Source organism: Dermacentor albipictus, chromosome 1, assembly GCF_038994185.2.
Source record: "Dermacentor albipictus isolate Rhodes 1998 colony chromosome 1, USDA_Dalb.pri_finalv2, whole genome shotgun sequence".
In the NCBI taxonomy this organism is placed as follows: Eukaryota; Metazoa; Arthropoda; class Arachnida; order Ixodida; family Ixodidae; genus Dermacentor; species Dermacentor albipictus.
The window spans coordinates 43,666,300-43,738,008 of NC_091821.1; the positions used below are offsets into that span (position 1 = coordinate 43,666,300).

Consider the following 71,709-nt stretch of genomic DNA (forward strand, 5'->3'; position numbering starts at 1 on the left):
GTTGCAAAGCTGTGCTATGTATTGCAAGCATTGTCTATGACTAGAGGAGATAGATTCTTGTTTGGGAAGGAAGAAACATGGGGTAAAGTGCAGCGCAGTAACTGTCTCTCAGATGAGGACACCTCAACCGCGCTGCACAGGGGGGAAGGGGTAGAAAAGAGTGGTGGAAGACACAGGGAAGCAGCAGCAGAGGTCGAACCACCGTAGGTGTGGGGAGGGGTTCAGAGGCGATCGGCTAGGGCGATATCCTCGGCGAACACCAGAATCGCTCGGAAGAGGTGCTTCTGGCTTGAAATGCAGCCCGTGGGGTGGAGCATATTGTCTACCGTTGCACAGGGAAGGTTGTGTGCACGGTAGACTTTTGCGAGGGCCGCGCACGCGTTCGATAAAGTCGGGCACTCGCACAGCAAGTTCACGTGCAACGTTTGCATAGGGTACTGGCAGTGTATGTATGGGGTCTAATTGGGAGCGAACCAGTAAAACAAATTTTTTGAGACCCGTCAAAACAGGTGGGCTTGGACTGGCGCATTTGTTCTTGAAACAGATAGTGTTTCGTTTGTCGTTTTTGAGAGACCAAAAAGACCCTTTCCTTATTAAAGTGATGCAATTGTGACCAGGTACGGCCCGGCCTGAATTCATTATATCTAGCAGTGTAGTAAACAGTGGCCCTACGAGTGAATTTCAGAAAGAAGGGATATGGTCATTCCAGTTTCTGAAGATACGCTTTTCGATGGAATACCTCAGACACGTTCCTTAAAAAACGACTCTATAAAGATTCAATTGACGTAGTACTGCCAGTGCCGATGTACAGATCGATGTTCAGTATAGGTACCGAAAGAAATATGCTAAAAAGGGTAAAACATATGCCTGTCAGCCCATTGGCTAAGTCATTATTTTTTCAACTACATTCAAATTCACTACAATTAAAACCGGGGCTTCAGGAAATAGGTATTTTTATTCCCTGGTCTGTAGGTTGTTAAATATGCCATAAGGAAGAAACAATTGAACATATATTCGTAGACTGCAGGGACGCCCTGTTCTACTGGGATGTCATGCAGCGAGCTATAGAGAAAGACTTGGCAATAACACCATATCGCATCTGTTTTCTCCCAACTGAAAACGAAGGGGTGCCTTACGACATGTTTATGTTGTTAGTGCTGCACAGCCTGTGACGCATGCGCATGGCCGTTAGGCACGCGGATGTACATGTTCGAAGTACTCGTGAGCTTTTCATTGAACTGTTGCATAAAAAAAGTATACGATGCACAAAAAGAAAAGCCAGAATTGATTGGATTATTAAACGAGCTTACTAAACTTGGGCAGTTTTGAAGCCACGTTCACACCACACACTGGTAGGCACTTTTACCATTTTTAAAGTGTGTAAATTTTGTACGTACAATGAAAACGGTAATAAAAAAAAGTGGCCGAGTGGTTCACGCGATGGACTTCTAATCCATCGAGATCTGCCCACGTGGGCTCGAAGTGCACCATGGTCGATGTTCCTGCCATTCTTTTCCTGAAAAGTACGCCGAGCTCATAGCGCGCATGCTCGATTGACTTCTTTCTCACGAGCTGTAGCTGACGTACGGGTTAAGTGGCCGAGCACGCTAAACGTTCGAGGTCCGGCCGCCAAAATGAAACAGAGTCAGGTTTACAGACTACTAGTGGACCATGACCTCGACGTTTTAGCCGTGCAAGAAAGCAAAGTGGACGGCGAGGAGGAGACCGGGAGCATGGTGCAAGGGTTCACGTATAACTACTATACGGTAGTGAGCCACAACTTAGGGACTTCGGCAGGGTGTGTGCCATTCGTGAGGAAGCTCCCTGGTCTTGTCATAGAGGGTTACTTCTCCTGCACTTCTGGTCGACTTGTCTTTTGTTACTTCAGCTATTGTAATGTCCAATGGCGCGTGTTTTGCATTTATGCGCTTAATACTGTGCAAGAGAGAGCAAATTTCTTTTTGAGTTTAAAGCATCATTTCCATGTGGAAAAAATGATAGCCTGTGTAGGGGATTTCAACTGCGTATTGAATTCTGAGGATAGGTCTACGCGACGCGTAGTTTATGACAAAAGCAGCGATATCCTCGCACAAATTATACATGAGTTCGAATTAGAAGATGTCGCTGAGTGTTTTCGGGCTGACCGAGACGTGATGTACAGTCACTTTCAGGGCACAAGTCACGCACGATTAGACCGGATCTATCTATCATACGATTAAGTAGGAAAATGCCAGTGCTATGCAGTTACGGCCATATCATTCTCGGACCACTGCCTGGTAAAATGCAGGGTAGGCAGCAAGAAAGAACGAAACAAATTCGTTTGGGAACTGTGGAAAATCTATGCTGAGCTGCTACGGGATGAAACTTTTAATGAAAAGGTAGTGGCTGCTCTCAATTCTTTTGCAACGGACAGTTCTGTAAAGTTTGGCGAGGAATGGGAGTTGTTGAAGCAAACCATTAAAATGAAAGCAATTGAAAGAAGTAGCGTGCTGCGTTATGGACAAGAGGCCAGAGAAAAGGATATAGAAACATTGCTGGAAAAATTGGCGACGCTGGAATGCACTCAACCGGGCGCTTATCAAGACGATATGCGCGCTGTTAAGAAAAAGCATGAAGTGTTCGACGAAGAGCGCTATCGAGGCGCACTCGTGCGTGCTAGAGCAGAAAGACTAACATGCGGGGAAACGCCAACGAAAAGAGCACTGGGACTAGAAAAAAACATTCCAGACGTAAGCAGATTGAGGCCATCGAATATGAAGGGCTGGTATTAACCGATAACAATAACATAGGGCATGCGTTCTTTGAGCATTACAAAAAAACTTTCTGCATTCAGGCCGGTCAACATGCACGATTTCAATAATTTATTTTTGCAACGAATGCCACAGCTGTCGTCTGAAGTTAAAGAAACCTTAGAACGACCATTAACAGAACATAAAGTGATGAAGGCCATCGAAGACCTGAATCCTGGCAAGTCGCCAGGTCCAGACGGTCTTTGGGCCGCCTGGTACAAATCTTTTAAAGGCCACCTAGTTCATATCTTAACCGACGTTTACAACGAAGCATACGAACTGAAAATACTTCCACCATCTTTTGGCCAGTCCCATACCGTACTAATACCGAAAACAGAAGACACCGAAAAGCTCAAGCAACTTTCCTCCTACAGACCCATAGCGCTTACTAATTGCGACTACAAAATGTTGATGAAGGTGTTGGCACGACGGTTCCAGTCAGTTATTAAAGAAGTAGTCGGCCCCCACCAGACGTGTGGCATTCGCGGCAGAACCATTTTAACTAACATTCATAAGACCAAGTTTTAGCTGGAGTGTTGTGACGCCATGTGTGGTGCAGTAGTGATCCTCCAGCTTGACTTGGCGAAAGCGTTTTATTGCGTTTCACGCGAGATATTGCTCACCATCCTTCAACGCGTTAATTTTGGCCACATAATCACTGAGGGGGTGACCATGGCGTACCGGAGCTGCTATACCAGACTTATAAATAATCAGACGTTGGAGGCCCCCATTAACGTGAAGCGCTCCTTTCGCCAGGGTTGTCCACTCAGTCCACTCCTGTTTTGTATTTAAATAGAAACGCTATGTCACGCCATCATCGAAAATGAATGCATTAAGGGATCTTCAATCAGCAGAGGTGAAGCTATTGGCATACGCTGACGATGTGGCTGTGTGCTGTAAAGATAAGCAAAGTGTATTGAACACTGTGAGCATCGTTAGACAGTTTGGTAACGCCACTAATAGATTCGTGAATTGGCAGAAATGTTTGGGGTTTTGGCATGGGAGATGGCCGTCCACACCAGACCACTTCTGGAATGTAAACTGGGTCACGACTCCAGTTAAGTACCTTGGCGCACCCCTTGATGCCTACAAGGACAATAGCGAGTACTGGAAGGAGCGGACAAAAGAACTGAAAGAAAAGGCCGACCGATGGAACGCGGTTCACTTGTCCATGTTCGAGTGAGCTACAGCGTGCAACATGTTTCTCGTGACAAAGATCTGGTACGTGATGCAGCTCCTACAGTGCTCTCGGATTAATGTGCAGAAACTGCACCGTGTGTTCGCTGTATTCGTGTGGGCATCGAGCTGGGAGCGATGCAGCCGAGATAATCTCTTCCGACGTGTGAAGGATGGTGGTCTGGGGTTGGCGCACCTCTTTTTGCGTCAACTGGTGAATAGATTCTTCTTGTTTCGAGATACAAACGACCCATTTCTGCGCACGATGATCCAAATGAGGCTGTCAAGATCACTTCCCGAATTCGTTGTAGGTACGGAAATAATGCCAGGAGCAGTCCATGGTTTCTTTAGTGAAATAGTTCAGAGTGTTTCTTTTTTACGCGTTCGTTTTTCAAGTGCATATTTGTGGAGTGCAAAACGGAAAAAGCAATATCGTGATTTGTGCGACAGTCTCTTGCCTGCACCCATGTACAGAGTCGTGTACAGTGGAGGCCCAGGCCTAGACGTATTGAAAAGAGTGAAGATGATGCCAGTTCAACCAGCCACGAAATCGTTCTTTTTCAAATTACACAGCGACACTTTACCTGTTAAAATCTTCTTGGAACAACGTGGGTTCTACATGCCATGGGGAACACATTGCCTTATTTGTAAACAACCAGAAACCATAGAACATATCTTCATTGACTGTTGGGAAGGGGTTTTTTCTGAGACGTGCTGCAAAGGACTCTACAAAAGTAGTTACCGATAGATCCCCACGGAATCAGGTTTCTGCCAGTAAGTGACGACGAAGGTTTTCCGTACGACGTCATCAGGCTTACGGGCCTCCACTGTTTATGGCACCCAAGAATGGCGGGCTACCATTGTGCCCCGGATGCCCGACCGGCGCGTGCATACTTCCGGGAATGCATGCAATGGTATGTGGAAGTGCAGAAATTGCAACTGCCTGTTCCTGAGTGGCTGTCCAGGGTTGAACGCCTGACAGCACTCAAGGAATTTTAATAAGACAACGTCATTCCATAGTAGCCGACAGCAACGCATGTGTATAGTACTGTTTATTGTTCGATTTTTGTATTCATTCCTGTTTTGTTTTGTCTTTTTGTATATCTTTTAAGGAATGTTTGTTATGTTGAGGACTTACAATAAGGGAGAAAAGGGGCGAGGTGGCCGAGTGGTTAAGGCGATGGACTGCTAATCCATTGGGCTCTGCCCGCGTGGGTTCGAGTCCCACCCTCGTCGAACTTTTTGCGCTTTTTGTCCCTGAAAACTACGCTGAGTTGATGGCGCAGATGTAGGATTGACTGAGATCTTACGAGAGGTACCCAACGTCCGGGCGAGGTGGGTCGGCGATATGGCCACAATGAAAGCGTCTGCGTGCGAACCTACGCAAACGTGGCCGGAGTCAAAGCAAGCGATGAACTGTCGACGGAACATCTAATGGACGGGGCAGACGCGGCCGAAACTACCCCCGAGGCAGACAGCTCGCGAACTATTGGTGCAGCAAACGTGTCACATGTGAAGCAAGAGGCTGCAGTCATTATTGCGGAAGACACAGTCATCGCTTCAACAGAGTCTGTAGAGACACTGGCGATGGGCGCTCCAACAAGCCAGTACATTGCACCTGGCGCGAGTGTCGAGCAAAGCCCTGAGACTACAGACGTCATTATGGCAAGTGCCAGCAGCCCTGCACCAAAACGACTCTATGAGGACGGAAAAGAAGGGCACAAGGCCGACCAGAATGCAACGGATGAGCCGCCTGGGAAAACGACACCCCATCGAAGGACTACATTTAAACCCGCACCGAAAATACCACTCGAGCCACGGCCCGAGCGGAAACCGCCGGCCCCGCCGGCGACGTGACAAGGTGTCGAGCCTTCTTTTTCTCCTACCGGACACTATCAGCGGAAGGGATCGGAAAGACAGTGCGTTGACGTCGTCACGGCGAGATCTAAATTCTAATCAAAATGGCTGGAACAACTGGGATTTTCTATAAAAATGTGAGTGTTTTGCCGTCTTGTGATAAGCAAGGTATACTATGCGGTTTGTGTTTATTAAAAAAATGGCTGTTACTCCCCAAACGCCTCTTTATGTAGGCACTCTTAACGTGCGGGGCCTGTCGACACGGAGAAAACAATACCAGCTGACTCGACTTTTTGTAGAAAACGAATTGGACGTAATTGCCATACAGGAAACGAAGATCGAAAGTCAGGAAGGAACAAGCCGCATGGTTTAACCTTTTAGGGCGTACTACAATGTATGCGTTGCGCATGCAGTAGGTGCAGCCGGTGGTTGTGCGCTGTTCCTGAAGCACACCACAGGCATATCTGTTGATAGTGTGTACGCGTGTGACACTGGACGACTTATTGTACGTGACATAACGTTGAAAGCCTAGAAGTTACGAATAGTTTGTTTACATGCCCCAAATGCATCAAGTGAGCGCCGATTGTTTTTTCGAAAGTGTTGAACATTATCTGAATTGTGACAGGGCAATTATAATGATGGGGGACTTTAATTGCGTATCCAGAGTAGAAGACAGGACAAGAGATGCACCGATACGAGATGCGAGTGTGTCGGTACTAAATGTGCTGACTGAAAGTCACCTGTTAGAAGATGTAGGGTGCTTCCTGTCAAATGGCACATTGCCTCGGTTTACCCACTACCAGGGGGACAGCCACGCTAGATTAGATCGTGTTTATGTTTCGGCAGATTTGGCACCCGTCTGCAAAAAGTATGACATTCAAAATGTTTTCTTTAGCGACCATAGTTTGGTTGTGTGTGCGCTAGGTCCGAGGAAACCGGCAAAATTTAACTGGCAGCTGTGGAAATGCAATGTTCAACTCCTCAATGATGAGGTATATTTGAAGGAAACAAAAGGAAAAATTGGAGACCTACTGGCAAATGAACCGGAGTGTTGTGCGGACGCATGGGAACATTTTAAGGAAAACGCAAAAATCTCAGCCATCGAAAGAGCCGGGGCATTGCGGAGGAAGCAAAACAAAGAAGAAACTGGGCTCCAAAGCCAGCTTGATTTTTATTTGAATGCAGAAGCTACAGCCCCGGGTAACTTTGCCAGAGAAATAAAAGAAATTAAAAACAAACTAGAAATTATTAATACAGAAAAGTACAGGGGCGCAGTTGTACGAGCGCGTGCGGAAAAAATGTATATGGGTGAAACCCCGACCAAACGCGCTCTATCAGATGAAAAAAGCTATGCGTCGCGCAACGAAATTAAAGCGATAATGTACAGAGATGAAGTTGTGCAAGACGAGGAACTGATACGTCGCGCATTTGTTGATTAGTATCGTGATTTAGTAGGCCACGAACCACAGATTGTGGAAGGTTTTCAAAGCGATTTCTTGAGACACATGCCAAAACTTGAAGCAGAAGTTAAAACGAATCTCGAAGCACGAATTAGCGTTGCAGAAATTGAGGGGGCAATCGATGAATTGAGTACAGGGAAATCGCCAGGCCCTGATGGTTTTGGCTCAGAATTCTACAAGGCTTTTAAAACGGAGATAGCAGTTGTCCTGCATAACGTAATCAAGGAGGCATACAGAACAAAGAAGTTGCCTCCTTCTTTCAGGCAGAGCCATGTTGTACTTTTTCCAAAGACAGATGATCCAGCTGCCTTGCTCTATGTACGAGCGTATCGACCGATAACCCTAACGAACACGGACTACAAGATGTTCGCTAAAGTTTTGGGTAGGAGACTGCAAAGTGTTATAACCAGGCTTGTGGGGCCGCATCAGACTTGCGGCATAAAAGAAGGTCCATTGTAACAAACATACACGTGGCTAGAACCGTCCTGGAGTGCTGTGATGCGTACTGCGGGAAGGTCGCCTAGGTACAACTGGATTTAGACAAGGCATTCGACAGAGTTGTGCATAAAGTCCTTTTCAACATTCTAGAACACATCAATGTCGGGAAGGTCCTATCAGAAGGTATAGAAATGTGTCACGCAGACATTTCTAGCAGGATTAAAATTAATAAATCATTAACTGCCAGTTTCCAGATAAAGTCCTCTGTTAGGCAAGGATGCCCTTTGTCTCCTTTATTGTTCGCGCTGTACCTGGAGCCTTTCTGTCTGAAAATGATGTCATCGAGTGCAATAAAAGATTTTACGTTGAGCACAAGCGAGGTTAAGCTACTTACGTACGATGACGATATTGCAGTTTTCTGTTCTGACCAAGACAGTGTCAGGAATGCCATCAGTGTGGCGAAGAGTTTTTGTAAAGTGACCGGAAGCGTTATCAACTGGAGCAAATGTTTGGGCTTTTGGCATGGGGATTGGGACGATACCCCGGACGTCTTTGAAAGCATGCAGTGGATGGTTTCGCCAACGAAATACCTCGGGGTCCCTTTAAATCACTACAAAGACACTAGTGATTATTGGAGAAATGAAACGGAACAAATAAACGAAAAATCGACCAAATTTGGAGGGAGACACTTATCTATATTTGCAAGGTCAACAGTATGTAACCTTTTTCTTGTAGCCAAGATTTGGTACGTTCTGCAAGTACTGTGTGCGACGAGAGCAAGCATTCAAAGACTCCACAGAGTTCTAGCAGTGTATATATGGGGATCAACTTGGGAACGTACAAGCCGTACAAATTTATTCCGGTCAGTGAAAAGTGGCGGACTGGGCTTGGCGCATTTGTTTCTAAAACAGGTAGTGTCCAGATTTCTCTTTATGGGAGAGCAAAGCAATGCTTTCCTACGTACTGTGATTCAAATGCGATTGTGTGACGTTATGCCAGCGTTTATTGTGTCGTCTGATCGGGTTGATGGGCCGAAAGTACGAGGCTTCCTGCGAGAAGTCGTCTGGTCTTACGAGTTTCTCGTAGCACGGTTCTCATTACAGTATCTAAGCAATGTCACACGAAAGAAACTGTACAAAGATGTTGTTGATGTATGTATGCCAGAACCACTGTATCGCACCATGTTGTCAACAGGAGCAGGCAAAGACGTACTGAAAAGGGTGAAGCGGATGCCAGTACGGTCCACGGTGAAAACGTTCTTCTTTTACTTGCACACCGGAACTCTGCCCGTTAAACCGTGGTTAGAGCAGAAGGGTATCTTCGTGCCTTGGACGATAAACTGCTTATTGTGCAAGCAACCAGAAACTATCGACCATATTTTTCTTGATTGCGTAGATGCCACCTTCTTATGGGACATACTGCAACGTACTTTAAAAAAAGAGTTACCGATTACCACATATGGCATCCGCTTCCTCCCAACCGATAATGATGAAGGGGTACCGCATGACATGTTTATGGCTTTATGTCTTCACAGCATCTGGAAAACGAGAATGGCAGTGTATCATGCAGATATGAACGCACAGCCAGCCAGAGAGTACTGCAAAGAAAGTATTGCGTTTATTCGTGAGATGTATAAAGCACAGATTGATCCACCAGCATGGATACCTGTATTAGATGCTCTTGTACACCTGAAGCGGTTTTAAATACCCAAGCTTACCCAAAGCGGGCAAGCGTTTTTAATTACCCTATGTAGTGTGGATTTGTGATGGTATTGCTTTGTCTGAGAAAGGTAATAATAAAAAAAAGGGCGAGGTGGCCGAGTGGTGATTCTGCTTCCGGCCACCGAGCGTGACGGACGCATGATGACGGGCTCCGTTGGAGCGGCTTCAGCGGCCTTTTCTAGCCGCGAAAACAGGACGATGGAACAGGAGGGCACCTACCAAGTTGTTCTGCCAGGTCTGCCAACAGGTCGTTATGTTTTAAATACAGTTTTTTTGCACGCTGATATTACGGCGCGACCGTACCGGATTGAAGATTTCCGTGACGCATTGGCACCGCATTCGCTTCTTCCGGATGTTATCGCCCTGGGGGCGTATCGCATGAGCCATGTCTGGGCTATCACTTTCAAGGACGCGGACGCGGTGAAGAAGATCTCGAGCATCGGGGAGCTGCGTGTAAAAAACCGGCGCTGCCTGGTGATTGACCCGGCGAACCAGGACGTTCGACTGAAGCTCCACTGGCTTCTACACAATGTGCCTGATGAGGACGTGCGTGTCGCCTTTGCGCCCTATGGGAAAGTTACCGAAGTAGGCCGGGAGCGCTGGCGTGTGCAAGGTATGACAGAGAAGGGATCAACCACCCGGCTTGTCACCCTCAAGTTGAAAGCGGGCGTGAAGTTGGATGACTTGCCACACCAGCTGAGCGTTGGCGGTGAGTTGGCGCTTGTCGTGGTACCAGGCAGACCCCCGCTGTGCCTTCGGTGTCGCGGTACGGGCCACATCCGCAAGGAATGTCGAGTCCCGCGTTGCGGAACCTGCCGACGCTTCGGGCACGAAGACGACCAGTGTACTCGCACTTACGCGAGCATTACAGGCCCGGGAACCAGCGAGGACTCGTCCGAGATGCTGATGGACGAGGCGGATGCTGAGGAAGCAGCCCGTGTGGGTGGACAACCACAGCGCCAGACTCGGCCATCATTCACGACTCTGGTGAAGCAGAAGGCGGGGCCGTCCGGCGCAACAGATGGTAGTGTACAGGCGCAGCATAAGCCTGAACAGGACGACGATGACAAGGCAAAGGAGGCGGCGAAAGCCGCGGACGCTAAAGAAAGCAGCGTGGAGACCCCCGGCATTGATACCATGGAGACGAACCAGGAAGCGGCGAGCACCATTGCTGGAAAACGTCCGCATGAAGAAAGCGGAGACGTCAAGCTGCAGCCTGGCGGTAGCGGCGATGAGCCTCCGCCGAAGGCAGGGGGACTGAGACGCTCGTCTTTAAAACCGCGGCCGAACATTCCGGCCGACACGCGGAAGGCGGGGAAACCGCCTCCGTAGTAACACAGTGTCCTGGTCGGTGTCAGCGCCGGTTGTGTTGGTTGACCGGTGTCAAGAGGTCCTGGCAGTCGTGAGGAAGGCTACGTCAACCATGAAGGTAGGCACCATGCGGATAGAGGCGTTTCTTCTTCTAAGACATGGCTTTTAATCTTGTTGCTCCACTTCGAGTTGCGACCTTGAACGTCAGAGGTCTGGGAGCAAGAAGGCGACAATACCAGCTTAATCGCCTTCTTCTGGATAACGATATTGATATAATTGCTTTACAAGAGTCGAAAATAGAGAGCCAAGAGCACACTGACCGCATGGTGTCTTCCTTTCAAGCAAACTTTCATGTTTGCGTTTGTCATTCTGTTGGGACGTCGGGTGGGTGCCTTGTATTCATACGCAAGACGTTAAGAGTGAACGTAGAGGCTGTATTTGCATGCCCAAGTGGTCGCCTTTTGATTGCTGATTTCACATTTTCGAATTTTTGTTGGCGAATTGTTTGTGTATATGCTCCTAATGTAGAAAGCGAGCGTAAAATTTTCTTTGAATCCCTTGAGCCATGGTTGAATGGCGACAAGTTTTTGCTTGTACTGGGAGACTTCAACTGTGTGTGCGCCGCAGCTGACAGAGTGAAGTTTAGGCCACTGAGAGACAAGAGCTCTGAAGTTTTGAATACTTTTGTGCATGAGTATGGTCTCGAGGATGTTGGCAATGTGTTTTCCACTGGGACCCACCCAGAATACACGCACTTTCAGCGGGAGAGCCATGCGAGACTAGACAGAATGTATGTATCTGTCGATCTTATGCCGCTATGCTCAAGTTATGACGTTAAACCTGTGCCTTTCAGTGATCATTGCCTTGTGAGCATGACTTTAGGAATGAAGGGCAGGAAATCGCGCTTTAACTGGCACTTATGGAAATTAAACACAAGGCTTTTGGAGGATGAAGGGTTCATTACGCAAGTAAAGACCAAGCTAGACAAACTGCTAGACGCGCAGCCAGCTTGTTTTGCAACTGAATGGGAAGGGTTCAAAGAGTGGGTAAAAATGAAAGCAATAGAAAAGAGCAGCGTGGCTCGCTATAAAGAGAAAGAAAAAGAAAAAGAAATGAACGGGCAACTTGAATGGATGCTGAGCATGGAAAATAGCGCGCCGGGAACTTTCACGAAAGAAATACGGGAAGTGAAATGCCAGCTCGAAAGAATCGACGCCGACAGGTATAGGGCCGCCGTCATACGCGCAAGGTCTGAAAAATTGTGGGCTGGCGAAACGCCGACAAAACGAGCGCTATCAGACGAGAAAAGATACGCTTGCCAGAAAGAAATTAGGAGCATCCGATTTGACGGCCGGACTTCGGAAGATGCGAGAGACATTCAGTGTGCTATAGCCGAACATTTCACAGAACTTCTTAGCAATAAGCTCGAGACCATAGAAGGCTTCCATGTAGACTTCTTGAGGCTGGTGCCAAGACTAGATGATGAAATTAAGGAACGTCTTGAACTGCCTATAACTTTACAGGAGATAGAAAAAGCAATAGACGACCTAACATCTGGGAAAGCTCCTGGGCCAGATGGGCTAAGTGCGGCCTTTTATAAAACCTTTCGGCTTCCTGTTGCACAGTGCATGCTCCATGTGATAACTGAGGCTTATGAGCGCAAACGGGTTCCATTGTCTTTCAATACGTCCCACATCGTTCTAATTCCCAAGACTGATGATCCGGAAGAACGACTGTTGGTGGGGTCATATCGACCGATTAGTCTCACCAACGTCGACTACAAAGTATTTATGAAGGTTCTAGCAAAAAGACTGCAGTCTGTGATCACGAAATTGGTAGGGTCTCACCAGACGTGTGGAATTAAAGGCCGTAGCATCGCTACAAATATACATGTCGCACGCAACGTATTAGAGTGTGTCGATGCAGTTGGCGGTCAGATAGCAATGATGCAGCTCGATTTGGCGAAAGCCTTTGACCGCGTCTCCCATGAAATCCTTTTTTCCATCCTGGAACACTCCAAACTAGGGGCCATTATAGTAGAGGGCGTAAAAATGGCCTACAAGAACTGTACGACCCGCATTATAGTTAATGGCGATCTCACTGACAAACTTGCTGTACGTTCTTCAGTAAGACAGGGATGCCCGCTTTCCCCCTTGCTTTTCGCAGTGTATTTAGAGCCACTATGCCTGGCAATTATCAACTCTGACCGAATTTCAGGTTACAGACTGCAGTCATCACACGTGAAAGTACTCGCGTATGCTGACGATATAGCGGTGTTTTGCGCTGATAGACAGAGCATCTGTGAAGCGACAATTGTGATTGAAAAATTCTGCGCTCAGACTGGAAGTCAGATCAATTGGGGAAAAAGCTCCGGTTTTTGGCATGGCGAATGGGACGTAACACCGGGTTGTTTTTCTCGGCTTCGATGGTCCACCTTGCCAACGCGGTATCTAGGAGTACCTCTGGATTGTTATCGGGATCCCAGCTCGTACTGGAAAGAAGAAACTTCGAGAATAAAAGAGAAAGCGGTCGCGTGGCAAGGAAGACAGCTATCAATGTTTTCCCGTGCCTCTATCTGTAATGTCTTTTTAATTTCGAAGCTCTGGTATGTCATGAATGTGCTGTGTGCGACCCGAACAGCTATTCAAAAAATGCATCGTGTTTTTGCTGTTTTTATTTGGGCGTCCACCTGGGAAAGAACCAGCCGAACTAACCTGTTTGTTTCCGTTAAAAGCGGAGGCCTGGGCCTGGCGCATCTTTTTTTGCGTCAAGTGGTCTCGCGATTTATGTTTTTGCGTGATCAAAGTGATCCCTTTCTAAGATCTGTTATGCAAGTGCGCCTACAGAGACTGCTCCCTGGAAGGATAGTCTCCTGTGATAACATGTGTGGTGCTGTGACAGGATACTTGCGCGAGGTTGTACTTTCGTGCAAGATGTTGGAAGTACGTTTCAGCCCTGAATACCTATGTAATGTCAATAAGAAAAAGCTGTACAAAGCGTTGGTTGACGTGATGTTGCCAGTACCCATATTTCGGACACCTTACTTTGGAGGCCCAGGGCAAGATATTTTAAAAAGAGTTAAGAACATGCCCGTTAGACCTGTGGTCAAAACCTTTTTTTTTAACTGCATTCCGGTACGCTGCCTGTTAAAACCTGGCTGCATGATAAGGGTCTTTTCGTGCCATGGACAACAAACTGCTTGTTATGCAGGAAGCCCGAGACAGTGGAACATGTTTTCCTAGAATGTTGGGATCCAATTTTTTATTGGGATGTCCTTCAGAGGACGATTAAAAAGGAACTACCTTTAAGTCCTTACGGCATCCGGTACTTATCAGTTGAAAGTGAAGAAGTACCCTACGATTTAATTATGCTTCTTGGCCTCCACAGTTTGTGGAAAACGCGAATGCAGGTGCGACATGCAGACATAAATACAAGATCCACACGTGAAAACTTCATCGAAAGTGTTGTTTATCTTCGCGAATGTTTCAGGGCTCAGACTGATCCACCAGAGTGGATATCACTGTTTGATGATTTGTCACAAATGAAAAGTTTTTAGCACCACTCGCGTCAGTCCAAGTGTGGCTGAAGTGTTTTATCATGTTACTTTGTGTTATGCGTCCAAAAACGGCAATAAAGAAAAAAAAAGAGGTGGCCGAGTGGTTAAGGCGATGGACTGCTAATCCATTGGGCTCTGCCCGCGTGGGTTCGAGTCCCACCCTCGTCGAACTTTTTGCGCTTTTTGTCCCTGAAAAATACGCCGACTTGATGGCGCAGATGTAGGATTGACTGTCTGTTTTTGCAAGAGCGACAGTTTGTAACGTCTTTTTAGTCGCCAAGTTATACTACGTTATACAAGCGTTATATTGTTCTAGAGTAAATGTGCAAAAGCTGCACAGAGTGTTTGCGGTGTTCATCTGGGGTTCAACCTGGGAAAGGTGCAGTCGAACAAATCTGTTCAGAAGAGTGAAGGACGGGGGTGTGGGTTTGGCGCATCTTTTTGTTCGACAACTGGTCAGCCGATTTTTGTTTTTCCGCGATGTGCGCGATCCTTTTCTGCGCACCGTATGTCAGCTCAGATTGACCGATGCATTGCCGGCACATGTTGTCAGTACGGCCGGCATGACCGGAAGACTTCGTGGCTATTTTAAGGAAGTGGTAGACAGTGTGCGTTTTCTTACTGTTCGTTTTTCAAGTGATTACCTGTGTCAAGTGAAAAGGAAAACGCTGTATAAAGATGTGTGTGACATTGTTTTCCCAGTGCCGTTATACAGAGCCATGTACAGTGGAGGGCAAGGACAGGACGTCCTTAAACGGGTTAAACGCATGCAGGTGCCACCAGGGGTAAAATCCTTCTTTTTTAGGCTCCACACTGGAACCCTGTCCGTGAAGACGTTTATGGATGAACGAGGCTGTCTCGTACCCTGGGGTTCTCACTGCTTGATCTGCAAGAAGCCCGAAACGATAGATCATGTGTTCTTGCACTGTTGGGCTGCTGTGTTCTTCTGGGACGTCTTGAAGCGAACCCTGAAGAAAGAATTACCCGTAAACCACCAAGGGATCAGGTATCTGCCTATTAAGGATGAAGACGGGGTCCCATATGACTTCATTATGTTGAATGCTCTCCACTGTATATGGCGGGCGCGAATGGCTGGGTACCACTGTGATCCCGACGCACGGCCGGTTCATATATATTTCAGAGAATCTATGTCGCGGTTTGTTGATCTACAGAAAATGCAAGAATGTCCACCGGATTGGCTGTCGAGGCTAGAAGCTCTCACAGCCATGAAGGAATTTTAATTTGACAACGCCGGTCCTATACAAACGGATGGCATTATTGTAATTTTTTTTCTCGCCTTTTTGGATTTCTGAGATGCGTGTAATATTTGTATTTTCAGTGTTATGTCAAAGACCGGCATTAAATAAAAAAAAACCTAATGTCCTGGCGAGGTGGCCGAGTGGTTAAGGCGATGGACTGCTAATCCGTTGGGCTCTGCCCGCGTGGGTTCGAGTCCCACCCTCGTCGAACTTTTTGCGCTTTTTGTCCCTGAAAAACACGAACAGTTGATGGCGCAGATGTAAGATTGACTGAGATCTTACGAGAGGTACCTAACGTCCGGGCGAGGTGGCCGAGTGGTTAAGGCGATGGACTGCTAATCCATTGGGCTCTACCCGCGTGGGTTCGAGTCCCACCCTCGTCGAACTTTTTGCGCTTTTTGTCCCTGAAAAACACGCACAGTTGATGGTGCAGATGTAAGATTGACTGAGATCTTACGAGAAGTACCTAAGGTCCGGGCGAGGTGGCCGAGTGGGGTTCCACTTCCGGCCACCGCAGTGAACGGACGCGGAATGCCTTGCTCCGTAGAAGCGGTTACTGCAGCCCTCGGCCGTGGCACCAGGTGTACGGATAAGCCTTACCCGGATTATCAAGTTGTTTTGCCTCATCTGCCTTCAGGTACATCAGTTTTGTATGCAGTATTTTTGCACGCGGATGTTAAAACCAGGCCGTATCGGGTCGACCACTTTCGAGATGCGTTCGGGCATCTTGCACTGCTGCCGGAAGTGGTGGCTTTTGGCGCCTTCCAAATGAACTATGCATGGGCGGTGACCTTCCGTGATGAAGCTTCGAAGAAAAGGATGCTTGCGGCAGAAACATTCAACGTGAACGACCAGCCCTGCGTCGTTTATGATCCCTGCAACCAAGGCATCAGACTGAAGCTTTATTGGCTGTTGCATTTCGTTCACGACGACGAAGTTCGAGCAGCGTTAACCCCTTACGAAAAGGTTACAGATATCACCCGAGAAAAGTGGCGAGTACAGGGATGTAACGATTAAGGGTCCACCACCCGTTTGGTGACACTCTTGCCAAAGCCTGGAATTACAGTTGAAGACTTGCCTCATCAGGTGCGCGTCGCGGAAAACTTAGCGCTCGTGCATGTACCAGGAAGGCCCCAGTTATGCCTCTGGTGCAATGGAACTGGACATATCAGGCGCGAGTGTCGCATACCACGCTGTGCATTCTGCCGACGATTTGGCCATGAAGAACAAGACTGCGTGCGATCCTATGCAGCGGTAACAAGCCAAGTTAAAGGCGACGAGATGGCTGAACACATAATGTACCATGCTGATGCCGATGCAGCATCCCGAGCAACGACCGAAGAACCGGCGGCAGACAGCACACCTTCTGAGGCGTCTTCACTTCCGGAAAACACCACTGGGCCCGGTGGCAGCCAATCTGGTGAGGTAAAGAGCGTGCTGGTTGGGAAGCCGACTAACGACCAAAATGTCAATGAGAGAAAGGACGCGATTTTAGTAAGCGCACCAGTGACGACCGCGAAAGATGAGCCCGAAGGCATTGAGGATGTTGAAATGACAGCAGCCGCTAAAGCAGCTGCAAAGAGGCCTCGTGAGGCCACCGATTAATCTCAATGTACACACGAAGCATCGAGCAGCAGTGAGCCGTCGCCGAAGACCACTATAACGAGGCGACTGGGCCTCAAACCAAAGCCGAAGATACCGCCTGATAGGCGGACGCCTTCAACATCGTCGTCGCCTTAGCGGGGCGCGAAGTGTGTTCAGCCAGCCTGTCCTCAGTATAAGACGTTACCTAGCGGACAAGTAGAATGTGACCTGTGCTGGTTTTTGCTATCACTGCTTGTCCAGGTGTGGGTATCATTCCGGCTGTTTGCTAATTTGAAAATGGCTGTTAATCTGACAGTTCCCCTTTGTGTAGCTACGTTGAATGTGAGGGGTTTGGCATCCCGCAGGAGGCAGTGCCAGTTAAGTCGTCTCTTGTTGGAAAATGACACTGACATAATCGCAGTGCAGGAAACCAAAGTAGAAAGCGAAGAGAAAACGGACAGAATGGTCGAGCTTTTCAAGGATAGGTATAATGTATGTGTGTATGTATGTATGTGTGCCAGAGGCACTTCGGCGGGTTGCATGATACTTGTTCGAAGATGCACCGATACTGTAGCGCAATCTGTAAAGTCCAGTGATGATTGCAGGCTACTCGTTATCGATTTTACGTTTTGTGGCCTCAACTGGTGTGCAATTTGTGTGTATGCACCGAATAAGATTAACGAACGCGTAGAATATATAGAAAACCTAAGAACCTGCATGACGTACGAAAGAAACTTAATTTTATTTGGAGACTTTAATTGTGTGTGCAGGCCGCAAGACAGAGCCAACAGATTGACTTACCGCGATAGAAGTGCGACACTGTTAAACGCGCTTGTAAACGAGTTTGAGCTGGACGACGTTGGTTGCATTTTTGACGGCGAAGAGTACGTACAGTATACACACTACCAAGGTGTAAGTCACGCTAGACTAGATCGCATATATGTTCCTGCAGTTGTCATACCACACATTACTACATACAAAGTAAAGACCGTCACATTTAGCGATCACTGCTTGGTGATAGCGACACTTGAAACCAAGACAAAAGCGTCCAAATTAGTTGGAATTTGTGGAAATTAAACGATACACTGTTGGATGATGAAATTTTTGTTAAAAAAGCAAAGGAAAAGATAGAGAAAATATGTTCGGTTGAAACTACTAATTTCACAGCACTTTGGGAGCAATTTAAGATTGAAGTAAAGATTGCGGTGATTGAACGAGCTTGCGTGCTGCGCAGCATTGAAAAGCACCAAGAGAAAGAACTGAGGAGCACGTTAGATTATATGATTGTGGTTGAGAGTGCTACCCCTGGACACTTTAGCAAGGAACTACGTGACCTTAAAAGTAAGCTTGCAGTGATTGATGAAAAGAAATATCGTGGAGCGATCGTCAGAGCACGAGCTGAAAGACTATGGCTAGGGGAAACGCCTACTAAGCGGGCACTCGGGAAAGAAAAAAAGGCAAGCAGTAAAAAAAGAGATAAAAGAAATAAGATATAAAAATGATGTGACGCGTGACAAGGAACTGATAGAGAAAGCGTTTGTTGAATGCTATCGAAAACTGTTAAGCCCAAAAATAAAAGATACAGAAACCTTTCGAAACGAATTTTTGTCGCTCATGCCAAGGCTAGGCGATGAAGTAAGACAAACGCTTGAACGGCCAATTAGTCTGAATGAAGTGAAACAGGCCATTGATGAACTAAGCACTGGCAAAGCACCTGGGCCTGATGGACTAGGGGCTGCCATTTACAAGTGCTTCAAGGAAGAACTGGCACAAGCGTTACATCACGTGATAAATGAGTGCTATGAACAAAAAAGAGCACCTTTGTCTTTTAGAAAATGTCATGTAGTACTCATTCCAAAGTCGGATGGTCCCAGAAAATTGTTGGCTGTTGAGGCCTATCGACCTATAAGTCTTACGAATGTAGACTATAAAATATTTACAAAGGTGCTAGCCAAGAGATTGCAGAGCGTTATCACACACCTCGTATTACCTCACCAGACATGTGGCATCAAAGGAAGGACAATCTGCACAAATATACACACCGCTAGAACTATCCTAGAATGCTGTGACATGACTCAAGACAACATAGCTATGATACAACTGGATCTTCAGAAAGCATTTGATAGAGTTAATCATGACATACTACAGTTATTACTAGAACATTGTAATGTAGGTAGCGTTATCACCGAGGGCATGAAGATGGTGTATGAAGAGTGTGCAGTAAACCTTATAATTAACAACACCGTAATTGAAAACATTCCAGTACTGTCAGGTATAAAACAAGGGTGTGCGTGTTCGTCTCTTTTTTTGCACTTTATTTGTAACCCTTATGTTTAAAAATTCGCATAAATAGAATGGTGCATGGTTACTCCTTTTACGCTACTGAAGTAAAGATACTGGCATATGCCGATGACATAGCCATATTCTGCAAAGACAAGGACAGTATTAAAGAAGCTGTTAAGGAAGCTTCATCATTCTGTAGTGCTACCGGAAGTGCCATTAGCTGGGATAAATCTCTGGGCATTTGGCATGGAAATTCGGTGCAAGCACCTGAGGCGTATGCAAACATGAAATGGACAAGTATTCCTGCTAGATACTTGGGGGTTCCTCTTCAGCATTATGGAAATACTGCAGAATACTGGGCAGGAGAGACAGAAAGGATCACGGATCAGTCTGAAAAATGGGGAGGGCATAACTTTTCTATGTTTTCCCACGCCACAGTCTGTAATGTGTTTTTTGTTACAGAAGTGTTTTATGTACTTCAAGTGTTCAGTATGAGCAGAACTTGTGTCCAAGAATTACACAGAGTGTTTGCCACCTATATATGGAATTCTACCTGGGAACGCACCAGTCGCTCAAACTTGTTCCTTGCAGTGTGACACGGAGGGCTTGGTCTGTGTCATTTATTTTTGAAACAAATAGTTTCAAGGTTTTTCTTTATGAGAGACCAAAGCGATGTTTTCTTGCGTACTGTTATACACATGAGGCTGTGTAATCATATACCGGATTATATTGTGTCATAAAATGCAGATACGCGTGGAACATTGAGCAGTTTTTGGCGCGAAATAGTGTCTGCATATCAAGTACTGAAGCCACGGTTTTCCTTAGAATACTTGAGCGCAGTGGCACGTAAACGATTGTACAAAGATCTAATTGATGTTTTTTTACCAATACCGTTGTACCACTCCATCTATCAACTAGGACCAGAACGAGACGTATTAAAACGAGTTCGAAAAATGCCAGTAAGAGCGTCATCTAAATCATTCTTTTTCCAACTGCACACGGGTACGCTCGCTGTAAAACCGTGGCTTCAAAGCAAAGGTATCTTTGTCCCATGGGGATTACACTGCCTGATATGTCGAAAGGAGGAAACGATAGAGCATATCTTTTTGGACTGTCACGATGCTGTTTTCCTGTGGGACATCCTTAAACGGACAATTCAGAAAGAGTTGCCAGTAACACTTTGGTATCGGATTCTTGCCATGTGAAGATCCAGATGAAATGCCATGCGACATGTTCGTGTTACTGTGTTTGCATAGTGTGTGGAAAACGAGAATGGCGGTCAGAAATGTGGATGTCAACGCAAGATCGGCCATGCAAAATTTCACTGAAAACTGTGTGTACATACGAGATGTTCTCAAAATCTAGAGGAACCCACCGGATTGGATACCTGTGCTCGATAAGCTGGCTTATCTGAAGCCATTTTAGCTTAACCCTTGTTGTGCCATTACCACAAGCCCGGATTCCGAATCTGCAAGATGCGGAATCTATCCTGCGAGCGCCCTAATTCTCCCTTCACAAGTCAAGATGCTGAGCCGTCAGGCAGCGCGCGGGAGAAGCCTCGGCGAGCCGCAAGTTTGGACATGTCAGCGTGTGCCAGACAGCCCGGCGCCGCACCTCCCTTTGCCTGGAGGTCACCGCGCGCGCGAACTTTGAACCGGGTGGCCAGCGCGGTCGCTGGTTGGACCCCTCGGACGACCGTCGTGTGCTGACTTTGTATTGGGCCGTTTGAGTGACAATGGTCCTCGGGGATTATAAAAGCAGCGACACGCCGCCTGAAAAACAGGATCCGCCGAGCCACCGGGAGAGAGTGTCGCTCCCGACTGGGGTGAGATGTGTCACGCGTTTTCGCCGGACGTCGTCGTGCGAGAACAGTCGCGTTTGTTGTGAGCACTCGGCCCCAGTGCCGACCCGTTCATGTCCTGTATGATAACCTGTATATAATGTATAAAGTCCCTTTTGTTATTCTCATCGACGCCAGGCTCGGAGTCTTCGCTACCAACGCTCTGTCACGAAACGGGTGACGAGCGCTACGGGACCACAAAGCCGTAATCGTGGTGCAGCGGTGCAAGTTCGTAACACTGGCGGCACCGGTTAGGAAATTCGTAACACTGGATGGCAGCTACGGGATTGACCGGCATCAGCTACCTCGGCGCGGTGAGTGCCTGAAGTTTACCTCAAACACCAGACTTTCTTTGACACAGGTTATAGTAGCTTAAGGAAGGATTTGGTGTTGCATTGTGATAACCTTGTGTGTTTCAAGCCTAGTAAGAGTGTTTTGAAAACCAGGGGATGCTGAGGGGGTAAACAGGGCAGTGTGTGATATACTTGCATATGTGTTACTAGTAGTGTTATAGTAGCGTACGGCAGGTATATTCAAAAAGGGTAAACAGCAGGAGGACAGTGTGAACGATGGAGAAGTACAAGGTGAAGGAACTTCTCGAAATTTGTGAGGAGTTGGGCATTGAGTTGGGCTCAACTAAAAGAAAGAATGCGATCCTTGAGGTCATGAGGACTGGGGACGTAACGGCGGAGGAAGCCGCAGAGGCCTGGGCGGATATCAATGAACGACGGGAAAGGGAGGAAAGGAGAGAACAGGAACGTCGCGAAGAGGAAAAGGAGGAAAGGAGAGAACAGCAACGTCGCGAGGAGGAAAAGAGGGAGAAGGAACGTTGCATGGAGGAAAGGAGAGAGATTCGTGAGCACGAGCTTAAAATGAAAGAGTTGGAGACCCGAAATAGCTCGCCAGCGCCTAGTCTCACTTCTAATGTTCCAAGAATACGCGATCAACTTCCACCCTTTGTCGTCGGAGAGGATATGGCCAAATACCTCGTGAAATTTGAGCACGTGTGCGAACGGAATAGCATTGAGCGATCCCTCTGGGCACAGAATCTGTTAGCGTTGCTTCCTGGGGAGGCATCAGACGTAATAACTTGCTTATCGAAAGAGGCGTTTGAGAGCTACAGTGATGTGAAGGAAGCGCTACTGCGGAAGTACAAATTGTCGCCCGAAGCTTTCCGGCAGAGGTTCCGGTATGCAAAAAAGGGTAAGGAGTCGAATGTTGACTTCGCGTTTCGTCTAAAAGCCGACCTGGTGGAATGGCTGAAGGGCGAAGAGGTTTACGACGACCGCGACAAAATTGTCGAATGCATCGCGTTGGAGCAGTTCTACCGTTGCATTGATGAGGATGTCCGGCTCTGGCTGCAAGATAGGCTAAAGGATGTTAAGCTAAACAAGGCAGCAGAGTTAGCGGAAGAGTATTACACACGCCGCAGCTTGCACAGCAAGGCAGTGCGCGTAGAAAAAGCTGATAGGAGAGATTGGTTTTCCGGGAAGCCCGACGAACGGAAGCAAATCACGCGTCGCGAGTTTCGGGACGACGAATCCCTTACCAAAGAAACTGTAAGGGAAGTACAGAATGCATCTCAGAATGATGACGATGGTCCGAAACAGCGAAACGAAATGACCCGTTCTTTTGAAAAACGGAAACCGTTAACCTGCTACAATTGCAAAAAGCAAGGGCACATCGCTGCAAGCTGCCCAGAGAGAATTGCTTTTGCAACGATACAGGAAACTCACAAGAACATACGTCTATTGGAGCCCTATGTGCAGGAAATTAAGGTAAACGGCAAGAAGTGCCGAGCACTGCGGGACTCTGCAGCAACTATGGACGTTGTTCACCCGTCTTTCGTCTCCTCGAGTGATTTTACGGGAGAGTGCGTTAGGATACGGCAAGTGGCCGAGAAGGAGAGTGTCTGTTTACCGATCGCAACGGTTATCATTGAAGGAGAGTTTGGAAAACTTAACACCGAAGCCGCTGTGTCAGCCGCCCTCCCGGAGCAATTTTCCTACCTCTTCTCCAATAGCTCGGAGCAGCTGCTGAGGGATCAGGGCAAATCATTCTTTGCCGACGTGGCGTACATGGCCCCCACGCGATCCAAAGCGCGCCCGCTGTCGAGGGAACTTGACTTAGCGTCGGTGAGCGAAAGGCGGTGCGGCACACGGACCGATCACGGTAACTTGAGTGGCGAGCAGTCACGGGAGAGGCAGAGCTCGGAGGCTGGCCTAGACGAGCGGGTCCTGGAAGTGAGTGGGAGTGACGCGTGCAGTGCTAGCCGCGATATAGACTCGACGCCGCAATTAGGCGACGCGGGCTCCACACTCGCTCCGGTTTCCGCCAGCCGGCAGGAGCAGGCTGCAGTTGAAAGAGAAAGTCTGATTCGCGAGCAACAGGAAGACTGTTCATTAGCCGATCTGAGGAAGAGCGTCAAACGGGGAGTGAAAAAAAAGAGGGTTTCATTTGGCAAAGAATCTGGCTTATTGTACCGCCGCTACACGGATAAGCAGGGTCGCAAATATAAGCAGCTTCGGATTCCGCGAAAATATCGCCGGGAAAAATGAATGACCTCATTTGCTTCCTCAGTGGTATGTTTTCGGTCCAAGTGATTTCAAGGGGACCATTCCATTTGTAATTATTATTACTGATTAATAATTGTTTCTATTTTGTTGTGTTGTTGATTTGAAAACTGATTGTTTGAGCCTTGTGTGCTAGATCGTACACCTGCCTCTTGTTGCAGCGGGAGCAAAAAGAGGGATAGCGATTTAGTTAGGTTGATTTGGATTATGGCCTTGTCTGGTGTTTGACGGGAGACAGAGGGCACTTGTTCGTGTTGGGTGTTGCCTTTTGCCGGTCGGTTTTGCAAGCTGCAGAACGACCAAGCGGGACCAGTGGCGAGAAGCAAGGTCTTAGGAACGACCCGAGCGGAGCTGGTCAAGGTGCCTTGGCGACGACGCGGTGAGCAGAGCTCCTGTCCTGGCGAGTCGGACCTGGGCACGTGAAGTTACCTGGCGTCCCGACACTGGACGTGAACTTGGACGAGCCTGACGAACGTGCGCGCCTGGCATCCGAGCCACGTGGAGGCAGCTCGTCTTCCCGGCGCCTTATCTGAGGGCGGGGATGCTGTTGTGCCATTACCACAAGCCCGGATTCCGAATCTGCAAGATGCGGAATCTATCCTGCGAGCGCCCTAATTCTCCCTTCACAAGTCAAGATGCTGAGCCGTCAGGCAGCGCGCGGGAGAAGCCTCGGCGAGCCGCAAGTTTGGACATGTCAGCGTGTGCCAGACAGCCCGGCGCCGCACCTCCCTTTGCCTGGAGGTCACCGCGCGCGCGAACTTTGAACCGGGTGGCCAGCGCGGTCGCTGGTTGGACCCCTCGGACGACCGTCGTGTGCTGACTTTGTATTGGGCCGTTTGAGTGACAATGGTCCTCGGGGATTATAAAAGCAGCGACACGCCGCCTGAAAAACAGGATCCGCCGAGCCACCGGCAGAGAGTGTCGCTCCCGACTGGGGTGAGATGTGTCACGCGTTTTCGCCGGACGTCGTCGTGCGAGAACAGTCGCGTTTGTTGTGAGCACTCGGCCCCAGTGCCGACCCGTTCATGTCCTGTATGATAACCTGTATATAATGTATAAAGTCCCTTTTGTTATTCTCATCGACGCCAGGCTCGGAGTCTTCGCTACCAACGCTCTGTCACGAAACGGGTGACGAGCGCTACGGGACCACAAAGCCGTAATCGTGGTGCAGCGGTGCAAGTTCGTAACACTGGCGGCACCGGTTAGGAAATTCGTAACACCCTCCAGCCATGAAAAGGCTCACACGTCTTTCATTGTACTTGTAAAATTGTATTTATGAGTTCTGTGCCAAACCGGTAATAAAGAAAAAAAAAAGAAGGTGGTCGAGTGGTTAAGGCGATGGACTGCTAATCCATGGGGCTCTGCCCGCGTAAGTTCGAGTCCCGCCCTCGGCGAACTTTTTGCGCTTTTTGTCCCTGAAAAATACGAACAGTTGATGGCGCAGATGTAAGATTGACTGAGATCTTACGAGAGGTCCCGAATGTCTGGACGAGGTGGCCGAGTGGTTAAGGCGATGGACTGCTAATCCATTGGGCTCTGCCCGCGTGGGTTCGAGTCCCACCCTCGTCGAACTCTTTGCGCTTTTTGTCCCTGAAGAATACGCCGAGTCGATGGCGCAGATGTAGGATTGACTGAGATCTTACGAGAGGTCCCGAATGTCTGGACGAGCTGGCCGAGTGGTTAAGGCGATGGACTGCTAATCCATCGGGCTCTGCCCGCGTGGGTTCGAGTCCCACCCTCGTCGAACTTTTTGCGCTTTTTGTCCCTGAAGAATACGCCGAGTTGATGGCGCAGATGTAGGATTGACTGAGATCTTACGAGAGGTCCCGAATGCCTGGGCGAGGTGGCCGAGTGGTTAAGGCGATGGACTGCTAATCCATTGGGCTCTGCCCGCGTGGGTTCGAGTCCCACCCTCGTCGAACATTTTGCGCTTTTTGTCTCTGAAAAATACGCTGAATTGATGGCGCAGATGTATGATTGACTGAGATCTTACGAGAGGTCCCGAATGTCTGGGCGAGGTGGCCGAGTGGTTAAGGCGATGGACTGCTAATCCATTGGGCTCTGCCCGCGTGGGTTCGAGTCCCACCCTCGTCGAACTTTTTGCGCTTTTTGTCCCTGAAGAATACGCCGAGTTTATGGCGCAGATGTAGGATTGACTGAGATCTTACGAGAGGTCCCGAATGTCTGGGCGAGGTGGCCGAGTGGTTAAGGCGATGGACTGCTAATCCATTGGGCTCTGCCCGCGTGGGTTCGAGTACCACCCTCGTCGAACATTTTGCGCTTTTTGTCTCTGAAAAATACGCTGAATTGATGGCGCAGATGTAGGATTGACTGAGATCTTACGAGAGGTCCCGAATGTCTGGGCGAGGTGGCCGAGTGGTTAAGGCGATGGACTGCTAATCCATTGGGCTCTGCCCGCGTGGGTTCGAGTCCCACCCTCGTCGAACTTTTTGCGCTTTTTGTCCCTGAAAAATACGCTGAGTTGATGGCGCAGATGTAGGATTGACTGAGATTTTACGATAGCTAGGTACCTGACGTCCGGTAGAGGTGGCCGAGCATTCCTCTTCCGGCCACCACAGTGAGCGGTCGTGCAAGCATGTGCTCCCTCGGAGCAGTTACAGCGGCCAATGGCCGCGGAACTAGGTCTTCTGACAAACAGGCTGAAGATTGCCAGGCTGTTTTGCCGCATCTGCCCACAGGTGATTCCGTTTTTATACGGTTTGTTTGCATGGTTGCCTAAGGAAAAGGCCATATCGTTGCGAGCATTTCTGCGACACACTCGACCGTCTTTTACTGCTGCCGGAGGTAGTTGCCCTTGGCGCATACCAAATGAATCACCTGTGGGCAGTGACGTTCATGGACGAGGAAGGAAAGAAGATACTGGCTGCAGACACCTTCAATGTCAAGAATGAGCGCTGCATGGTTATAGACCCCTGCGACAGAGGAGTACGCCTGAAGCTCTACTGGCTACTCCATGGTGTGCCGGACGACGATGTGCGAACGGCTCTGGCGGTCTTCGGGAAGGTGACTGAAATCACAAGCGAGAAATTGGAGGTGAAAGGATGCATTGATAAAGGATCAACAACGCGCTCCGTAACACTAAAGCTGAAAGTGGGCGTCAGCATCGAAGATTTGTCTCATCAATTGCGTGTTGCTGAAGATGTCGCACTCGTACACGTTCCAGGCAGAGCTCCGCTCTGCCTCCCGTGCCGCGGCATCGGCCACATACGTCGGGAGTGCCGTGTTTCACGTTGCGGGCTCTGTCGTCGCTATGGCCCCGACGAGACCCAGTGCGTGCGCTCTTACGCCAGCGTAGCAGGCCCAGCCCGGAGGTATTTGGTTTCCAAGCAGATGATGGACGCAGTTGATGCTGAAAAAGCTACCTGAGAACATGGCGAGGAAGGAAAGACTGAGGCAGCAGTGCCTCTGCACACCCCAGGAGGAGGCGCCAAGGAACCGAGTAGCGAGGAAGACCCTGGACCTATCGCTACCGTAGCGAGCCTGGACACAACGAAAGAAGACGCAAACAACACCCAAGACCACAGCAATGATTCTTTTCCGGAAAACACGAAAGCTGCAGAGGAAATTTCCACAGATGTCGATATGGTAGCGTCTGGCAGCGGACCTGCAAAGAGACCGCGAGAGAAAACTGGATACACCTCTGCAAGAGGTGATGGAACAAGCACCGGAGAACCTCCAACAAAGGCTGCAAAGTCCAGACGGCAGCCTTTCAAGCCAACGCCAAACCTTGGGCAGGCCCGACGGACTAATTCAAAACTGCCGCCTTCTTAGCGGCGGCTTTTATTTTTTTCTTGTTTTTTTCTTTTTTTCCCTTGTACAACCCCGCTCAGTCAGCGGAGTACTTGTTCGCGTTAATACCCTGGGACGGCCACATATATGGAAGCTTTGTCAGCCCATGCCCCTGTTTGACGTAAAAATGTGAGTAAAATATTGGCAATAATCCCAACTTGATATGGCAGTAAACTTTAAAAATGCCTTGTGCATCGCAACATTTAATTCAAGAGGCCTTTCTGCCCTAGGACGGCAATATCAACTAAGTCGCATTCTCTTAGAAAGTGATATAGACTTGTTAGCGGTCCAAGAGACCAAAATCGAGAGTGAAGAACTTACTGATAAAATGGTTGAAGTCTTCCGTAGCAGATATAATGTATGCGTGAGTCATGCAGTTGGTAGGTCAGGCGGTTGTGCCATCTTTATTCGAAAAAGCATTGGGGTTATTGAATCTGTGTCTAGTAGTGAAAATTGCCGGCTAGTATTTTGTGATTTTGTTTTTGCTGAAATTGCCTGGCGTGCTGTTTGTGTCTATGCACCGAATAGAATCAATGAGCCGCAAGATTTTTTTAATACTGTGCGACCTTGTCTGGAAAGCGAAAGGAGTGTATTACTTCTTGGCTATTTCAATTTCGTATGTCGACCTGAAGATCGATCTAGTAACAGAAATGGTAGAGATAAAAGTGCAGAAGTATTACCCGTAATGATTGAGGAGAATGAACTCGAAGATATTGGCTTAGTGTTGACGCATGAAGACCAAGCAAAATACACTCACTTTCAGAATGTGTCTCATGCTAGATTGGATCGAATATATGTACCTGATGAATTTGTACCTTTGTGTTCCCAATACCATACGCAGCATGTGAGCTTTAGTGATCACTGGTTAGTCATGATTACTTTAGGTGCAAAGAAAAAAGTGTCAAAGTTCAACTGGGAGTTGTGGAAATTCAACAACAAATTACTACAGGATGAATTTTTTGTTGTAAAGATAAAGGAATATATAAACGGTATGCAGCTGAATCAAACATGTAATTTTATACCGGTGTGGGAACAGTTCAAGATCGACTTCAAAAATCGCCGCTTTGGAAAGAGCAAGCAATTTAAGGCAGAAAGAAAAACAGCAAGAAAAGGAGCTGCATATTGCGTTAGATTACATGGTCACTGCAGACAATGCTAAGCCCGGGTTGTTCTCGAGAGAAATAAAAGAAGTAAAGGCGAAGCTTGAGATCATAGAAGCAGAAAAGTATCGCGGCGCAGTGATAAGGGCGTGCTGCGAGCGGCTATGGTTGGGTGAGACGCCCACAAAGCGTGCGCTCAGCCATGAGAAGAGACATGCAGTATCGAAGGAAATTAGTGAAATCAGTTTTCAAAATAACGTTACTCGAGAGAGTGAAATGATAGAGCGTGCCTTTGTTGAATATTACAGAACACTTTTTAGTCATAAAGCATGTGATACTGAAAGGTTTCGAAGTGTTTTTCTGCCGCTCATGCCTAGTCTTGATGACGAGACAAAACAGTAACTTGAAAGGCCAATAACAGTCGCAGAAGTTGAGCAGGCCATAGACGATCTCAGTCTTGGTAAATCACCTGGCCCAGATGGTCAAATGGCAGAATTTCTACACCGAGTTATTGAAGAGTGTTATGAAAATAAACTAACACGACCGTCCTTTCGAACATCCCTCGTTATACTCATTCCGAAAACTAATGACCCGGTCAAACTGCTTTCAGTAGAAACATACCGACCGATAAGTTTAACGAATACTGATTACAAGGTCTTCATGAGAGTTTTGTCTCGCCATTTCCAGAGTATTGTGAAGTCCCTTGTAGGTCCGCATCAGACCTCCGGAATTAAAGGAAGATCTGTTCTTACAAATATCCATGTGGCAAGAACTGTTCTTGAATATTGCGATGCCATGAAGGATCGAGTTGCTATGCTTCAACTAGATTTCGATAAGGCATTTAACAGAGTCGTGCACGTAATATTGTTCCTTATGGTTATCCTACCACGTCAATGTAGGATCTTTACTTCTAGAGGGCGTGATAATGGTGTATGACAAATGTACAGTGAAACTTGTGATTAATAGGAAACTGAGTGAATATATTTACGTTGAAACTTCTGTAAAACAAAGCGGTTGTTTATCAGCCCTGTTTTTGATCTTTACCTCGAACCCTTTTGTTTAAAAGTACTTGCAAATCCGATCATGCGGGGCTACACTTTTTTCAATACTGAAGTTAAGGTCCTTGCTTTTTGCCAAGATGAAGTTAAGCCGCCTTTTGCCAAGATGAAAGAAGCGTGCGTGAAGTTGTACGAGAGGCTAAGGATTTTCGTACAGCAACAGGAAGCGTGATTAGTTGGTCAAAATCTTTTGGCTTCTGGCATGGCAACTGGGAACACGCTCCAGACACGTTGTGCAACATACAATGGAACACCACTCCGGATAGCTTTTTGGGAGTTCCACTGAAACACTATAAGGATAGCAAGGACTATTGGGCAGATGAAGCAGGAAGAGTTAAGTTACAAATAGATAAATGGGGGGGACATAATTTTTCTATGTTTTGAAGAGCCGCTGTTTCTAATGTGTTTCTAATTGTTATGTTGTATTATGTGATGCAGGTATAGGAATTACTAGAATTGGGGATAAAATGAAAGAAGCGCATGAGCCATTGCAAACTTTTTCATCAAGTTAGAAACGGGGGCTTGGGACTATCACATTTCTTTTTCAAGCAGATTGTGACGAGATTTCTTTTCTTGCGTGAACAGGCTGACGTTTTTCTTCGAACTGTAATCGAAGTGCGGTTACAGGATTCCTTGCCAGACTACGTAATATCAACGTATTGTTTGAGGCCAGCAGTCTTATCTGGTTACCAACGAGAAGTTGTATCTTCGGTGCAGACTCTTCGGGCAAGATTCTCCTATGAGTACCTAACGAGTGTGACACCTAAGCGTTTATACAAAGACCTGCTTGATGTTTTTTTGCCGATTCCTGTGAAGCATGGGTTGTACCAAATGGGCCCTGAGCGTGACGTCCTCAAGCGTATTAAGTGAATGCCGGTGAAACCTTCAATGAAATCTCTCTTTTTCCAACTGCATACCGGCACACTACCTGTGAAGCTATGGTTACACAGGAAAGATTTTTTCTTCCAGGGTCTGACAATTGCTGAATTTGTAGAAAACCGGAAACAATTGAACACGTTTTCTAGACTGCCATGACGCGATGTTCCTATGGGATGTACTTCAAAGGACTTTAAAAAAAGACCTGCCTTTAAGCTCTTTCGGAATTCGGTACTTACCTTGTGCTGAACCAGAAGGAGTACCCAGTGATATTTATTTATTTATTTATTTATTTATTTGTACATACTGCAGCCCCATAGGAGGGCTATTGCAGGAGTGGGCAAAAACAGTGTTGAACAAAAATAAAGTGAAATCAACATTGACTCTTACAACATCTTTACAATCATTTACAAAAATTTTACAAATTGTTTTCAACAATTCATAAAAAGCAACGACACAGCAATACGCACACATAAAGTATAAACTAAACCTGATTTAAATAGTTACATATACTGGTTTTTATAGACAGCAATTTCAAATTCGCTTATCGGGAGTGAACGAACGCAGCCAGGCAAGGAATTCCACACTTCTATTGTGCGGGGAAAGAAGCTGTACTTGAAGGTATTTGTACGGGCATGGAGAGGGTTAAGATTAAGCTCGTGGAAATTACGCGTGCAAGAAGGCTTGGTGAAAGATATGCAAGCTGTGTTTGAAGTGTGGTATGACTTGTTAATTATGTTGTGCAAAAATTTTAAGGATTCCACATCACGACGTACTGAAAGTAGTGTTAGATTCAGCGTTGGGAGGGCGGACGACGGTGAAAAATAGCGGTCATACCGATGTAAAATGAAACGGACGGCTTTTTTCTGAACTGCTTCTAGTTTGATTATGTTGTTTTGGTTATGTGGTGACCAGACTGTTGCGGCATAATCGATAATGGGGCGAACAAGAGTTTTATACATTAGAAGTTTTGTTGCTTTCGGAGCCTTTTGCATAGTACGACGTAGGTATCCAAGCTGTTTTAGGGCCTTTGAACATGTTTGGTCAATGTGTGAAGTCCATGAGAGATTGTGAGTAAATGTTACGCCAAGGTATTTGTATTGTCGAACTCTGGTTAAAGGAGACCCATTCAATGAATATGTCGCAATTACAGGTGCGGCTCTTTTCGTGAAGGACAAAACAACCGTTTTTTTTAAATTAATGTTCATTTTCCATTTTTCACACCAAGCACTGAAAGAGATAAAGGAATCGTTTAATTGCTGAAAGCTATTCGGGAAATCAATCACGTCGTATAAGACGCAATCGTCAGCATAAAGACGAATATTAGAGGAAACATGTTTTGGGAGGTCATTGACATAAATTAAAAACAATAAAGGACCCAGGACGGATCCTTGAGGAACCCCGGAGCCTACTTCAAGTATGGATGACCTTGCAGAACTAAAGTCGACGTATTGGGACCGGTTAGAAAGGAAACTAGCGATCCAATTGACTAGGTGGGAATTTTTTAGTATTGCATTTAATTTTTGCAAGAGGTGAGAATGAAGTAATGAATCGAAAGCTTTAGAAAAATCAATGAAGATAGCATCAATCTGTTTACCGAGATCCAACTGATAAGCGATGTCATGGGTGAAGTCGGTTAACTGCGTGATAGTACTGAAACCACGTCTAAAGCCGTGCTGAACATTAGTTAGAATGGTGTTGGACTCCAGAAAATCTATTATGTGTTTGTAAACAATATGTTCCAGCATTTTGCACGATTGGGAAGTTAAAGAAATGGGTCTGTAATTCGTTATGTCTGTCTTCCTGCCTGTTTTATACAAGGGTATTACTCTTGCAAGTTTCCACGATGAAGGAACGATTTCTGTATCTAGAGACTTATTGAATATAATTTCAAGATAGCGTGATGTCCATTCCTTGCTATATGTTCATGGTTATGTGCTTGCACAGTATCTGGCGAACAAGAATGGACTTCAGACATGCGTATTTGTATCCCCACTCGGCAAGACACTATTTCGTAGAAGCTGTCATTTATATTAGGAATGTTTACGAGGCCCTAACTGATCCTCCGGAGTGGATTACTGTTTTTGATAAATTAGGCAAAAATTAAGCCATTTTAAAACATACGAACTAGCCGAACGGCTAGGGATTTGATGTATTCTTTGTTTGCTGTTATGTTTGTACAATGTTCATCGCATGGTAATAAAGAAAAAAAAAGGTAGAGGTGACGGAGTGGTTAAGGCGATGGACTGCTAATCCATTGGGCTCTGCCCGCGTGGGTTCGAGTCCCACCCTCGTCGAACTTTTTGCGCTTTTTGTCCCTTAAAATACGCCGAGTTTATGGCGCAGATGTAGGATTGCCTGAGATCTTTCGAGAAGTACCTGACGTCCGAGAGAGATGGCCGAGGATTGTGCTTCCGGCAGCCGATCTGTACGGACGTGTTAATCATAGGCTCCGAAGGAGCGGCTTTTGCGGCCATCGGCCGCGGTAACAGGCTTGTCTACCATAACAAAGAAGCGAGCTACCAGTTTATTTTGCCACCACTGCCCAAAAGATCCGTCGTGAAAATCACCGTGTTCTGCATGGCGGCGTGTGAGCGAGGCCCTAAGGGTCGAAAACTTTCGAGATGCGCTCGCCCCGACTGTATTGCTGCTGGAGGTCGTATGCCTAGGAGCCCACCAGATCAATCCTGTATGGGCAGTCACCTTCTCAAGTGACGAGGCAACGAAAAGGATGCTGGCATTGAAAGAGCTCAACGTGAAGGGGCGTCACTGCGTAATCGTCGACCCTAAAGACCAATAGGTACGCCTCCGCCTTCATTGGCTGCTCTATTGGGTGGCTGACGATGATATAAAGGCAGCGCTGGTGGCCTTTGGCAAGGTCGTGGAATTGACGAGAGAACGATGGCGGGTCAGAGGAGTAGGCGACAAGGACTCAACGTCTCGGACAGTTCTGTTGAAGTTGAAGAGCGGGATGAAAGTAGATGACCCCCCGCACCAAATCCGAGTTGCCGGTGAACTGGCCCTTGTCGTAGCACCTGGACGGCCGATGCAGTGCCTACGATGCAAGGGTGTCGGACACGTCCGTCGTGAGTGCAAGGTGCCGCGTTGCGCTCGATGTCGGAAATTTGGGCACTCAGAAGATCAATGCATACGTACCCATGCTGCAGCCGTGGGGCCACCAGCGAACGAGGTCGTCGCCCTGATGAGAATGGATGCTGCTGAAGCCGAGGACGCTGCCAAGGGGCCTTGTGTCAAGGAGAGCGCCAACAATCCGAAAGTGATATCGGAGGCAGCTAAAGATACGGAAGGTGTATTTGTTATCCCCGCAAAGAAAGATGGGACGACAATGGGTCCTGCAGAAGAGCTGGCAAAAAGCAAGAAAAACTGCCTAGTAGTTTACGAAACCGCAGGCGGGACAGAAGGTGGGGATCCGCCGCAAAACAGCGACCCTATGGATACGAGCGGCAACGCTGCCTTTAAGAGGCTGCTAGACGCTACCGACGGGAAAACTGCTGCAAAGAACCACGCCGACGGGCCACCTGCAAAGGCAACTATGACGAGAAGGACCAGCTTCAAGCCCTCTCCGAACATTCTTCGGGACAGGAAGGGCGTCGACAAGCCACAGCCGTCTGCGGACCACACCAGACCACCGGACACTCCAGCAGGCGTCTAGCGGATGACTAGACGTTGTCGTGAGCGCCGTGCTCCCGGAGCTCTCTCACTTTCCCGTATTAGCAATGGCAACCAACCCTACGCTTAGCTTAGGCACGCTAAACGTGAGAGGTCTGGCCGCCAAGCGTAAACAAAGCCAACGGTACCGGATGATGGTGGACCAAGACCTCGATGTTGTGGCCGTGCAGCAGACAAAGGTCGAAGGGGAGGAGGAGACGCGGGGCATGGTGCTAAGGTATTTGTATTTGTATTACGCGGTATTACCCGGTATTTGTATTTGTATTACTCTTTGTATTACGCGGTAGTGAGCCATGCAAAAGAAGCGTCGGCGGGCGTTATATTATTCATCAGGAAACTGCCCGGGCTATCTATTGAAAATTATTATTCGTGGCCTTCAAGCAGATTAGTGGATGATGAGTTTACTGTTGGTGATGATTCATGGCGTGTTTTGTGTGTATATGCACCCAATGTTTATGAAGAGCGCGCACTATCTTTTTTAAATCCTTAAGGACGCACATTTGCATGAATAGAAAAGTGATAATTCTGGGGGATTTTAATCGTAGACTCCGAGATCGGGACAGAACAGGCCGGAGAACAAATGACAAAAGCTACAATGTCCTTTCTGAATTATTAGCCGATTTGGACGTAGACGACGTGGCTGACTGTCTGGTTGGAACACGCGAGGTTCATTACACACACTTCCAGGGCAATAGTCGCACTCATCTAGACAGAATGTACACGTCAGTAGACGTAATACCCCTGTGTAACAGCTACAGCGTCACGCCTTTTTCATTCACTGATCACTGTTTGGTCAAGACGTATGTTGGACGCAAAGCAAAACACCACGCTTTTACGTGGGAGACGTGGAAAATGAATTCCAAATTGTTAAATGACGAGCTTTTTCTTAGGAATGTACAGGAATATTTGAAAGAAGTGGAAAATAACAGCGTGGTGCGAGTCCCCAACAGATGGGAAAATTTTAAACAACGAATTAAACTAGCCGCCATCGATCGCTCCTGCAAAATAAAGTACGAAGAAAAAGTTAAAGAGAAAGAACTAAGGGCGGTGTTGGAAAAATTAACGCCCTTAGAGTGCAGCCAGCCGGGCGCATATAAAGACGATCTGCGTGGCATCAAATCGAAATTGGAGCTATGCGATGAGGAGCGATATCGGGGAGCGAATATACGCGCAAGGGCTGAGGCACTGACATCAGATGAGGCTCCAACTAAACGCGCGCTCGGTCTTGAAAAGAGGCATGCACGGCGTAACCACATAGATGTAGTACTTGAAGAAGATAATCACGAAATAACCTACTGTGAAGACATAGCACAAGTGTTTTACCAGCACTTTCAACAGCTGTTTGCATCGAGTACTGTTGACATAGATGCCTTTAGAGCCACGATTTTGGGACGCATGCCGCAACTCAGCGACGACACGAACAGACTAGAGACACCGATATCAGCACATGAAGTGGAAAAGGCAATTGATAACTTAAAAAAAAATGGAAAATCGCCTGGTATGGATGGCCTTTGCGCCGCTTTTTATGAACAGTTTAAATCAGACTTGTCGCCTCTTCTCGCTGACGTCTTTAACGTAGCGTATGAAGTAAACGCATTGCCATATTCTTTCGGGGAAGCACACACTGTGCTCATCCTTAAGGACGACGAGCCTACGAAACTAAAACATGTAACGTCGTGCAGACCAATATCACTTACCAACAATGATTACAAAGCATTCATGAAGATAATCGCTGGCAGGTTAGAATCAGTAATGGAAACCATAGTAGGTAGGCACCAAAGATGCGGCATCAAGGGACGTACCATTAGCACAGGCATACACATGATGAGATCAATTCTAAAATGTTGTGACGCCTTAAGGTCGCGAGTTGCAATTCTCCAACTTTATTTCGAGAAAGCTTTTGACTGTGTTGATCATGTTATTTTAATTTCCATTCTAAAGCATATAAATGTCGGTTCCAAACTTACTCACGGGGTAGCCATGGTGTACCGGAACGGCACTACTAAGCTTATAATTAAGAAGTCACTGGGGGCCCCGATCAGCATTCAACGTTCCGTGAGTCAGGGCTGTCCTGCCAGCCCACTCCTGTTCTGTATTTATCTTGGGAATTTGTGTTTGGTGGTGGTTGAGTACAAATGTATTCATGGGTTTACGATGGAAGCGTCGGAAGTCAAACTCCTGGCCTATGCTGATGACGTAGCCGTGTGTTGCAAAGACAAGGAGAGCGTTTTGCAAACGATAAAAGTTGTTAAAGACTTTGGTCAAATCACTGGAAGTAGAGTAAACTGGGGCAAGTGCCACGGTATTTGGCATGGACAGTGGCCTAACACCCCCGCTATCTTTGCGAATGTCACGTGGTCGACAACGCCAGCAAATTACTTAGTTCAATCTTCAATCTTCAATTACTTCAATCTTATAACAGAGCGACAATTACTGGCAATCCGAGCTCAAAACTGCTAAAAAGAAGGCTGAGGCGTGGAAAGCCAAACACCTTTTGATATTTGCCAGGGCTACTGTGTGCAACCTGTTTTTCGTAGCTAAGCTATGGTATGTTATGCAATTCATTTTCTGTAACAGGACCAATGTGCAGAAATTGCCACACGTTTTTGCCGTGTTTGTGTGGGGTTCCGGATAGGAGAGATGCAGCCGCAACAATTTGTTCAGACGGGTGAAAGATGGAGGGTTAGGGCTGGCCCACCTGTTTGTAAGGCAACTAGTTGCACGATATTTTTTCTTCAGAAATGATGTGGACCCATTTCTTCAAGCAGTCTGTAAAGTTAGGCTCGCGCATTTGTTACCTGATTTTATTATACGCGACCTGTTAGAAAAGTATCCGACCTTTGGACGAAGAAAATAAAGTGGCATAACCGGAGCGTTGGAAACCTAATCACCATCAAAGTAGTCTCCTTTGGACTCCACACACTTCTCCCAGCAGCGCTGCCATTGTTGGAAGCATTCCGAGAATGCGTCTTTCGAAATGGAGTTTATCTCAGCTGTCGTTGCAGCCATAATGCCCTCTCTTGTCTGAAATCGTGTTCCTTTCAATGGCCTCTTGATTTTGGGAAACCGCCAGAAGTCGCAGGGGGCCATATCATGAGAGTAAGGAGCCTGTTTAACTACAGTAGTCTGGTTTTCCCCCAAAAAAGTCTTAATCAAATGCGAGGAATGTGCAGGAGTATTGTCGTGATGGATGCGCCAATTTCCTGTTGACCACAATTTCGGTCTCTTGCGCCGCACAGCATCACGTAGGCGAAGGAGGGCATCACTGCAGTATTCTTTGATGATTGTTTGATTCTGTGGTGCGTCCTCGTGGTGTCCCCCACCGCAGGAGTCAAAGAAAACAGTCAGCATCACTTTGACGTTGCTGCGCACATCTCCTCGTCTTCTTTGGTCTTAGTGACGTGGAATGCTTCAACTGTGACGACTGGCATTTGATTTCGGGGTCGTACCCGTACACCCAAGACTCGTCACCAGTGATTATGGTGTTCAAGAAGTCGGGTTCACTGTTTGTGGAATCCAGCATGTCCCGTGCGACTTCAACACGATGTAGCTTTTGCTCCACCGTGAGCAGCTTCGGCACCAATTTCGCCGCAACTCTCTTCATGGCGAAATCTTCGGTCATGATGGAATGTGCAGAAAAAGTGCTGATGCCCACCTCTTCCGCAATTTCTCGGATAGTCACACGACGCTCCCGCGTCACCACAGCGTTCTCTTCGGCATTGACCTGGTCATTACGGCATGTTAATGGCCGACCGAAGCGTGGCTCGCTCTCCACCGATGTGCGGCCGTCTTTCAGCCGGTTGTATCACTCTTTGATCTGTGTGCTGCTTATAGCATAGTCACCGAAAGCCATCTGAATCTTCCGAATGGTTTCCATTTGGTTGTCACCCAGTTTCTAACAAAATTTGATGCAGTAGCGCTGCTCCAGTCGCTCCTCCATTTTCCTTGCAATAAAAAACTGTCGATAGCTCTGCGCACTACCTCACTCAAACGCTGCGTCCCAGCGACTGACACTATCGGCAGCCGGGGAAAAATTCGCGCATGTGCACGAAGGTTCAAGGTCGGCTGATGCAAGCGCGCTTGTTTCATTCCATGAGCTGTACGCAAAAAAAAAATAAGTTCGGATACTTTTCTAACAGAACTCGTATGCTCCAAGGTGTACCAAAGGTAGTGTTCAGTTTCTGTAAGAAAATTGTACTGAGGGTATGTTTTCTTGCTGTACGGTATTCGAAAGATTACTTATTTACGGTCACAAAAAAAAGCTGCGCAATGATTTATTGGACGGCCTTCTCCCCGCCCCTTCGCTACCGAGCCATATACAGTCGAGGCGCAGGCCAGAATGTTTTGAAACGCGTTAAAAAGATGGAGGTACCACCTGATTTGAAAAGTTTCTTTTTCAAACTACACACAAGTACACTTTCAGTTGCAACGTCCTTAAAACAAAGGGGCTTTTACACGCTATGGGGGCTCACATTGCTTCATATGCAAACAACCTGAGACAATAGACCGTATTTATTTACACTGGTGGACGGGAGTTTTCTTCTGGGGTGTTGTACAGCGAACAATAAAGAAAGAATTTCCTCTTGACCCCCATGGCATATCTACCAATAGATGACTATGACGGAACACCTTTAGAGCAGATAAGGTTAACTGGCCTCTACTGTATATGACGAGCCCGCATGGCAGGCTTGTACTGCAATCCTGATGGAAGACCAGCCCGTGTGTATTAAGGCGGAAGCCTTTATTGGCTCATTGTCAAGGTCATCTGCAATTATCAGAAACTGTCACAGCTTTCGGGCCTCCTGATTGCTCTCCTCTGTGTCGTGACGTCACTTCGCTGTGCAACAGGTGTACGCCTCCTGATTGGCTCGCGTGCGTAAGGTCACTGTCGGCAAGTGCGGGTGTCAGGGTGGTTCAGCCCCGCGCCCGATGACTCATCACACCGGCACGCGTGGCGGCCGTGTGTTGGACGGTGCACCCTGACGTCACTGTGATCAGGTGCTTGAGGTGGCCTCCCGATTGGGCGCTGTGTGGCCTGACGTCACTGTCGTAAGGCGCGCGTGGCGACCGTCTGCTTGGATGTGGTGTGGCGGCGGCGGTGGCGGCAATTTACTTTGCGGTATCGTGTGCTAAGGATGCCTCGTCTCGCCAAACCAGTGTCTCCCAACACGCGACGTGCGGCAGCCGCTGAACGCAAGCGGCGCTCAAGAGAGGCTGAGCGTATACATCGCATGCATCAGGGCGGCGAGCCGCGTCCGACACCACACAGTCCAGGGACGCGACGGGCCAACTCAAGAGAGGCAATGCGCTTGAAGCGACTGGCTTTATCTCCGGTTACTGTGAGGATTGGAAGGTCAATCCCACCGTTCGTAACCAGTTGTCAAGATTGAAAAAGGGCATCAATTAGATGGTAGCTGGCCCATGCCGTCGTCCAACTTATCCACGATGAGTACGTTGTTGAAGGGAAGGACTGCTTCTCATCGAGAACCAGGAATATGGGTTCATTTACAGTATCTACATAAGGACGTTGCAGTTCATCAGTCTAGCATGACTGCGAGAGAAAGTACACTGAGCAGCCGCACAACAGCGGTTTATAAACACTCGGTCCTCCCTCGATCCCTAGGTGAGGGAAACGTTCGACCAGTAGATGAGCCGCCTCTCTGCGGGAGGGCTTTCACACACAGAGACTTCCCCACAGGTTCACGGTTCTCACCGACGTCAGACGGTCTTCGCAGAACTCGGGGGTTACGTCAGGAGAGGTGCATCTTATTCCCAAAGCTGACCCCCTCAGCGCGGCCGCCGTTGCTCCAATGTCTTGCGTCTTGAAAGGCGCGTGGGAAGGGGCCTCCGAAGACGTTCCCTCGGCAACTACCCCGCTCGCGGCAGACAAGATCGGTGGTGGCGTGTTCAGTCACAAAGCCTGGTTCGTCGAACTCATCTCGGCAATCCCGCGACGCAGAGTGGCGGACGTAGCGCATTGTCCTGCGGACACAGCAGACATAGTGACGCCGTTTGGCTAGAGGGTGACGCTTGCTTTCCAAGAAAAGTTGACGCCGCTGTCGCAATTGGCTGGCAAAACTTGCATCACAGCGGGCCGTTCTTCACAGTACCAAGGCAAATGAAGCTCGGAAGCGCCATGACGGCCATCTTGCCGCGTCAAGCTGAGCAAGTACAAGTCAATCTAGCGAAGTGGATGATGAGGATGGCCAACTGCGCCCCGACACCTCCATGGAAGACGCGTTTCCTGCTGATCCACAAACGGCGCTGCAACAGTTCCAGGCGGCCACAAACTACTTTAACAGACGCTTCGTCCAGAACGATATTGCAGGCATTTAATAAACAAACAAACATTCACATAACAGTGTACGAGTTGTGAGCCTCCGTGGTGTTTCCGACGCAACAAACCGCCATTGGCAAAGGTGTCAGGCTTCCGCCGTTTCACACTTTAGTCTCGAAAAAGTGTCTTCCGTTTCTTTCCGAGAACAGATAACACGTTTTATTGATGTGGTCGCTACACAAGAATCTTCACTACCTTGGATGGCCAGGATGGAACCCCTCTGTGATATTAAAGATTTTTAAACAACGCTAGAGCAGATTAACAGGCGGCTCTTTACTTATGATTTATTCGTATCGGGCAAGAAGTTCATCAGTTTGTGTACATATGTTCCGTATGTTGCCCTTCCTATGTCCTGCTGAATTCAGGGTCGTAGCAGGGGGGCTGATTGGGATGCAGCCCCCCCCCCGCCGGAAATTGTTGCGTGCCCTCTCTACACTGCCGACCAAAGCAACCCCTGGCGCCGCAAATAATTCTGGATTTTCTCCAGAATGTCCTTTTCACATTCGAATATATATCTCAGCGCGTACATTGCGAACTCAGGCTGGCTTTCGCGGTGACGCCCATGCACCGGGAGTCAAATAAGGCAAGGAGCCCCATCCGAGCACAAGGTTTCAAGGGCATTTTGATGGCGAGTGGGCTCGCCGCCGCTTCTCGAGGAGGTCGCGGAATCTATGGACTGCATAAATTTCAATTCGGAAACTTTATGGGTATCAAGTTCTCATAAAGTTTTTACTGCGAAAGGTGCATTGACATTTCTAAAGTCGTGCTTTAGATTTTCAATGCCGGAACTTTGTGGGTTTAATGTTGTTATAAACATTTCACGTCGACAATGCATTGACTTTTCTAAAGTCGTACATCGGAACATACAACGAGAGAAGCCAAATAAACACATTCAGACAAGTTGACAAACCACGCAGTGAGGTCCGATGAGACGAAGCATTTGGTGGTTCATTTGTGCCGTCATGTAGCAGAAATAAATATCAACATTTTTTTCACCTGCTCTAAAGCATCCATACAAAGACACTAAATCCAGAAAAGGTAACTGCGTTATTATTTATTTTATGACTTTGATTTTAATTCGCGAGGACACATTAAGCCTCTTCAAGTTTCTTCTTCTCGCTACCCGCGGGCTACCAGAGCCAGCCAGCTCGTATTTGTTTTTCTCGTATTGCCCCGACCACCTGCGGCTCGCTTCGGTGCGCGTTCGTTTTTCTCTGGCCGAGTGGATTTTCGCCTGGCAGACTTTTGGACGCCTTCTGGCTAGCAGAAAAAAGAAGGAACAATGGTCGCTCGCCGCCATCACTGTGGGGCTCGACGTATTGCAATGCGTTCGCTTAAGCGCAACCTTTCCGGAAACTCTTGTCTCATAGAGTGGATAAAAATGAAAGCAATAGAACAGAGCAGCGTGGCTCGTTATAAAGAGAAAAAAAGAGAACTGAATGGACAACTTGAATGGATGCTGAGCATAGAAAGTAGCGCGCCGGTAACTTTCTCTAAAGAAATACGGGAAGTGAAATGCCAGCTCGAAAAGAATTGACGCCGACAGGTATAGAGCCGCCGTCATATGCGCAATGTCTGAAAAATTGTGGGCTGGCCAGCGTAACGCCGACAAAGCGAGCGCTATCCGACGAGAAAAGATAGGCTTGCCAGAAAGAAATTAGGAGCATCCGATATGACGGCCGGACTTCGGAAGATGCGAGAGACATTCAGAGCGCCATAGCCGAACATTTCACGGAACTTTTTAGCATTAAGCTCGAGACCATAGAGGGCTTCCATGTAGACTTTTTGAGGCTGGTGCCCACACTAGATGATGAAATTAAGGAACGTCTAGAACTGCCTATAACTTTACAGGAGATAGAGAAAGCAATAGACGACCTACCATCTGGAAAAGCTCCCGGGCCAGACGTCTAAGTGCGGCCTTCTATAAAACCTTTAAGCTTTCTGTTGCACAGTACATGCTCCATGTGATAACTGAGGCTTATGAACGCAAACAGGTTCCGTTGTCTATCAATACGTCCCACATAGTTCTAATTCCCAAGACTGGTGATCCGGAAGAACGACTGTTGGTGGGGTCATATTGACCGATTAGTCTCACCAACGTCGACTACAAAGTATTTATGAAGGTTCTAGAAAAAAGACTGCAGTCTGTGATAACGAAATTGGTAGGGTCTCACCAGACGTGCGCAATTAAAGGCCGTAGCATTGCCACAAATATACATGTCGCACGCAGCGTATTAGAGTGTGTTGATGCAGTTGGCGGTCAGATAGCAATGATACAGCTCGACTTGGCGAAAGCCTTTGACCGTGTCTCCAACGAAATTTTTTTTCCATTCTGGAACATTCCAAACTAGGTGACGTTATAGTAGAGTGCGTAAAAATGGCCTACAAGAACTGTACGACCCGCATTAGAGTTAATGGCGATCTTATTGACAAACTTGCTGTACGTTCTTCAGTAAGACAGGGATGTCCGCTTTCCCCCTTGCTTTTCGCAGTGTATTTAGAGCCGCTACGCCAGGCAATTATCAACTCTGATCGAATTTCAGTTTACAGGCGGCAGTCATCCCACGTGAAAGTACTCGCGTGGGATGAAGATAGAGCGGTGTTTTGAGCTGACAGACAGAGCATCTGTAAAGCCACGAGTGTGGTCGAAAAATTTTGCGCTCAGACTGGAAGTCAGAGACGATGGTATGGCATGTTGGGTCTAGTGTGGCGTCTCTGACTCCCGCTCCGCCGTTATCAACTATATCAACGGCCGTATTTCACACCAAGCCTTGCGCATCTTGCAACAAGCGCCCCCCTCAACCGACCATCAGGTTACACTCGTCTGGTTCCCGGCTCATGTAGGCACCGTCCACCCGCACCTCCCCAACCTCAACGAGGTTACCCACTCCCTAGCGCGAGGCCTAGTTAACCGCGCGGGAGAAGGGGAGGCTGCCCCCACCGGTAGGGATCGCCTGACACGCTACAATGATCTTGTGAAGTCCTTCTACTTAGAGCGTAGAACCTTCCCCGGCCCACACAACAAACTATCCCGAACGCAGGCTACAACTTTCCGCCTGTTACAAACCAATACTTACCCCTCGTTACAACTTTACAACAAGATCTACCCAGACATTTACCCCAATCCCACGTGCCATATCTGCAAGACACAGCCAGCCACACTTCCACACATGCTTTGGGACTGTACACACCAATACCCCAACACTAACCCCACGACCCTCTCGTCGAGATGGCACGCTGCCCTGCGTAGCCCCAACCTTGCCGACCAACTCTGGGCGACCCAGCAGGCCTGCGAGGCGGCGAAGAGGCAACACCTCGACGTCCCCACGTGGGAGGCCTAGGCCCAGCCTCCATCTCTTGCTCGTTTCAATAAAGTTTATTCAGTCAGTCAGACTGGAAGTCAGATCAATTGGGGAAAAAAGTTCCGGTTTCGGGCATGGCGAGTGGGACGTAACACCGGGTTGTTTTTCTTGGCTTCAATGGTCCGCCATGCCAACACGGTATCTAGGACTGCCCCTGATTTGTTATCGGTATCCCAGCTCGTACTGGAAAGAACTTCTAGAATGAAGGAGAATGCGGTCGGCGTGGAAAGGAAGACAGCTATCAATATTTTTCCGTGCTTATATTATCAATCAATCAATCAATCAATCAAGCAGGAAATCAATCAATCAATTATTTATATTAATTAATTAATTGATTTTTTAAATTTAAATTTGGGTCACATTACAAGTATTTAGTATGCTGAAGGAGGTCCCATAGTCAAAGACTGTATCGGGACCTCTTGTACAAGAACAGTTATTATAGTTAACCTCTAAAAGCAACAACAGCATATAATAAGGAAGTGTACAAGCAACAAGAAATGAATGGTTACAGAACAAAATACAGGATCGATTACAAATAATAACAAGGTTTAGCGTATCTCATGGTAGCAGCAAAATTGTGCGGGAACAAAATACGAACAGTTTATTTACAACAACAAAAAGAGAAAAAGAAAAAGAAAAGAAAGCGAGCAAAGACCGACTACAGTAATCCTAATCGTTAATCTGTCAATAAAAAATGCATTTTTAGTTCTCCTTTAAATTGTGATAGAGGTCTTGCGTTTTCATTATGAAAGGAAGAGTGTTCCACATTGACGTGGAAGTGAATTCTGCAGTCTGTTTACCGTAGTTAGTGTGGATTCTTGGGAAAAGAAAATTGTTATTGAACCAAAATGTGGGGGTACTATGAATCATCAGGTTAAAAGGCGAAAATGGGATCGATGGGAGCTCATTATTCACAAACCTGTATAAAAAATACCCAGGTTGTATTTAGTGAATCCAGATATGGTAAGGATGTTATTCTCGTGTAGTAGGGACGTGTCATTAGAAAAGCATGGGCTGTAAGTAATTCTTCGTATAGCTTGGTTCTGAACAGTCTGGAGAGACGCAGGATGAGTATTATAGGTGTTACCCCAACATATTATGCCATAAGTGATGTGAGAGGGGAGAAAATATTGGTAGAGTGAGAGTAATGTGGTACGTGTGAAGTAAGGGCGTGTTTTAGTTAAGATGTATATACCATAAGCTATTTTCTTTTGTATGTGAGCAATATGATTGTAATATTTCAAATTACAATCGAGTACAGTATCAAGGAAAGATGAACATGAACAAGGAGGAAGGCGGTGAGGACCAAACGTGATAGGTGGAATGGATGGTGTGTTTCGCTGATGTGAAGAGAATACAATAAATTTAGTCTTAGTTACATTAATAGATAACATTTTAACGTTACACCATAATCATCATCATCATCATCATCAGCCTGGTTACGCCCACTGCAGGGCAAAGGCCTCCCCCATACTTCTCCAACTACCCCGGTCCTGTACTAATTGTGGCCATGTTGTTCCTGCAAACTTCTTAATCTCATCCGCCCACATAACTTTCTGCCGCCTTCTGCTACGCTTCCCTTCCCTTGGAATCTATTCCACAACTCTTAATGACCATCGGTTGTCTTCCCTCCTCATTACGTGTCTTGCCTATGCCCATTTCTTTTTCTTGATTTCAACTAAGATATCATTAACTCGCGATTGTTCCCTCACCCAATCAGCTCTTTTCTTATCGCTTAACGTTACACCTATCATTCTTCTTCCCATAGCTCGTTCGTTAGCTCGTTAGCACACCACCTTAGGATATTTTCTAAGTCAGCATTTAACTTTTTAACGAGAGATGAGATATCTTTACGAAAGGTGAATATAGTAGTGTCATCTGCGTACAGATTGCATTCTGGGGAACAAAGACAGATAGGTAAATCATTAATATAAACAAAAAAAAGAAGTGGTCCAGGATAGATCCCTCGGGCACACCAATGTTAGTAATTCATTGTCGAGAATAAGCGTTGGAAATGGAAACAACTTGAACTCTATTATATAAGTAGCTTTTTAGTATTGAGAGAGCAGGCCCACAAATGCCAATTGCTTCGAGCTTAGAAAAAAGGATATTATGATTTATGCTATCAAATGCTTGCGTTAGATCGATAAAAACTCAGGCGGGGAGAAATCCTACGTCGAATAATTTTTTCAGTTGATCAGTAAGAAGAATGAGTGCGAGCTCTGTGGAATATCTATGGCGAAAACCAAACTGGCATGAAGAGAGAATATTAAATGTAGAAAGGTATGCTGTTAGCCGTATTTCAATTAGTTTCTCAATAACTTTCCCAAAAAATGGTAGAATGCAAACAGGTCTGTAATTATTTAATAATGAGCTATCGCCTTTTTGAAAAACTGGGATAATTTTGTCACGCTTAAGTTCAGAAGGAAATAAACTAGCCTTCAATATTAAATTAACAATAAACGAAAGTATATCTGAAGTTAAGTTCACAATTAATTTAATGTTAGCAGGGTTGGCCTCATCGATTCCACCATTTGTCACTTTTAGATTATTTATAACTGCAGTTATTTCTTCTGGCGTTGTAGGAAATAAAAAGAATGAATGAAGTAGACGGTTCATGATGATCTGTGTAGGAGAAGATAAATTGTTGGGAAAGAACAAACTAAAAAATGCCTCAGCTATATCAGCAGGAGAACTGAGCAGGACTCCATCATTTAAAATTCTGGATACTTGGTTTAGTCGTGTGTTCCTGCTTAAGAACGAGTTCACAATCTCCCATTTTTTGTAGTGTTATTGGCCGCTTGTAAAAACTTTTGCTCGAAATACAATCGTTTAGCTGATGTTAATTTACAGGTAAGAGTGTTACAGAAGTTTTTATATCGGGCACGGAAGTTCATGTTAAACGGTTGCCTTTTGGTTTTCCTATATAAATTATTCCGTCTGCGCATTTCTGCTAATAACTGCTGTGAAAGCCATGGATTGTGAGAAAATGACATATTTTTTTGCATTTCTTTTTGGAGGTGAACTTTCGGAAGTATGATGTAATTAGGGAAAAATTTGGAGAAGGCTTTCTGTGGGTCATTTAGTGATTTAATTTTAGACCAATTTGTATTAGCAACAGCAGTTATGAAGCCGACTTCGTCCAGAACATCTTTAGTATGTGAAGTTGGGCAAGGTCGTACGCTGGAGTTGAAACGTAAGAGCAGGGGATAATGATCAGCTATGTCCATTTGCAAAACTTTGGCCTCTGGTGAATTAAGGAGGTTAGAAAGAGCATGATCAATAAGTGTACCTGTGCCGTTAGAAACTTCGCGTGTGGGGACGTCAATTAGACAATCATATCCGTAGCTATTGAACAAACTAGTATAGTGAGTACATATAGGTGATGTTTCATCAAGTAAATTAATATTTATATCACCCATTATAACAACATTTCTTTTTATTTTCTAGTGAAATAGTGTGCAAGATATGATCAAGACTGGTACAGAAATAATTAACTGACGATGAAGGAGAACGGTAAATGCAGCCAAATATGAAATTGTTGTTTTCCTAATCACGAAAGCAGTTACTGAACTCAATCCAAACAGATTCGCAATTAGTAATGGTTAACGATAGGTCGTGTCTTCTTCGATAAGCGATATTAGGAGAACCATATAAGGCCGCACCACCGTGACCGCTCGTTAATCTATTGCAGTATTCCGATTTATAGTTAGGGAACCAATACAAATTTTTGTCGTCGTCAGATAACCAAGTTTCAATAATGGCAATTAGTGAAAACGAACTAGTTAGCGATGTGAGGAAATTATCGATTGCGTCAAAGTGCTTACGAATACTCTTCGCGTTAAAATGAATGATGGAATGAAATCCGCTTAAAAAGGAATTCACTTGATGGGGTTTCAGTAGGGAAGCCATAATTGTTATGTCAGTTGGTTAAACAATGAGCTCTAGTCTATTTTGGTTAGGTCAGATTCGTCTCTAATGCGGAAAATTTTGCTGTTAGTGGTATTCCTAGCCTTGATTTGGCAGTTGTCTGTCCAAAGGATTATCCAGTTCCTTTCTTTCTTCAAAGTTAGGGCTTTGGAAAAGAGAGCCTTGTTGGATGGGGTCACATGCTCGTTTACAAAGACGGGAGTACTAAATGAGCCAGAAAATTCAATGTCACTAAGACAGAATTTGGCTCTGCGTGCTTTACTCACAAATTCAGCTTTATTAGTTCTGGAGCAGAACCGAGCAATGATATTTTTCTTGTCGTTAGCTCTGGTTCGTACGCGATGAACAATGTCCAGATCACTAGGCGATACAGGACAGCCAATTTTGTCTCCTACTGTTTTCATTATTGCGATACAGGAGCAGGGAATACCCTTGATCTCGACATTGCCAAGGCGAGAGTACTGTTCAAGCTCTTCCATCTTGCGAGTCAAAGACTGGTATTGAGATTTCAATTGTTTGTTCACAGCAATTAAGGTAGTATTTTGGCTACGTAGTTCTACAAGTCCGTTCAAGTGCTCGGCACTTGTATTCAAGGAATCAACTTCTTTATTTAGATCGACAACGTCAATCCAAGACTCCTCCATTGTTAGCAACATCTTACCAAAGACTAGTTCATGCGTGCTTTTAGCCATGTTGTTAATCATAACTTCCAGATCCTCAATTTTTTCGATAGTTCTGCATTCGTCGGCATGTTAGGAGCATTTAACAGAGACTCGGATAGAAAAAAAAAGAAAAAAACAAATGGTTGATGGCAGCAGCAGCAGCAGCAGTGGCAGAAAAAAAGGAGTGGAAGGAAAACTTAGGAATACTTGCGCAGAGGATTGATTCAGGCTTTGATATGGGTCTTGCAATGCCGGTTCTGCCAGTGAAGAACAGGCGTCGATGTCGGCTTGTTTATAGGGCGCGCAGCGACAGAAGCGATCTCCAGTGGTGATTTTGCCGATGCCAGCAACAGACCACGAAGTGGCTGCGCAGTCGCAGATTCACCCAGTGTGGCTGATTCAGCGCCGTCCAGGGAAGCAAGGCGGTGGGATGGCAACACGAAGGTGGTCACCGAAGAAACAGCGGCCGGCAAGGACAGCTGCGCAAACAGCGGATTCAGGCTTAGATGTGGGTCATGCAATGCCGCTGCTGCCAGTGCTGAATGTGCTGTGTGCGACACGAACAGCTATTAATGAAATGCATCGTGTTTTTGCTGTTTTTATTTGGGCATCCACCTGGGAAAGAACTAGCCGAACTAACCTGTTTGTTTCAGTTAAAAGCATTGGAGCTCCGCTCCTCACAGAATTTGTCGAGGTATCAAATACATGAATAATAACTGCATTGCCATTGCCAAAGATGCTGCAAACGAATTCTTGGACGCTGCGCACTGTCAAGACTATGAAAATATGTATATTTTTATAAAGAATATATTCTTGTGTCCCAAAAATTGTGCCACAAATAATTGATATCAATGCTTCCATGCTTTTTGTCTGTTTAATAATAAAGAAAATATCACACGAACTTTATAACTACACCAGTACGAAACCAGCAAAGCAGTTCATGCTGCTAACATGATTTATGTAAAGGTCGCGGAATGAACAAGTTGACGACAAATATTTTAATGAAACTTTGTCATTCAAGAACCTTCTTTGCATTTTTGTACATATGCATATGCCAGGGAAAATTCTCTGTGACGCTGTCCTTCGTTCCAATGCAGTGCGCAGGAGCAGCTGTCAGCGGTCGTGTATTGTAATTGCACCGAAATCCTAGTCGCAAAGAGACCACATAAAAGGCAGCGGTTCTGGAAAATATACGTTAGAAATTTGAAGTACAATGGCATACACAAGTGCGAAGATAAACTTGATATAAACCAAAACGTGTCTCTGGAAACAAAGTTCACTGCATGTATCCACAACACCTCGCAACAAGATATTTAAATATACGTATAAGTATCCAATAAATATACGTATCTAAGCAATAGTCACTGTATACAAGGTGCTTCAGCTAACTTTAGCCAGAGTTTTAAAATATGCCGATGCACTCTAAGACGACGCGACCAAGCGCATGTTGCTCAATGTTGTACGTAGTGTGTCACGCTATTTTTTGTATTTTTGCCTAACTAGGTTTTTAGTCAAGATTCATAAGCCAAGTTCTGAAGTTTAGGTAGCTATGAAAAAATTCCATTTAGAAAATTGCAGGACAGTTCGCAAAACGTCCGAATAAACAGTTTCTGTCTTTGTACACATAAAAATAAGTATTAGTACATTTCAGCTTGCTGATGATGCCCGCGGAAATACAAAACACCAAGTGACATGCCCGTTGCGCGTAGTGATTGCACATGCTCCCCTTCGTTCCGCGCACAAAAAGCCATAGGCGCGCAGCCGCTTGAAAGGCGACAGGGCAACCACGTAGGCGTTGGCAGTGCCATTTACACCGGTGATGTGCTCCCCTCGCGAAAGTTCCTTATAGCGGTAAGCAGACGCAGTGGTTATCGCTTGTGCTGCTGGAAGCAACAGGTCTGTCATTCCGCCATAGCTGTAAGCAAATTCAACATCCCTAGTTAAAAAAAATAAAACCAGCTTTCAGAAGGCTGAAAATGGTATAATAAGAGTATCCTAAATGACCAGACGCAGTCTTTCACTGAATTTACGTTTATTTTTCATGTACTTTCACAGCAAGCGCTCAAAGAGGTCACCTACTGCAGCGATGCAAGACTGGGACCTTCTGAGCACGCTTGCTGTCGCTGCCTTGAGCACCGTCGATGAAATTCTGTGGCAGACTTCAGTTGTATTCTCCTGTAACGCTTCTGGAGTCGTCGTTTCCTTCGTGTATACGTGATCTCTAATATAACCCCAGAAGAAAAAGTCAAGAGGGTTGAGGTCGGGTGACCTTGCCGGCCACAGGACAGGCCCATTTCTTCCTATCTCTTGCCCTGAGAAGGTAACATCAAGTCATGCTCGTGCTTGACTGCACCTGTGGGCTGGGGCCCCGTCGTGTTCATACCAATTTGCGTCAAGCTGGGCTAGTGGCATGTTGTAGCAGAAGTCTTCAACCGGCCCTTTGAAGAACTCACATACCTCTTGCCGGTCAGAGTGTTGTTAAGAAACACTGGGCCAATGACTGTGCTGCCATATATTCCGCACTAAACGTTAAAAGACCACTGATATTGGTGGCGGGATCTTTCCAGCCAGTGGGGATTTTGCTCACTCCAATAGTATGCGTTGTGGATATTTACTTGGCAATTTCGTCGAACGCTCTCCTCGTCAGTCCGGATACTTTGGTGAGAAAGTCAGAATCCTGCTCCTCCTGAATCAAAGCCCAATTCGCAAAATCGAATCTCTTTTGAAGATCACTTGACTCCAGGCATTGCTGCAACAGCAGGTGATAAGGGTGCAGTCCAGCTGTTTTCAAGATCATCCGGGCAGTTCAGTGGGACACATCGAGCTATGAGCTCACGCTGTGCGTGCTAGCGTGTGGATTAGCCGCCATTAAAGACAAAATGTCAGAGCGAACCTCATTATATATGACTGAAACTCTCTGCCTCTTTCTTTGAAGCTGCCGGTTTGCTTCAGCGACTCATAGGTGTTGAATATTGTTATCGGGCTCGGTCGCATTCCCGGGTGCTAGTTTCGAAATATTCTTGCAGTCTGCCGTCTTTGTCCGCCTGGAGCTCCTAGGGCAAGGATCATGTGTGCTTTTTCTTCGATGGAAAAAGGCATCACGAAATTGCTCGTGCTTCAACAGCCGATGCGCTATAGTCTGTTTTATCGCCGTCTGGAACTACCACCTACCACCACCACCCCATACGTCAGTATCTTTACGTAGCGCAGGAGATAACGGTTGCTAGCTCAAATCGAAGAGCCAACGCTTGCGTCGCTGCCCTGCCGCTTTTCAAGCGGCAGCGCACCTATGGCTATTTGTGCGCGGAACGCTTGGGAGCAGTGCAATCACGACGCGCAAGCGGTTATGTCACGTTGTGTTTTTTGTATTTCGCAGGCATCCACAGTGAACTGAAAAACACTTAATACTTAATAGATAGATAGAGAGAAACTGTTTATTCGGACGTGTTGGAAACCACACTGCAACTTTCCAATTGGAATTTCTTTCCTAGCTTCGTTGCTTCAGAAGTTGGGGAATTAATTTAGACGAATTATCTAATTAAACAAAATACAAAAATAGCGTGACACACTGCATACAAAAGTGAGCAACATGCATCTGGTCGTGTCGTCGTAGCGTGCATCGGCATATTTTTTAACTCCGGTTAAAGTTAGCTAAAACACCCTGTATAATGCGTCAAACAAGGCAAATAAACATGTTACGCAATCACAGATCACAGAACCCTGAGGCACGCCCCCCCCCCCTTTCCTCCGCTACCCCGATGCATCGCGCGCGACAGAAGGCGGCGCGCTTCCTCCCCGCTTTTCTCCGTTGCGCGCATAGGACTGACCCACCATCGTCGGCTCACCCCCCTCTCCCTCTACGCTTTCACTCACACATACAGCATGCGGCGCGCGCTGACGATGTTATCGCACTTGGACTTCATACGGAACATGACGGCGACGACAGAAATGCGCCTTGAGTGTCCATATAATTGTTATCACAATAATATAATAAGAGTATCCGGCAAGTGAAGAGTGCTGTGGCCCATTACTTTTCGCAAAAGTAGTAACAAAATCGAACTTTAAGCATGCGACAATTCATTGCGCTGCAACAAAGGAAAGCACGTTGGCCACAATCGAATGCCTACTTGGGGCACCTAATCTAGCTACCTAAGGAAATCGAAGAAAACATGAGACGCTTGGTCCACAAAGAACCATATGCATGCTGCTCTTTATCCTACACTGGCGAGATAAAAATTGGAGGACGCTTAAGCTTCGCCTTTAAGAGTGGAACGCGACAGCGTTCCCGTCGACCCGCCAAGGGGTGTAAGACAATGGGCCACAGGGCAGCCATCACTTACGAGACGCCCGGCATCGGACGCGGTGAGCGTCGAGCCATATGGTCGAGCAACGCGGCGTTCGGCGCAGCAACGAAACGTGCGCCTGAGCAAGCGGAACGAACCAAAGAACTCGGTATCTCGGAGGGGGAAATGATGCACCCCAGCCAAACGTCGTGATCGGCACGGGCAGATAGATATATAGTGATCTAAAGAAAGGAAGGACCCTTGATTCTGCAGAGGCAGCAAGGCGAAGCGTTGTCAGGGGAGAGAGAGTCCGTGCCGCAACCCGCCTCGCACAGCTCCAATGCGAGCGTGGCGCGCCATCTGTCGGGGCAGCGCCGTACATGGAGAGGAGGGGGTCTTCCGTGTTTGCCGCAAGATGGCTCTGCGTGTGCGGAAAGTGCAGAAGAAATGCAGCGGAAACGCACTTCGCTACTCGTGTAATTGCGACTTCTGTAAGTTACATGTTCATAACTACCGATATACACCGCAGTATAACTTTCCACGTCTCGTTTCGAAGGCAACAGCGCATTCATTAGAGGCGCGTTTGTACCGCTTGGAAGCATCGAACTCGTGGCTGAATGGTGGCTTCTCCGCCTCACACTCCGGAGACCCTGGTTCGATTCCCACCAGCCCATCTTGGAAGTTGCTTTTTATTTATGAAGTGCCTGCCGTGATTTATCGCTCACGGTCAGTGCCGCGGACGCCGACACCGACGCCGACGACACCGGCTTTTCTGCGACAGGAGCTTCTTAACGCTATCGCGTTAAAATACTTTCCGTAGGCGTTTGCTAGCCAGAAAGCGTCAAAAACTCTCTGAGGCCAAAATCCACTCGGCCAGAGAAAAACGAACGCGCACCGCAGTCCGCCGTGTGGTTATTAGGGCAACACGTGAAAAACGCGTGACTTCTGGCTGGCTCTGGCAGCCCTCGGGCAGCGAGAACAAGAAAATTGAAAGGGCTCAATGTGTCCTCGCGAATAAACATCAAAGTAGAAAAATAAACAAGAACGCGGTTATCTTTGCTGGCTTTAGTGCCATGCTTTGGCGCGCAGGTGACAAAATGTTCATATTCCCTTTGTTGACATGATGCCACAAATAAACCATCACTACGTTTCGTCTCATCGGACCTCGCTGCGTGCTCTGTCAACTTGTCTGATAGTGTGTTGATTTGGCTTGTTTCGTTGTATGGTCCGATGTACGACTTTAGATAAGTCAATGCAGCTTTGGCGTCAAATGTTTATAGGAACATTAAACCCACAAAGATCACGAATTGAAAATGTAAAGAACGACTTTGGAAATGTCAATGCACCTTCCGCATCAAAACTTTATGTGATCTTTATGGCCATAAAGTATCGCAATTGAAATCGATGCGCTCCGTACATTCCGCGGCCTCTGCGAGATGCCGCGACGAGCCCGCTCGCCATCAAAGCGCCCTTGAAACTTCGTGCTCGGATGGGGTTCTTTGCGTCATGGGACTCAAGGTGCATGGGCGTTGACACGAAATTCAGCCTGAGTTCACAATATTCGCGCCGAAATGTCTTTTCGAGCGTAAAAAATACATTTTAGAGAAAATCCAGAATGATTTCCGGTGCCGGGGGTTGTTCTGGTCGGCGGTGCATCATACCACGAAAAAATTTCGGAGGAGGGGGGGGGGGGGAGTCTGAAGCCCCATAAGCGCCCCCCCCCCTGACTACGCCCCTGCTCGGGGCCTACCAGATGAACCATGTTTCCTCTATCAGCTTCCTCTATCCGGCGGTCTACGCTCAAGCCCAAGCCGAACGTTCCGCTTGAGAAGAGGCCGACGCCAGCACTTCCACCAGATCGGCGGCAGACGCCGACCATTCTATCAGATGATCGGCAGAAGCCGACAGTTCCACCAGATAAGCGGATGACGCCGACAGTTCCCCCGACGTAGCGGGGTGCTGTTCGGTAGAAGGCTTAGTAGGGGCTAGGTGCCGCGGAACCTTTTAGGCGAATAATGAGTAGCGCAGAGGGAGACGCCATGGCTTCACCGTATGAGACGGAGATTATGATAGGGCAAATTTTTTTTTTGTTTCACGGTGTTTGATTTCAGAAACGTATTGCAGTTTGCGCTTGCTCTTCTCTTTCAATGACAACTAATCATGGAATAGCAATACGTATTGGCACGCTTAACGTACGGGGGTTAACGGCTAGACGGCGACAAGCACAACCCATTAAAGACCAGCGTGACCATATGGTCACGTTAGTCTGCACAGTGGATTTCAATTAATTAAGATTAACAAAACGGCCCCAAAATCACCTTTGACGTGCCGTTTGACAGATTAGAGTTCCCTTTATAGATACCAAGTGGCAGCAGGTGTCAGTCTTTTTGCGGGAGCCCCTCGCAAATGCAGGAATAAGTGTTGCTCTGCGACTAGCGTTGCCATGCATCGCTCCAAGGGGTAAGTGTGTTGTTTTTACTACTTGTTTAAGCAATAGTCAGATATCCTTACCTTCGCATTGCTCTTTGAATATGTGACCTTCGATGAGCATTTGTGAAAGAATAATGTTTGATTTATTCATGAACGTGCGTGTTATCTTGCGCGTTGCCATATGGTCACGCTAGGCCTTTAGGCTACCTAACTTTTTATGTTTTTTAACTGCATTCTCATCTCGTGCACGGCTGCTGGCGCGTTCTCGCAGTGGTTATTTCTTATTTTATATCTGAATAGGTTGATGTTGGAAGAAATAGCGAAGCAGTCATAGAGGAACATGACGACGTGTCAGTGGTTTATATCGAGCCGCCAGAGGCTAGCACCTATTCGGATGAAGACTCGGCCGATGAAGGCTCAGGTGGGCTCATTGACATTCTATGCAGGTGGTAGCTATTAGCCGGCGCTGAAACTGTTTTCTCTGACGGACGCCGCATTGGTGGATGCGACTCGGACGATGACGACCCCGGCGAGCAAGGTAGTTGTAGTTGTAGTTGATGTGGCCATTCCGGCAAAATTATCCACTGCTTCTAAGTGGACGAAGGGTGATCTCCAGACAAGCCTTGGCATATTTCCCGACCCAAACTTTCCTGCTTACAGGGATTTTTCACTTGTTCAGTTGTTCGACCTTTTTGACAATGCCGTACTCGATAGGGCAAGTACTCGTATGTTGAGAAGAAGCGAATCAAGGTGGCCCATCCGAACACTGTTGCTAAGTACAAGATTTATAGGAGGTACGGACCAGATGGATGCAAATGCAGGCACCTATAGGATTGCAATCCGTGGCAAAAAGTGGTGGTGGCCGATTTTCACTTCACTTTGTGATGTATCTATCAGCAACGCTTAGGCGCTACTTCGTAGCACAGGGTTCAACGTCACGCAGGTGGAATTCCGCAGGCAAATTGCACAAAGCTACCTGATGCGATGGAACAATAAGCCTAGAGGACCTGGTCAACGCAGAATACAAAAGACTGGTGATGTCCTGACTGGTACACGGTATGACCAAGTGGCCCATTTGGTTGCACTAATACCTAATGGCAAGAGGTGGAGGTGTGCAGGAGATCATTGCAACCGCGCGGTGCACAAATACGACGTCGGCATGTGTATTCCATTATTTATATCATATCACACTAAATAAGTGCTCGACTATTCGCTATATATGTTTTTGTGATGTTTCATGGCTTCAAATAAATGTTTTAACTTCGCGTATTTTGCTGTAGCGTAAGGGCCCAGTGTGACCATATAGTCACGGGCTATATTTCAAAAACTAATTAGGCAAGAGTAATAATTTCTCGCATGTGATTTATTAGTATAAATGTAAGTTAAGATATGACATTTATTTCAATATAGTAAGACAATAAAGAAACCGGTCCCTAATGGGTTAGGTCGCCTGATGCTGGAAGACAACATAGACATTCTTGCTGTTCGAGAAACTAAAATTGAAAGCGAATAGCAAACGAACAAAATGGTTCAGGTTTTTAAATCGTGTTACAACATTTGTGTTTGTCATGGAGTAGGTAAGGCCGGTGGCTGTCTTTTAATTTTGCGCAATTAATCGGTATTGCGGCGCAAAGTGTAACGACGGCCCAAGATGGGCGATATGTTCTATGTGATTTCTTCTTGAATGATGGGGGTTGTCGAATTATCTTTGTGTACGCTCCAAACAAAATTGGTGATAGGAATTTTTTTAACTATGTTGAGTCACGCCTGGCGTGTGAGAGAAATGTTGTTCTTCTTGGAGACTTCAACTGTGTTTGCATGTTCGAAGATAGGGTGCCCAGTACAATAATACGTGATAGAAGTGCGCATCAACTCTGCGCAATCTTGGCAGACTATGATTTAGTAAATGTTGGAAGAATTTTAAGCGGCAACAGTGTTCTCTTTACTCATCTTCAAGGGCAGAGTCATGCTCGACTAGATCGTTTGTACTTATCAGCAAACCTTGCGCGAACAGTCACTGGCCATGCATTAATGCTCGTGAGCTTATGTGACCACAGCCTAGTAACGTGTGCATTGGGCATGAAGCGTAGAGGGTCTAACTTTAACTCGGAGCTGTGGAAAATGAATGAAACCATCTTAAGTGATGAATGGTTGGTAAAAACTGTAAAAGGAAAAATTGACGGAATACAAATAGATGCTACATCAAACTGGGCTGAGCTGTCGGAGCAGTTTAAAGTTGAAGTGAAAATGAGTGCGATCGAGAGGGCTTGTGTGATACGTCATAAAGCTAAACAAATAAAGAACTGCAAAACATGCTCGATTATTTTCTAAACGCGGAGTGCACCACACCGGGATTGTTTTCGAAACAGATAAGAGAAATTAAACACGAACTTGAAGGGGTGGACGCTGAAATTTATCAAGGAGCTGCGATAAGAGCACAAGCCAAGAGAATGTGGTTGGGAGAGGAGCCAACTAAGCGCGCGCTCAGTGACGAAAAGGGTTATGCCTCCAAGAACAAAATTAAAGAAATTTGTTTTAACAACACAATGTCAAAGGACCAAGAAGTAATTGAAAAAGCTTTCGTTGAACACTACCGAGCGTTGCTGTATAGGCAGGTGCATGTGACAGAAGAGTTTCTAAACACCTTTCTAATGCTTCTGCCAAAATTAGAATATGAAGTAAAAGAGGGACTCGAGAGACCAGCCTCTGCGAATGAAATTAATGAATCCATAGAAGACTTGGGTAAACGAAAGGCGCCTGGGCCAGACGGCCTAGGAGCAACTTTCTATAAAACTTTCAAGGCAGAAATAGACGAGGTACTGCACTGTGTAATATCAGAAGCTCATGAAACTAAGCACTTGCCACCATCATTCAGCAAAAGTCCCGTCGTGCTTATTCCGAAAACCAGTGATACGGTAAAGCTGAAATTTGTCACGGGATACAGACCCATGAGTCTCACGAACGTGGATTATAAAATCTACATGAAGGTGCTCGGAAAAAGGCTGCAGTCAGTTATTAAGTCCATAGTAGGCCCCCACCAAGCATGCAGTATCAGGGAAAAAAGACAATATTGTCGAATATTCACGTCGCTAGCAGTATATTGGAATGCTGTGACGCGAACCTGGAATGTGTAGCAGTGGTGCAGCTTGATCTAGAAAAAGCTTTTGGCAGGGTTGCTCACAGCATACTTCTTGCACTGTTAAAACACATTAATGTACGCAATGTGGTTCAGGACGGAGTTGCCATGGCTTACGAGGACTGTTCTGCTCACCTTATAATCAACAAAAAACTAAATGAAAATACAGCAGTATTATCCAGTGTGCGTCAGGAGTGCGCTGTGACGCCCTTACTTTTTGCGATTCTTTTTTTTTGAACCTTTCTGTTTGAAGGTATGAGAAAATGAAAACATTAGCGGCTACCGTCTTTTAAGTCAGCAAGTAAAAATACTAGCTTACACAGATGACATCGCCCTTTTTTTTTTCCATTGACCAAGAGAGCATTCGGGAGGCAGTCAAGGATGCAAGAAAGTTTTGCACCCGCCGTGGTTGCTCAGTGGCATATATGGTGTTGGGCTGCTGAGCACGAGGTCGCGGGATCGTATCCCGGCCACGGCGGCCGCATTTCGATGGGAGCGGAATGCGAAAACGCCCGTGTACTTAGATTTAGGTGCACGTTAAAGAACCCCAGGTGGTCAAAATTTCCGGAGTCCTCCACTACGGCGTGCCTCATAATCAGAAAGTGGTTTTCGCACGTAAAACCCAATAATTTAATTTTTTTTAAATAAAGTTTTGAAGTCTCACTGGGAGTGCAATAAGCTGGCAAAAATGCATAGGCTTCTGGCATGGTGAATGGGACAGCCGGCCAGCAGTGTTCGAAAGAGTACCGTTCACGGATAGGCCAACCAGTTATTTTGCTGCTCCTTTGGAATACTATCGTGATACCACGGCGCAATGGACCGAATAAACTGAGCGGGCTAAAGCACAAACAACCAAGTGGGGAGGCAAGAATCTCTCAATATTCGCGAGAGCTACTGTCTGCAGTTTCTTTCTTGTCGAAAAAGTGTTTTATGTACTACAAGTTTTATGTATATCCAGAGTGTGTGTACAGAATTTGCACAGGCTTTTTGCAATGTTTGTGTGGGGATCAGGATGGGAGCGCACGAGTCGTCTGAATCTGTCATGCTGTGCAGAAAGAAGGGTTGGGTTTGTCGAATTTATTTTTGAAACAGGTTTGAAACAGGCTTTAAACAGGTCTTAAACAGGTTTCAAGTTATTGCGCGACGAAAGCGATTTCTTGCGGTGCGTTATCCAGACGAGATTAGGTGACTCGCTGCCAGAATATGTAGTGACGTCGTATAGCATACCTCAAGTAGTTGTCCGGGGTTTTTTGTTTGAAGTAATAAGTTCTTTCCATTTTGTAAAAGCACACTTTTCTTTGGAACACCTAAATACCGTCGCAAGAAAGCGATTATACCGAGATTTAGTTGATATCATGTGTCCAGTAGCAATTACCGTGCAATTTATGCAGTGGGGCGTGAGCAGAATGTGTTAAAGTGAGTTAAAAAATGCCAGTAAGAGCAACAAGAAAAACTTTTTTTTTCATGCTGAACACTGGCACGCTTCCTGTCAAGCCATGGCAGCAGGAGAAGGGGTTCTTTGTGCCCTGGAGTGTTAATTACCACATGTGTAAGAAACCGGAATCAATGGAGCACATATTTCTGGAGTGCAGGGACTCATTCTTCCTTTGGGACATTCTACAAAGGACTCTAAAGAAAGAATTTCCATTAACAGCTTTTGGAATGTGGTTTTTACCTTTTGAAGAGGCAGAAGGCGTGCCATGGTGATACGGTGATGTTACTATGCGTGCACAACGTGTGGAAAATACGAATGGCGGTGCGTAAGGAGCATGCGAACGCAAAAACGACCAGAGAATATTTTGTTGAAAATGTATTGTTCATTCGCCAAATGTATGAAGCGCTCAGTGAACCACCAGAGTGGCTACCGACATTTGAACAACTTGCAAACATTAAGCATTTTTTAACTAAAATTAATCGACGAGGTTCACCCACACGTTGCATTGTATTTTCTTTTGTTCTGTAATCGCAGCGGAGAACTGCTATGAAACGTATACTTGTTATGAAACAGGCACTAAAGAAGAAAAAGGGCGAGGTGGCCGAGTGGTTAAGGCGATGGACTGCTAATCCATTGGGCTCTGCCCGCGTGGGTTCGAGTCCCACCCTCGTCGCTGTTTTTGCTAATTTGTTCCTGAAAAGTCTGCCGAGCTCATGGCGCACCTGTACGATTGATTGACTTCGTACGAGCTGTGCCTGATGTACGGGCGAAGTGGCCTAGGGGTGAAGGCGATGTACTGCTAATCTGTCATGTGGGTTTGAATCCCACCCTCGTCGTTGCTATTGCTATTTTTTCTCTGAAAACTACGCCGAGCTCATGAAGCATATGTACGATCGACTTACTTCTTACGAGCTGTACCTGATGTACGGGCGAGGTGGCCGAGTGCTTTAGGCGATGGACAACTAATCCATTGGGTTGTGCCCACGCGGGTTCGGATCCCACCTTCGTTTCCGTTTCTGCTAAGTTGCTCCTGAAATGAACGTCGAGCTCATGGTGCACATGTGCGATTGACTGACTAGCTGGTGTACGGGCGAGGCTCAGGGGTGAATCTCCGCATGGCTGTCATTTACTGCTTTTAAGATGCTCTTTCGACCCTAGCGCCGAGGCCCCCTTCAGTTACGGCCCTGGCAGGAGGGCGGTACTTTCTCAAAGTGGCGGCGACCACGATTGTTTACGTTGTCATCGCAACAGGAACAGCAGCCGCGCGGCGCCTCCTAGCGCTTTTTTTTTTCTAATGACAACCTGCTCGGCTCCCTCTCCACACCTCCCCATGTCCTACGCCCCTTCAGTTTTCCTTTATTTTTTGCCTGTCCACGGCGCACATTTTTTTTTTATCGCGTGCACGCGCTATCCCAGGTACAGTCTACTAGAATATGGGCAGTGTGATTAGACGGCGGAACGCGCTACGCACTGCTTTGAAGCCGGGAGCGTAGAGAGGTCCCGGATGTATGCGGTGGCGCTGCAGTCGCGCGGGCTGTACGGACGCGTTCTCCGTGTGTTGCGACCGGTTACAGCGTGCTTGCTCTGAAGGACTCAGAAAGAATTCCTCGAGTTTCTGTCTCGTTGGGAGTCGCATGCAAAATGTCTTGGCTGCTTCTTGAGCCAGTCGACGGCAGATGGGCTCCGTGGGACATTGTGCAGCACTTTGGCTCTGTTAGAACATGTGGAAGGAGAGGGTTTTAAATACCTATTGACATCTAGACTAAGTCAATATAAGTTGGAGAACTTCTTGTGAGGTAGTCGTGCGGATCCAACGATCAACCAACGCCGTCTCAATTTTTGATTGTTGTGAATTGCCTGTCTTTTTGTACCTTGGCGAAGGCAATGCAAACAGGGAGCACAGGTCAGTAAAGATTTGGTATCGCTACTTCACTCACCTGATAAATCTGACAAAGAAGGGGACGTTGCGTCACTTGATGAAGCTGGAAATCTGACGCTAGTAGAGCAAAGGCTAAACAGTACTCCGGCAGAGCACCGGACTTATGTGTAGGAAATGGGCGATGACCACCTCATCCATTATATATGGCATGGTATGTCGCGCAGAAATTTTTTACTCGCAACAAATGTAAGGACTGCCGCTCTCTTCTTTTGCAGAACTCTAGTGTCACTTGCAGAGTCTCAAAATTCACGAAATTTGTGACAGGGGAGGATTGCAGTATCCCTCCAAGTTGCTTTTTGAAGCACTAAAGAAACTTGAGGGGATATATTTACAACCTTCTTCAGCAAAGAGGAGCTTTGCAGCGACAGCATATTTGACGTCATGATTCTAGCGAAAGCTTCAAATTTGGCTATGTCAAAGGCTGCAAATTACATGCTGATGATTTCACATCAGCAGTTGTGCGTTTTTATGTGCTAACAATTAAGATGGCACTTTTACGTTAAAGGTCTTAATCAGTGAAGATAAGCACGACGAAAAAAGAAATTGCACTTTAAAGTGACGCCGCCAAATATGACAGCGAAGACAGGTTTGCAATCATGGTCGTTGACGCGCGCAGTACACTTATCAGCGCCGCGTCAATCTATGCTAAGCACGCGAAAGAGGCGGAGGAAACCACGATAGCCTTGGCTCTTTAAGCCGCAAAAGGACCGGCGACCATTTTCTCCTACTCGCGCACGGCGGTCAGAGCTTTCTCGTCCGCGCTAGTTTCTAAACACGCAGCGGACATCGTCAACCGATCCTTTCGTATTACTACGGAAGAAGAAACTGGAGGTCATACCATGGCGTTGTTCCCGGCCCACATGAATGACGTAACTAACCAAGCAGGTTGCAACCCTAACGAGCGGGCCAACTGCCTGGCGCGTGAATTCACGAACCGCGCCCGAGCTAGTCCGGCTCTCCCACAGGATTGTCCCTTAAAAGATCAGCTTACCACCTTTCACGAAATTACGTCGCATTACAGACACAGCAGGATGAAATTCCCTCCTCCCAGCCCGAAACTGAACAGGGCTCAGGCTGTTACTGTCAGACTTTTACAGACGAGACCTTACCTCACCCCCAGAGCGCTTAGTTGGATAGACCCCAACTTCCCGCAGTCGTGCTCCAAATGCGGTCATCCGTGCTGCTCCTTCGACCACATGCTCTGGCTGTGCCCGTACAACGCGGACTCCGACTTTCAATACAAGTCCAAGTGGGACGCCTTGCTGAAGAGCTCGGATTTCACAAACCAACTACAGGCCGTCCAGAGGGCCCGCGACGTCGCGGAGAGTCACCGCCCCCCTGTCCCGTCGTGGGCGCAGCCACCAACTTGATTGCGGAGCCTTCGGTTCCCCCCAATTAAGTTCCTCAGGACACTCTAATAAAGTTCTTGTCACTGTCACTGTCGCTTTAATGTTAGCTACACTGTTCTTAGCATGGCTGGTGCAACATATGTATGCTGACCCTTCTTTGTCTTTTTTTATCTGTATGCACAACTTTTTCTGGTGCATTCAAAAGGCTAATTTTGTGAATGTAATTAAGAAATGAATTAAGGAATTCATTTGCCCATATTAATTCCGCTGTAGGTCTCCATTGCTTGGGATGAAATGTACTTGCATTGTTTTTCTATGTTTTGGCATACTGTGTGTAGTTTTGCAGAGATCCCTTTTACTTGGCGCCTTTCCTACCTGTTTTATTCCTTGCATAGAAATGTAGGATGTCGGTGTGTCTCATACCCGCACATGAGCCTGACGTTCGGGAGCACTTCATTATGTAAATAAAAAAATTCACGAATGAACTGTGCAAATGTAGTTACGGGGGTTTCGCGAAACGGAGTGAGAGAACGAGGGACAAATGTTTATCGCGAAAGCAGGTAAATGCCAAGCAGGGAATCCCTTTGGCTTTGGGCTATGTAGGTACATATTGTTTTGCCTTCTCTTCTACAACAGCGGCTGAGGAACTAAGCGCTTGACGTTGGGTCGCGGCCGCTTTTTTTATGAATGCGAACCGCAAAAGAAAATGTGTGCACCTGAAATCCGAGTCGATTTAAATCAATTCGATATCCTTTACCACGGCGTAATTTCCAGCCGAGTTGTGAAGCGAGCACTTCATATTATAAAGAACCCATTCGACAACTAAGTAAACAGATAAAACAACTTGTTCGGGAGAGCAAGGAGAGGTTTTATAGCATCACACTTAAAAAATTTCTTGCAGAAGACCCCGGAAAATTTTGGCAGTACGTTAATCTTAAGGGTAAGCGACAACACGTGAGTGAATGCCAGCCAAAATAACGATAAACAGGTTGACAGCTTTAGTGATTTTTTCTCGTCTGTTCTTACGCGAGATAACGGTACGGTTCCACACTTTGTAGATACCTCTGATAGGGTCCAAATACATGATATAGTAATTAGTGAAGAAGGAATTCTTAACTTGCTCCTCAACAATAATATAAAGAAATCAGCCGGACCAGATGAAATACCCAACGAATTCTTATACAGGTATGCGGAGTGGGTTTCAAAATATCTTTCCATTACATTTCACTCATCTATTACTACCGGCTGTTTCCCCAGTCCTTGGAAGCGCACCAAAATAGTACCCACACACAAAGGCGGCGCAACAGCAGACGTCAACAACTACCGGCCAATTTCCCTTACCAGCGTGTGTTCAATATTACTGGAGCACATTGTATCAAAACATTTAATTAAATATCTGGATTACCATAAGGTATTATACAGCCGTCAACATGGGTTCAGAAGGAAACTCTCCACGACAACTCAACTTATAAAAATTGTACATGACCTCTCCCAAACCATTAATTCGTGTGGCCAAACCGACATACTGTACCTAGACTTTGCAAAGGCGTTTGGCAAGGTTTCCCATCCTAAGTTATTAAACAAAATAGACGCCATATTCAAAAATCCCGCAGTCACGAAATGGGTCACGTCTTACCTTCATTGCAGAGAACAGTATGTTCAGATTGGTAACTGGCAGTCTGTACCCTCACTTGTAGAGTCTGGTCTACCTCAGGGTACGGTACCAGGACCACTCTTATTTCTCGTATTTATTAATGATATGCCTACTGACATCACTGTACCGTTGTGCTTGTTTGCCGACGACTGCGTCATTTATAAAAAAATTCAATCGAGACAAGACCAAGAAGAACTTAACTCAAATATACAAAAAATTAAAAAAGGGTGCGACGATGGGCAAATGGATATAAACCCGCAAAAATCAGTCTCTCTGTCTATTTCACGCAAAAAGCATACCCTTAGTTACTCATACTACATTGATAACAACAAACTCTAGAACGTTGAAAAACACAAGTACTTGGGTTTAACTTTTACATCATATTTACAGTGGAATACACACAGAAAATGTGTGCATCAAATCGCTTAAAGCTCTGTGGTCTATAAGGCCAAACCTCAATCGGGCAACCCCTGAAATTAAATGTCTTGCTTACAAAACTCTAGTTAGACCAATTATTGAAAATGCTAAAATTGTTTGGGACCCACACACCATAACTAACTGTTCTAAACTTGACCGAATACAGCGGCTAGCTGTCAGGTTTATATTTAATAAATATCATCGCATCCATTCTCCAACAGAGTTATGTCAATTAGCTGATCTAGCACCATTTCAGCTCAGAACTAAATACGACAGATTAAAATTCATCTTCGAAGTTATTCACAATCAAGTAGATATTAAACCTCATGATTATTTTGAGCTTCCTATGAAGGCGTCAACGAGGCATCGTCATAGTATGTACATTCCTCCTCCACTCGCCCGCAATGTTTGCTTCAAGTTCAGTTTCTTTCCTAGGCCGATAAGAGAATGGAATTTGTTACCCGACTCTCTTGTAACCTCAATATCCTTAACTGCCTTTTCGGAAAGTCTTAAAAGCACACTTTTTTTGTAATAACACGTAGTGAATTGCCCAATATGTATGTATTTACTTTTGCATGTGTGACTATTATTGTGTCTATGACGATGCGGTGCCAAATTGTGAATGGTTTCTTTATTACTTTCCTTTGTATGTTGTATTTGATATGTCTTTTCCATTGTAAGGCAAGCTTTGTGAGTGAAAGCTTGTAATTCGGTCGCATTCTATGTTTCTTTTAGTTGTTTTTATTCTCCACTCCTGAAATAGCCCTAAGAGGGCTGACAGTATAAATAAATAAATGAATGAATGAATGAATGAATGAATGAATGAATGAATGAATGAATGAATGAATGAATGAATGAATGAATGAATGAATGAATGAATGAGCTTTCCGTCCGAATAATTTCTGGTTACGTGGCAGCGTGGCTCAAAACAAATTTAACGGCTTTACGGCACTACTTCGGTGTCTGCAAAACTTTTGCTGTCAGGTTAATAAATCCGTCTAATGGGCGTTGAGATGCGCTAGGAGTGCACGTATAATTCATCTGTTATATTAGGTGAGTTTCGGGGATGCATCTTAACATCCGCCGAGAACTTACACGTCTATTTGACTGCGACAGAAAATGATTATCAAAATATCAACATGCAGCGCTGGCGCTGCGCCGTCCGTTGCGTACATGGATGAATGGATGATATGAGCGTCCCCTTTGGAACGGGGAGGTGGGTCGCGCCACCAAGCTCTTGCTATTATACTGCCTAATGTCCTATCTAGGTTAAACAATAAAAACGAAAAAAAAAACGAAAAAAACACTATGAACTCCCACAACCAAATTTTCTTATCCCCTAGTGCGAACTGTGCTTTTGTACGTCTCCAGTGTTTTTTTTTTTCGTTTCTCTACTTCTCTTCCACCAAACCTCGAATCGCCTCTTTCTTATCCATATTGCGGACACGTTTACTTTTCCACTGCTCTCGCCGAACCCAGGGGCTTCAATGAGGCCAGTGGTGCCTAAATCGACCGCTGGGTAGACGTCTTCACATTCTAATAAAACATGCTCCATATACACTTTCCCTAGTTTTACCACAGCAAGCACATGCTTCTTCTTCCTTCTTATATCTCGCTTTATAGGTGCGTGTTCTAAGGCATCCCGATCTCGCTTCGAAAAGTAATGAGCTTCCCTTTGAGTTATCATAAATTGTTTCTTTCCTGACTTCGTTTTTTTTTCCTCTTAAGTAGATACTCATGGCAGGTTTCTTTTCCATTGCCGCCAACCATGAGATTATTTCAGCCTCTCTGACTTTCCACTTGACGTTCTTTGTTGCCCACCCTACAGGCCGCATACTCGCTGGTAAGCTTCCTAGTTCTTTTCCTCCAATGTGAATCAATGTTTTTCCTGCACAGATACCTGAACACTCTCCCAGCCCATTTACTTTCTTCCATATTCCTCAGCCGTTCTTCATACGCAATTTTACTGCGAGCTTCCTTCACTTCAGTCCATGTTCCTACAGCGCCATCTCGTGCTATCTACATGAAGCGGCTCACCGGCGAGCGCCTCCAGAATAAACTGCCCCTATTCTAGTACACTGTACCCCAGGCATTGTTTGTGAACTGGCGCGTGGTGCGCCGTGGGTTCTTGAGGCGTTAGCACGCACGCAGTATTGTCCATACTTTGAGTATGCCAGCATATGCCAGAACATATATAAATTCCACTTCCAACGCAACAGATATTTGGCCTCATTTTATTGACTTCTGTTTCCGAAAACAAATATTTACGCATAACTTGGTATGATACATGATCACAAAATGAACAAAAGGTAAAAATGCTTAATACGTAAATGACTACTAAACAACACAAAAATTCACAGACAGTGAAAAAAAAAACTCAAGAAATTGCAAAGACCGTTTCATGTACACACACATAAAAAAATTTGTATAATGCCCTAAAGACCAAACTGTAGAACAGCTTCTGATATGTGCACTGAGAGCTTCTGATATATTCACTGAGATACTGCACGAAACTGGACGACATGTGACATAGTCATGAGAACTAAAGAAAGGGAAAATTCAGGCAAAATACCTAAAAATGACAGGCAAAATACCTAAAAATAGAGTAAAATGTTAAGATTGTTCTATTGACAGCCATATCAAGAAAAACAAAACAAAAGCTTACTTATAAACCTGCACAACAATATATGAAATGCGTGACATGTTCATTACTACTGAACAAAATGAAAAGAACATGGCAGAACAAAAATAACATTGTACTAAATACGGAAATACACTTTATTGCATTATTTTGCACTTGGCCACAACTTGAGTAACGGTGGCAAGGGGGAGCAGAAGGTAGTTAGCTTTTACAGCAGCACGTAGAAAACATTCGTAGAGAGGCCTATTCTTCAAGCAAAGACCAGATGAAATAAGCCAACAACACGACTTTTATTTCACCACGAATGCAATGCTTAGCAGTAAAATTACCTCACTTAAGGCACTAAGTCATACCTATTGGGCACTCCTTTGTGTAATAAACAAGAACTGCAAAATCTGCATATAGGAAACTTGCAATGCTCATGCTTTCCAGAAGAAAAAAGTGTATCATGCCTACACATGAAGGTTGTTCGCGTGGTTTTCCCATCAGCAATTACTCCGATAATAGATAAACACGAAGAGTAATTTTTCAGGTGTCACTACGTTTGTAGAACGGTGACTCATAGAAAAATCACTGAGGGCGTGGAATGGAAAGCTGGGCGAGTTACTGAAGTTGCAGAATGAGACTTGGCACAGAAAAAAAAAGTCATAGATCAGGTGACAATGAGGAGGAACATCTATTTGTCAGTTTCCTCTACTGGCAAGAGGGAAGTGTAGCACAATCGAGGCGCAACGACGTCCGGAGACTCATGGAAAACACACGTGCACAAGGCCGCGTTCGTGTACATGCAGCTTCTGATGTCCTTTGGCCAGAAGAACCTTGCAGGGCTTGTTTGTGAGGCATTCGTGCACCACTGCACGAGGAGTGCCACTCGTGAAACGGGTGAAACATCGCGGAGCACAAGCACACAGCTACCTAGGACCACGAAACTGCCCACGCCGGTCAACACACAGCAGCGCACGCAAGAGAAAGAAATTATACAAGAGGGGACACGCGGCAAAGTCTGGCAACCGTAAATACCTCACGCTAGTATTAACACCCACCGTTTGCTGCCGCAAGCATCGAAAAAAAAAAGAGAATGTGAAATGAGGTTAACAGAAATTGTTTCTTTTTTTTATTCTTTCCCGGCAAAAGTAAAAATGTCTGCGTATGAAATAAACTAAACTTTGCGGCTTACTTCCGTTACCTAGCAACAGGCGAATCGACGAATGACGAGCCAGATGCGTGCCTCATTCGTCAGACATCGCCGAAGGGAGCGAGACCACCGGTGCAGCTGAGTGTTGGCCTGTTCGCCGACCCGTCCTTTTATTTTTGGATTTACCCTGGTTTGGTTGGCTTCCCGCGAATTCTTGCGTTTCTTCTGAACTTCGACATGGCACCACTGCACTATTGAACTATGGCAAGGTGAGAAATCTTGCTCAACAGTTTGCGAAACATTTCAAGCAATTAGGCTTACGGCACGATACCTACCCTTATAAAAATTTCTAGCAAAATTTTTTAGACTGTCTTTGGACTTTTGTTGCTAGAACCTACCAACAGTCGATTGAAGTCCTACCAACTGTATTTATACATCCTAACAACGCTCTAGTAACACCCTAGGAACAATTGGCCACCAATTTCCAATAAAAACGTGTCCATAAGATGTCTTTAAGTTTCTGACCAATTTCACATGAATATTTGTCTTTATACATCCTAGTAACATTCTTTCAAAAGAAGAATGTTAATAATAATAATAATAATTGTGGGTTTACGTGCCAAAACCACTTTCTGATTATGAGGCACGCCGTAGTGGAGGACTCCGGAAATTTTGACCACCTGGGTTTCTTCAACGTGCACCTAAATCTAAGCACACGGGTGTTTTCAAGAATGTTAATATATCTTCTGTCAATTTCCTACCAAGCACCTATTAACATTCTTCTAATTGAATAATGTTTGTAAACGTTCTGACTACTTCGTATCAATCACCTATTAACATTTGTCTTTATACACCCTAGTAACATCCTGTCAACAGTTGGCCACCGTACTTAAATCGAAGCATGTTCATAGATGGTCTGTAAACATTCTAGTAACCGTCAACCAACACAAGTCTTTAGGTTCTGTAGTAACACTGTGGCAATATTTTACTTACATGTACTTATATACTTGCAAATAACATTTTACTAGGCCCCTAATAACATTTGTCAGTATGTGTGAACATGTTGGTAAAAGGCAGTATGCAACCTAGAAGGTACATATAGATGGAAAACAGATGCAAGTTTGCACTAAAAGAAGTTTATTCACATAAAAATATTTACACAAAATCATTAGAGAAGTAATAGAGAAATTAATAAAAATAAATGATGACTTCGTTCATTACGGCATGGTAGCTGTCGCATAATGTCTAGCAAGCATCGATGACCACGTATTTTTTTTACATTCCGAGCTGACGTCTCTGAGAATGTGTGCAGAGTGAACCCTGCAAAGAAACAAGATGGTCAGTGTTAACGTCATGTTCAGGTTAGCACATCATATAATTGTATATTGAACAGCTTTTTAATAAGGTTCACATGCAAGTTCACATGAATGCTAAAATTCTAGCCGTCATCACTGTTTACTTGCAGAGGAAATGGCAAGGAGGGGACACATTTTGCAATGCATATCCTTTCTGCGTTGTGTTCACTACGTGTAATTAAGATTAGGAAAGTGTGCAAGGTCGTTTCCTCAAAAAAAAGGAACAGCCTTTTAGGCTGTTCCTTTTATTCTTCCTACTATTGTTACAGTCCCCAAAGTTGTGGCCTGAAGAATTTGTTTCCCAAAATGTTTTCTTAACAAATTATCTGCATAAGTAATTTACTCACTCAAAAATCAATTCCATGGTTTACTCACGGTGAAATTTGTAGCGAGCACAATAGACACGGACGCAGAGAAGGTGGACACGCGAGCGCTTACTCATAACTGTTTATTTTTGGAAAGACACAGACCGTAAAAGCGCGACCGTCCCATCGCAAAAGAATGACAGCCAAAATACACGCAGCGAAACCGTCATCCTAATACTTCAGTACATTTCGTTCTAACGTACATGTCCGCACTGATCCACATGTTACAAAGTACTGAAAATGTTTCCAATGCTTTCCCCCAGGCAGCTGTTTTTATTCCTGATGATGGCCGAAACCGAGCCTGGTGCCACCAGCGCTCAGAAATCTAAACAGGAGCGTAGACAATGTTCTTGCACACCCTGTGTGATGTACCGTAGCGCTGAGAATAGTCAATTGTAAAGGTAGAAGTGCATGGTTGGGCACATGTGCTTAAGAGGAACCATTAGCTCGGATGCTCCTATCTAAACACATGTAAAAGCAGAATTCGTCTTTCTCGGCAGCCACTGCGCCAAATTTGACGAGGTCTGTTGCATTTAAATGAAAACTTAATATCTAGTGACTGGTGGTTTCAAATATTTTATTCAGGTCGCCAATTTTTTATTAAAAATTGGCAAAAATCGAGAATTTTCAGAAAACGAGGCTACCAGTTTACAACTCCGTAACTCAGCAAGAAACACGATATCACAATTCTGTGAATTGCATCTAATAGTAGATCTATAGCGGACAAAATTGATATGTTACACATGAATCTCAAAAATTCAGTAATATGGAAATACAGATCTTGCAGAACCCTCATACACAATGTAAATTCGCGTAAGATATAAATTGACAGAGAGAACTTGTCCGCTTTGAATGATGTAATGGATGTTTACAGAACCGCGATATCTGTTCCTGAGGC

At 46.1% G+C, this 71,709-nt stretch overlaps 12 non-coding genes across 12 annotated transcripts; all 12 read left to right on the forward strand.

Moving 5' to 3' along the window:
• Window positions 1-5,119: 5,119 nt before the first annotated feature.
• TRNAS-GCU (transfer RNA serine (anticodon GCU)) lies at window positions 5,120-5,201 on the forward strand. The gene has a single exon. It is a non-coding gene; the product is annotated as a tRNA-Ser (tRNA).
• Window positions 5,202-14,394: 9,193 nt separating this feature from the next.
• On the forward strand, window positions 14,395-14,476 carry TRNAS-GCU (transfer RNA serine (anticodon GCU)). The gene has a single exon. It is a non-coding gene; the product is annotated as a tRNA-Ser (tRNA).
• A 1,217-nt stretch (window positions 14,477-15,693) lies between these two features.
• On the forward strand, window positions 15,694-15,775 carry TRNAS-GCU (transfer RNA serine (anticodon GCU)). The gene has a single exon. It is a non-coding gene; the product is annotated as a tRNA-Ser (tRNA).
• Window positions 15,776-15,868: 93 nt separating this feature from the next.
• On the forward strand, window positions 15,869-15,950 carry TRNAS-GCU (transfer RNA serine (anticodon GCU)). Its single transcript has one exon. It is a non-coding gene; the product is annotated as a tRNA-Ser (tRNA).
• A 9,384-nt stretch (window positions 15,951-25,334) lies between these two features.
• On the forward strand, window positions 25,335-25,416 carry TRNAS-GCU (transfer RNA serine (anticodon GCU)). Its single transcript has one exon. It is a non-coding gene; the product is annotated as a tRNA-Ser (tRNA).
• Window positions 25,417-25,509: 93 nt separating this feature from the next.
• Window positions 25,510-25,591, forward strand: TRNAS-GCU (transfer RNA serine (anticodon GCU)). The gene has a single exon. It is a non-coding gene; the product is annotated as a tRNA-Ser (tRNA).
• Window positions 25,592-25,684: 93 nt separating this feature from the next.
• TRNAS-GCU (transfer RNA serine (anticodon GCU)) lies at window positions 25,685-25,766 on the forward strand. The gene has a single exon. It is a non-coding gene; the product is annotated as a tRNA-Ser (tRNA).
• A 93-nt stretch (window positions 25,767-25,859) lies between these two features.
• TRNAS-GCU (transfer RNA serine (anticodon GCU)) lies at window positions 25,860-25,941 on the forward strand. Its single transcript has one exon. It is a non-coding gene; the product is annotated as a tRNA-Ser (tRNA).
• A 93-nt stretch (window positions 25,942-26,034) lies between these two features.
• TRNAS-GCU (transfer RNA serine (anticodon GCU)) lies at window positions 26,035-26,116 on the forward strand. Its single transcript has one exon. It is a non-coding gene; the product is annotated as a tRNA-Ser (tRNA).
• A 93-nt stretch (window positions 26,117-26,209) lies between these two features.
• Window positions 26,210-26,291, forward strand: TRNAS-GCU (transfer RNA serine (anticodon GCU)). Its single transcript has one exon. It is a non-coding gene; the product is annotated as a tRNA-Ser (tRNA).
• A 6,614-nt stretch (window positions 26,292-32,905) lies between these two features.
• On the forward strand, window positions 32,906-32,988 carry TRNAS-GCU (transfer RNA serine (anticodon GCU)). Its single transcript has one exon. It is a non-coding gene; the product is annotated as a tRNA-Ser (tRNA).
• Window positions 32,989-60,547: 27,559 nt separating this feature from the next.
• Window positions 60,548-60,629, forward strand: TRNAS-GCU (transfer RNA serine (anticodon GCU)). Its single transcript has one exon. It is a non-coding gene; the product is annotated as a tRNA-Ser (tRNA).
• Window positions 60,630-71,709: the final 11,080 nt, after the last annotated feature.